Source organism: Carcharhinus amblyrhynchos, chromosome 28 (genome assembly GCF_965287045.1).
Source record: "Carcharhinus amblyrhynchos chromosome 28, sCarAmb.v2.hapA, whole genome shotgun sequence".
Taxonomy (NCBI): Eukaryota; Metazoa; Chordata; class Chondrichthyes; order Carcharhiniformes; family Carcharhinidae; genus Carcharhinus; species Carcharhinus amblyrhynchos.
The window spans coordinates 28,332,850-28,404,938 of record NC_137351.1 but is presented as its reverse complement, the minus strand read 5'-3'; the positions used below and the strand labels follow the sequence as shown (position 1 = coordinate 28,404,938).

Sequence of the window (72,089 nt, the reverse complement as noted above, 5' to 3'; positions counted from 1 at the left end):
TGGGCCAGACTTGAATGGCCACCTGGCTTTTCCTGCCCAACAATTCATAAAGTGTGAGCTCCCCCTTTTCCCTACCTCTAACCTCCTCCAGCCCCGCAACCCTCTGATATACCTGCCCTCCTCTAATCCTGAGCCCTTCTATACCCCTGATTTTAGTCACCCCCACCATCAATGGCTGTGCCTTCAATTGCTGAAGCCCTGAGCTATAGAATACCCTTCCTAAACCTTTTCCCCTCTCTACCTCACTTTCCATGTTTAAGATACACCTTAAAACAAACTTCACTGAGAAAGTTTTTGATTGCGTGACCAAGTATTCCCTGAGCAGGATTCTCTGATCTTGTGGGTGGCACGGTGGCACAGTGGTTAGCACTGCTGCCTCACAGTGCCAGGGACCCCTGTTCAATTCCCGGCTTGGGTCACTTTCTGTGCGGAGTTTGCACATTCTCCCCGTGTCTGCATGAGTTTCTTCCAGATATTCCGGTTTACTCCCACAGTCTGAAAGATGTGCTGGTTAGGTGGATTGGCCGTGCTAAATTGCCCCTTAGTATGAGGTGGACTAACAGGGGTTATGTGGGGATAGGGCCTTGGTGGGATTGTTGTTAGTACCAGTTAGATGGGCCAATGGCCTCCCTCTGCACTGTAGGGATTCTATGATTCCTGGCAGCGAGAACAGAGAACTTGACATTCCAGCCAAACTCCATTCACTGCAACGACACTGGAGAATCCCAGCCGCAAACAAGGTTGGAGATTTTGGTACATGCTGTGATCTGGTATTAAATTTTGTTATATAATTCTCCTGTGAAGCCCCTTGGGAATGTTGAATTATGTTAAAGATACTTTATAAATGCAAGTTGTTGTTGTTATGCTATTAATAATTTAATAATGAGTTGTGTAATGTGCCTAATTGACATTTTTATCTATTTAAGAACATAATATAAGAACATAAGAAATAGGAGCAGGAGTAGGCCATCCAGCCCCTCGAGCCTGCCCCGCCATTCAATAAGATCATGGCTGATCTGTCGTGGCTCAGTTCCACATTCCTGCCCTCTCCCCATAACCCTTAATCCCCTCGCTTATCAAAAACCCATCAACCCGCGTCTTAAAAATATTTAGCGAGGCAGCCTCCACCACCTCAACGGGCAGAGAATTCCAGAGATTCACCACCCTTTGAGTGAAGAAGTTCCTCCTCAACTCCGTTCTAAACCGTCCCCCCTTTATCTTGAGGCTGTGCCCCCTAGTCCTACTGTCCTTTCTGAGCAGGAAGAGTCTCTCCACCTCTATCCTATCCATCCCATTCATCATCTTATACATCTCAATGAGATCTCCCCTCATTCTTCTAAACTCCAACGAGTACAAGCCTAGTTTATTCAGCCTCTCCTCATAGCTCAACCCCCTCAACTCCGGTATCAGCCTAGTAAACCTCCTCTGCACTCCCTCCAAGGCCAAAATATCCTTGCGTAAGTACGGCGACCAAAACTGCACACAGTACTCCAGCTGCAGCCTCACCAATGCCCTATACAGCCGCAGCAAGACCTCCCTACTTTTATATTCGATCCCCCTCGCTATGAAGGCCAGCATCCCATTCGCCTTCCTGACCACCTGCTGCACCTGCAAGCTGGGTTTTTGCGACTCATGCACAAGGACCCCGAGGTCCGTCTGCACTGTTGCCTGCTGCAGTTTTTCGCCATGTAAGTAATAGTCCTTCCTACCATTATTCCTACCAAAGTGGACCACCTCACACTTGCCAATATTAAATTCCATTTGCCATTTCCTGGCCTATTCGCCCAGCCTATCTAGATCCTTCTGCAGACTCTCTATACCCTCCGCGCAATTTGCCGTTCCACCAATCTTGGTGTCATCAGCAAATTTCGACACCATACACTCGGTTCCCTCCTCCAGATCATCTATATAAATGGTAAATAGCTGAGGTCCCAGCACCGACCCCCACTCTCTGCCTCACTCACCACTCACTGAAGCTGGAGGGGAAAATGGTCACTGCTGTAAAATATTTACTAATCAATAAATAAAAAGTATGACAGTGGAAGTTCCCAGGTGACTCAGTTCCTGATCTCATTACGGCCTAGATCCAGACACGGACAAAAGAGCTGAACTCAAGAGGTAAGGTAGTCACTGCCCTTGATTCAAGGCAGTTGAATAAGAACAAAGAACAACACAGCACAGGAAACAGGCCCTTCAGCCCTACAAGCCCACGCTGCCCATTTTAACACTCAGTGAGTGCCTCATTCCAATCCTTCTACCTACGACTTTTGTCTACATCTCATGGACTCCATAATAAAGGGGTGCAAACTTAGGGAATTATATGTGCGCCAGATGAAGGGAGATCCAATTCATGGACAATTTATTAAGACCAATCAGCCTAAAAAGCACATTTTTGGGGTGTGGGAGGAAACCAGAGCACCTGGAGAAAACCCACGCAAGCACGAGGAGAATGTGCAAACTCCCACAGACAAAGATCTGACCCGGGTCCCTGTAATTGCACAGCAAACAGTGATAGTCACTGAGCTGCCGTGTTGCCCATCAATTGGTCTAGTTTAAGTGTACACTAATTACATGAAGCACTCGGCAACTCTCGAAGCAACATCCAAGAGCAGCCCTCGCACGACCCACCACGTGTATGCCCCTTGTTGGCCAACAAGGCGGACCGAATCGCCTGTGGATGTAAAAAAGAGACATACAACAGCAACAAGGCATCAAGAAGCCCTGGCAAAAGTAGAATCAATGAGAATAAAGGGGAAACACTCCGCTGGTTGAAGTCATACCAAGTGAAAAGGCATTTGTGGTTGTTGAAGGTTGAGTATCTCGGTTCCAGGTCATTGGTGCTCAGTGAACTGCTTCATCCAAGACCTCTCCTCCATCATAAGGTCAGAAATGGGAATGTTTGCTGATAATTACACAATGTTGAGCGCCATGACTCCTCAGATAGTAAAGCAATCCATGCACTTATGCAGCAAGACCTGGATATAGGGTTAATAAGCACCATTTGCATCTTCCTGGAGGCAAGGTTCAAATCCCACCAGAACAATATAAATCCAATTAACAAAATGGAATTGAAAGGCTGGTCTCAGTAATAAAGACCATGAATCAATTGTCGGAAAAACCCATCCGGTTCACTAATGTCCTTCAGGGAAGGAAATCTGCCGTCCTTACCTGGTCTGGCCTACTTGTGACTCCAGGTCCATAACAGTGTGGTCAACTCTTGACCCTTAAGGGCAATTAGGTCAGCAACAAATGTTGGCTTTGCCAGTGATGCCCACATCCTGTGAAAGAATGAAGAAAGAGGACTGAATGGATTTGTGGCTCTTTTCCTGTCTGCTTCTCTAGGTTTTGATGCGGAGATGCCGGCGTTGGACTGGGGTTGGCACATAAGAAGTCTCACAACACCAGGGTAAAATCCAACAGGTTTATTTGGAATGATGAACTTTCGGAGTGCTGCTCCTTTATCAGGTGAGACTTCTCACCGTCTCTATGTTTTAACACTCTCTGTTTATACAGAAAGTGGCAAAAACAGGTTATAATGGAACCCACAGAAACATAGAAAATAGAAGCAAGAGTAGGCCATTCAGCCCTTCAAGCCTGCTCCGCCATTCATTATGGTCATGACCTCTGAATGATTTTGAAATCAGTACCAAAGTACAATAGAATCATAGAATCCTACAGTGCAGAAGGCCATTCAGCCCATCGAGTCTGCACTGACCACAATCCCAGCCAGGTCCTATCCGCACAGCTTCATGCACTTTCCCTAGCTGCTGCTCCTGATGATATGGGGCAATTTAGCATGGCCAATCCACTTAACCCACACATCTTTGGACTGTGGGAGAAAATCGGAGCACCCAGAGGAAACCCATGCAGACACGGGGAGAATGTGCAAACTCCACACAGTCAGTGACCCAAGTTGGGAATCGAACCTGGGCCCTTGGCACTGTGAGGCAGCAGTGCTAACCACTGTGCCACCCACAAGTAGAATCCCCACAGTGCAGAAATAGGTTATTGGAACTATCGAGGCTGCATCAACAATAATGCCACCCAGGCCCTATCCCCATAACCCCATGCATTTTACCCCATGCTAGTCCCTCTGACAGTAAGGCGCAATTTAACATGGCCAATCAACCTATATAGCTTTGACTGTGGGAAGAAACCGAAGCATCCAGAGGAAACTCACACAGGAATGGGGAGAATGTGCGAACTCCACACAGACAGCGACCCAAGGTTGGAATCGTCCCTGGTGCTGTGAGGCAACAGTGCTAACCACTGTGCCACCATGCCACCCTTATCAGCTGTTTGCTGATCAGATAGCTATCTGTATAAACTGACAGCTCCATTTGCAGTGAGAAGTTGCTGTGGTTTTACACATCATCGGTTCCTTCCTGCTTCTTGCGTCAGTCGTACAAGTACTTTCATTCCCTTATTGCTGTATCTCCAATTGTCGAACTTTGGGTAGGTACATTATACCGGGTTTAAGAAATACATGATGCAAAGGATCATGAATATTGTACATTTTAACGATTGCCATGATGTTAAAATTCTGATTTAAAAGCCTCCATTTTCCAATCAGACAGCATCCCATAATTTGACAGAAGGAGCAGGGAATCTATTTTGTGCATTAGTGTTCTTATCATGAATAATTTTCTGCTGCACCTTAACCCGAATATCTTAACTCCCAGCTGTAGTTCCTTAGCACAGTTGATTCATTATTAACGTACAGTCCTTGGTAACGAGTATCAGTAGACTGACAGACTACAGGCTCCATTCTGGTTCTGCCCTCAGAATGATTGTGTACACACACATGCTATACAGGAGGATAGTGACCAGGAACAGCAAACGCTGCAAATTCTACTTTCTGTCTGGCAGTCTGTAAACATCAATGAACGCGTGATCACTGGCATTTTCACATATATAAACATTTACAAATGCCAGTGAGGCTGAGGGAGTTGGGCAAAGCCTCACCTTATGACGACACTGGTGTTAGATTTCATGGCCTGAGTGCAGAGAAAGCAGAATCAGCTAATACTTTAATAGTGGAGAAGGATTATTGTGTCTCAGTTTGTCTGCCTGGTTCAGTTTCAACACACCAGTAACTATAAAGAACTGGGTTCAACTTGACTCAACAGGACCAGAGCAGGTTTGATGTCAGTCTGGATTGTAAGAATCACCTTGATTGTTTGCATGGAATTCACTCATCACAATAGACAGCACAGTATTATTTCGAACTGTCGTTTAATTTTCAGTTCTCTATACAGGATTAGCTGACTGGCAGAAGACAGAGAGTGGGGACAAAGGGATCTTTTTCAGGATGGCAGCTGGTGACTAGTGGTGTGTCTCAGGGGTCGGTGCTGTGACCACAACTTTTCACACTATATATTAACGATTTGGAAGAAGGAACTGAAGGCACTGTTGCTAAGTTTGCAGATGATACAAGGATATGTAGAGGGACAGATAGTATTGAGGAAGCAGAGGGCTGCAGGAGGACTTAGACAGGCTAGGAGAGTGGGCAAGGAAAGAACATAATGTGGAAAAGTGCGAGGTTATGCACTTTGGAAGGAGGAATGGAGGCATAGACTATTTTCTAAATGGGGAAATGCTTAGAAAATCAAAAGCACAAAGGGACTTGGGAGTTCTTGTTCAATATTCTCTTAAGGTTAACGTGCAAGTTCAGTCGACAGTGAGGAAAGCAAATGTAATGTTAGCATTCATGTCGAGAGGGCTAGAATGCAAGAGTAAGGATGTACTTCTGAGCTGTATAAGGCTCTGGTCAGACCCCATTTGGAGTATTGTGGGCAGTTTTGGGGCCCCTTATCTAAGGAAGGATGTGCTGACCTTTGAAAGTGTGCCGGGGAAGTTCACAAGAATGATCCCTGGAATAAAGAGTTTGCCGCAAGAGGAAAAGGTGAGGACTCTGTGTCTGTACTCATTGGAGTTTAGAAGGATGAGGGGGATCTTATTGAAACTTACAAGAGGCCTGGGTTAAGTGGATATGGAGGGACTTTTGCACTGGTAGGTAAAACTAGAACCAGAGGGCACAACCTCAGGCTCAGGGGACGATCCTTTAAAACAGAGATGAGGAGGAATTTCTTCAGCCAGAGAGCAGTGAATCTGTGGAACTTTTTGCTGCAGAAGGCTATGGAGGCCAGGTCATTGAGTGTCTTCAAGACAGAGATAGGTAGGTTCTTGATTAATAAGGGGATCAAGGGTTCTGGGGAAAAGGCAGGAGAATGGGGATGAGGGAAATATCAGCCATGATTGAATGGCAGAGCAGACCCGATGGGCGAAGCGGCCTAATTCTGCTCCTATCTTTTATGGTCTTATTGCCAAATCACTGGGACATGTGTCATTCTGCTCTTTGTGTTAAGCAGTAAGCAGAAACTGACCACATTATGCGTATCAGTTTGTATTTTTATTCTTGCAAATCTGTTGTCACAAAGCTACAATTATCACATTCAGGTGTATTAAAGTGATCTCTGGTGAAGTCAGTGAAAGCTCCTACTCCTGACATCATGGTCACTACCATCTAGAAGGACAGGGGCAGCAGATACATGTAATATCCTAACTATGGTAGGGGCTGTGCCTCTGAAACAGGAAGTATAAGATGTGGGGTGCGGTTTTCCCCATCTGCTCCACTGCCCACATAGTGCGGCGTGCTGGGAAACGTCAGTGGGAGGCCAAAAACGGGAATCGCCACTGGCATCTAGCATCTTCCCGGGCCATTCTTCCTCTCGCCAGGAAACAGTGTGATGCTGATTACGATATTGAAAATAAAGATTTCCATCTACCCTGCAAGCCCAGGTTGGGGGAGGGGTGAGGGGGCTGGGGGAACCTGGCCAGCGATCGGAAGGTGGGGCTCAGGGCCAGCGATAATGAGGGATCTGGCCAGCGATTGGGTAGAGGATGTCAGGGCCGACAAGTCTGGGGTGGATCCAGGCCGGCGATTAGGGTAGGGGAGGCCTGCGATGTCAGGGGGCAGCGGAGGTTGGGGCCAGTGATGTCAGGGTGGGGGAGGAGGGGGGAGGTCGGAGCCGGTGATGTCTGGGGGATAGTAAGGACGGGTGATCAAGAGGCCAGCAATCGGGCGGGGGGGGGAGGCACTTGTCAACTGATCTCCCAGTATACTGGGAGATAGGCGCACGCACGCTGGCTCCCTCAGCAGTCCAATGCCGGCCTCCCAGAGAGGATTAGATTCCATTCGCCCCACCGCACCCCCTCCCCCTAACCAGTGTAAGGGCAGCAGGGCCTCTGTAATGCACAGAGTGCCGTAAATTTATTTTACAAAGCTCGCCCAAAAATCAGGTGGTTAAAAACTCCCGTTTTCCTGCCCTTTGGCCGCTTAGTTTTTTGGGATGAAAATTGCACTCGTGGTTTGCACATCTAGATTCAGAATAACAACAACAGGAAAGTAGAAAATGAAACTAAGCCTGTGAAAAATGACATCATCATCAAATCGGGGGACCGACTCTTAAAGTAATTATGCAACCACTTCAACACATAACAAAGGTTCCCCTCCATGCCACTCACCATCCTAACTTGAAATGCATTGCTATTCCTTCACCAGAGTATGGTCAAAATTCTGTAACTACCTCCCTGACCGTGTGGGTTGTACCGACATTACATGGACTGCAACAGTTTAAGAAGGCAGCTCATCACCACCTTCTGCGGGGCAATTGGGGACGGGTAATAAATGCTGGCCTCACCAGTGAAGCCCTGAATGAAAGGCACCAGTGGAGGTCTGTGCTCCAACCCAGCAAACTGACCACGGAAGTAATTTTCAGACCAGGAGGCCGTTTTCACATTCAGTTGTTTTCTGGATGACATTAGCTGGCAAGTTCGCGATCTGGCATCCACATGTAGATTGTTATCGGTGCGCCAGGACTGGAGCTGTCTTCACAGAATTGGCATTGGCATAAAACACTGTTCAACAGGAAGGCTACCGAAACTCTTAGCAATCATCCAATGCCAAACGTCTCTCAAGCTCATCAACACTCGAACAAGCAATTGCAAGTTCCCCATTTATCTTGGTGATAAGACCAGCTGAACATGGAATCTCAATAATGTTCTGCCATGGAGGATGGAGATCACATTGACCTTTCTCAAACTCTATATGGGCGACACATCTCGCATCATGTTCTGTGAAGGCAGCTCCAGTCCTGGCGCACTGATAACAACCTACATGCCTACATGTGGATGCCAGATTGAGAATTTGCCAGCTAATGTCATCTAGCCTCCTGGCCTGAAAGATGAGCATTCATCTCTCCCAATGACACAGTACTGCTAATGCTAAGGAAGCTATGCGGCCCATCGAGCCTGCACCAACAACAATCCAACCCTGGCCCTATCCCCATAACCCCCACGTGTTTACCCTCCTAATCCCCCAACACTAAAGAGCAATTTAGTATGGCCAATCAACCTAACCCACACATTTTTGGAGTGTGGGAGCACCCAGAGGAAACCCACCCAAACACAGAGAGAACGTGCAGATTCCACGCAGTCACCTGAGGCCGGAATTGAACCCGGGTATCTGGCACTGTGAGGCAGCAGTTCTAACCACTGTGCCACCATGCCGTTCATTCACTCACAGCATCGCAGGGTTGCATCATGCTGGGGAAGGTGGCGGAGGGGTTGGTCTCGTTGAGTAACTGTTTGGGGGGGAGTCAGTGGAGGGGTGAGGGTGTGGGGGAGAACTGTGGGGATTGGAGACAGCCCTGTGGGGGCTGGGGGGATGTCCATGGGGGCTGAGTCCTGTGGGGGTCGGGGGTTGGGGTTGGTGAGGTGGTGGCTGAAGGGGTGTTCTGCTGGAGGGGGGGAATGGTGGAGGGTGGGTAGGAGTGGGTCAGTCTATATTTACTCAGAATTCTTCTTGCTATTTCTGGGTAACTATTGGCTGTATGAAAGTTGGAACCAGGGAAGGTTGAATTTGAATCTCATCTTCAGGCGATTCCATTGCCAGGAAATTGCCGTGCATTCCTCACTTGTGAATTTCCGAGGTTTTTCCCAGCTGACCCCCGGATACATTGCCCTGGAGGCTACGGCCCTATGACTCTCCCTGTGGATGGAGAGTTATCCGTTACTCCCATCCAAAATAGCTGGGTGGCATCCTGGGTGAACCCTCACTGATTGACCTCAGCTTCTCAACACTGGTCATACATCAGAATCTAATTAGCAGGCTTGAAACCCCCCCCCTCAACATGTCATCCCAACCAGTTGGCAAGGCATCGCACCAGCGCCAATGACTGCTGGTGTTCAAAAATGAAAACCGGGCATGGTGACCACACTGGGGGCACACAGGTAAGTATAGCCCGGCTAGTGAGGGACATAGGGATGTGCGCTGATGCTGGGGGAAGGTAGGGGGGGCGTAGAGAGGGGGGGATAGAAGAGGGGAGGGGAGGAAGGAATGATGTGAGGGGGAGGAGCTGTCCAATACCTTTTGGGGGAGGTGCCAGAGTCACCCCAATCCTTGTGGGGGCCCGGTCCTGGACTTGGTGGTCAAGGAAGGTGCATTCATAATATGGCAGAAAAGGTTGGCTATCGACATAGACCACTGGCAGGTGGTAAGAGCGAAGGATTTCTGATCAACCCCATGATGAAACAAAAAACTGGGGCCTCTACTATCACTATTCATAGCTCCGGAATATAACATGCATGCTGCAACATGTCTGTTGCCACAGCAACTCAGACTCCTTCGTGGGTCGGTTGGCTCGATAGCCTGTGTGTGGATCAAACCAGTGCCAGCAGCGCAGAGTTTGATCCCTGTTTTGGTTGGGGTGGATCTGGGACCTGCCCCTTGCCCTCCCCAAGGTGGAAGTCACGTTTATTGTCAATTCCTTTATGGTTAGCATTGAATACCAATTATAGATAAGGTTATTATAATGTCACAGGAATACTGCGGCGCTGTTAAAGCACTGTTACTGGCCTCTGGCAGCTGTGGAAAATAAATTAAAAAGCCTTTGCGTTTCTCAGAGTCTAAATTGGATCCAAACCTTCGATCAACAGTAATTTGCATTTATATAGCACCTTTACTATCAGAGCTATCCCAAGGCACTTCAAGGGACGGGAAACATCTGAGAGAACAGGTTTTGGAAAGTGATAACACGTTCAAGGACGTTGAATAGTAAAAGGAAATTGCAGGCGAGGCAGCAACTTGCACAAGGACGAGAGAGAAACTCACCTTTTAACTTCAGGGTGGCGTTTCAGTGCTTTAATCAGTTCAAAGATGGCAGTTTTGGAAAGGAGAGGGAAAGAACTTCTCAGCTTTTTGGCTGAGATCAAGCATCAGATCAAGCCCAAGATGGGGAGCAATGCCTCGTCTTGTCAGCTTGGATCTTGTTTGTCTCTTTTATTGGGATCTTGAATTGAATCATAGAATTCCTACAGTGCAGAAGGAGGCCATTCAGCCCAACTGCACCGACTGCAATCCCACCCTGGCCCTATTTTATTTATGTATTAGTGTCACAAGTAGGCTTACATTGACACCGCAATGAAATTACTGTGAAAATCCCCTCGGCGCCTGTTCGGGTACATGGCCAATGCACTAACCAGCACGTCTTTCAGACTGTGGGAGGAAACCGGAGCACCCGAAGGAAACCCACGCAGACACGGGGAGAAAGTACAGACTCCGCACAGACAGTAACTGAAGCTGGGTATTGAACCCGGGTCCCTGGCGCTGTGAGGCAGCAGTGCAAACTAGTGTGCCATCATTCCCATAACCCCTCATATTTACCCTGCTATTGCCTCTGTCACTCGGGTTAATTTAGCACGGCCAATCAACCTAACCTGTACATCTTTGGACTTGGATTCAATTGAGTTTTGAACTTGGTTTTTGGGGCAAGTAAGTAATAGATTTGGGGTTGCCTGGTCTACTCTGAACATTGGCTTTGCAGCTTTTAGAATAGAGTTAAAAGAATTTTATAAGGGAGAGGGAAAGAACTTGAAGTGAGGGGACAATTTACAATATCTTTGAGGATGGAGGCCAGAGAAGCAAGGTGGCTGGTCAGTTTAGCAGAAATGATTTCCAGTGCCGAGCTTCACTGCTGCATTGTACCTGGCCAAGGATGGACATGTGGGCATGAGAGCAAGGTGCTGAGTTAAAACGGCAAGCGACAGGAAAGGTCCTGAAGGTTCAGCAACAGTGAAGCCCAGCACAAGCTGGAGGAGTAGCGTCTCAGCTCACGGTTGGGTGCTCCAGTTTCCTTCCACAGTCCAAAGGTACGTAGATTAAGTGAACTGGCCATGCTAAATTGTCCCTTAGTGTCAGGGGTATCATCAGGGTAAACAGGTGGGGCTGCGGCAATAGGGCCTGAGTGGAATTGTTGTCGGTGCAGACTCGATGGGCTGAATGGCCTCCTTCTGCACTGTAGGGATTCCGGGACTCAATGTTGAGTTCAGCAGGTTTAGTTTGCGACCTTTCTCCTCCATCTTAAACCCCCTTTATTTAAATACCCCATACATATATTGCCATAATGCAACCCCCTCCCCCGTGCCATCTGTCTTTTCTATTTAAAGTTGTTACATTGTGTTGCAATCTTTTACAGCCACACTTTAAATACCTAACACATTGTCCCTCTCTTCAGTTCTGACAGAGCCAAAAGGCTTGAAACGTTAACTGTATTTTTACGGATGTTGCCAGACCTGCTGAGTTTTCACAGCATTCTCTGTTCTTGTTTCAGGTGATGTGGAGATGCCGGCATTGGACTGGGGTAAACACAGTAAGAAGTCTCACAACACCGGGTTAAAGTCCAACGGGTTTATTTGGTACCACAAGCCACTAGCTTTCATCGAACCCTACAGTGCAGAAAGAGACCCTTCGGCCCATCGAGTCTGCACTGAACACAATCCCACCCTGGCCCTATCCCCATATCCCTATATATTATACCCACTAATCCCTCTAACCTGTGCATCCCTGGACACTAAAGGGCAATTTCTTTCCATGGCCAATCAACCTAACCCACACATCTTTGGACTGTGGAAGAAAACTGGAGGAAACCCACGCAGACACGAGGAGAATGTGCAAACTCCACACAGACAGCAACCCGAGCCAGGAATTGAACCCAGGACTCTGGAGCTGTGAAGCAGCAGTATTAACCACTGTGCTACCATGCCACCCACGGAACGCTCCAAAAGCTAGTAGCTTGTACTACCAAATGAGCCTGTTGGGCTTTAACCTGATGTTGTGAGACTTCTTACTTATTTCAGATTCCAGCATCTGGGGGATTTTGCTGACCCCGTCCTCCCATCTTCAACGCTCCACAGACTTCAGCTCATCCATAACTCAGCAGTCCGTATTCTGTCTTGATATGTTCCCAAGCGTTGAGAATATAACACAAGGTAAAGAAAAATAGCAGAAATGAAGCAGCAATGTGAACAAGTGTAACAATGTGAAATGCAATGTTATCCACTTTGGATCGATAAAGGGAATTTTCTCGATGTTATGAAGTTAAGCATAGTAGATGTCCAAAGAGAATTGAGGATCCAGGCGCACAGATCTTTAAAATGCCACAGACAAGTGCAGAAAATAATTAAGAAAGCGAATGGAGTGCTGGCCATTATATCTAGAGGACAGGGGTATCAGAATGCGGAAGTTATACTGCAGCTCCAGGACCCTGGAACGACCCCACTTGGAGCACTGTGAAAAGATTTGGACACCACATCTTAGGAAAGATACATTGACCTTGGAGGGAGTATAGCTCAATGATGAGTGGGCTTCAGGGGTTCCATTATGAGGAGAGATTATACAAATGGGGATTGTTTTCTCTAGAATTTAAAAGGTTCAGGGGTGATCTGACCCAAGCCTTCATCAGGAAAAGACAGGGTAGATATTTCCATTGGTCAGAGTTTCTAGAACTAGGGGACAGAGTCTAAAAATTAGAGCCAGACCACTCAGGAGAAATGTTAGGAAGCATTTCTACACACAAAGAGTGGTAGAAATTTGGAACTCTTTTCCACAACCGGCAGTTGATGTTTGATCAGTTGTGAATTTTAAACCTAAGGTTGATAAATTTTAGTTCAGCATAAGTACTAAGGCATATGGGCCAAAGGCAGGTATATGGAGTTAGACCACAGAACAGCCATGAATGTTGGCAGAACAGGCTCGATGGGCAGAATGGCCTACTCCTGTTCCTATGTTCCTAGAAATCATACAAGCAATAATTCATCTGCTGTGAAGTCTTATCTACACCTCCCTTAACTATTCTGCTGCTCATTGCACCAACAATAAATCTTTCAACTTTCGACCTGATGGAGAATTACTGTCAATCATTGTTTTGTATTTTTCAATAGCTGCACTTTCAGGGTAGTACATTGTACCAAAGCACAGATATCAGTTGCTACTTTTGTCACAATTTTATTGGAAGGCTGTTACTATACTGCTACAACGTCCTCATAAAAGGGAGAAACTTCACTGGTATTTGGTCCTTTTCTGTTTTGGTTGATGTAATGCGGTTTGTGCTCTGTCGCTACAGTGTTTCCACAGCATTGTAAAGGAGAGAAGGCCATTCATGGCCCATTGTACTAGTCCTGTCTCTTTGGGAGAGCTGTCCAATTAGACTCAATTTGGGAAGCAGTGCTAACCACTGTGCCAAAGTGCCTCACAGCGTCAGGGACCCAGGTTCAATTTCGGCCTTGGGCGATAGTCTGTGTGGAGTTTGCACGTTCTCCCCGTGTTTGCGTGGGTTTCCTCCGGGTGCTCCAGTTTCCTCCCACAGCCCAAAGATGTGCAGGTTAGGTTGATTGGCTCTGCCAAATTGCCCCTTATTGCCAAGGGCACTAGGGTAAATACGTGGGGTTACGGGGATAGGAAGCGATTATTGTTGGTGCAGGCTTAATGGGCTGAAAGGCCTCCTTCTGCACTGTGTGGTTCCTATGACTCACTCTCCTGTTTTTTTCCTGACTGACACCATGCAAATTTGTACTTTTCAAATATATATCCTCACACTTGATATTCAGTTCAATTTTTAAAGTTATGATTGTGTCTGCTTCCACCATCCTCTTAGGCAAAGCATTCCAAATTACGGCTCCCTGTGTAAAGCAATAGAATCATAAAATCCCTGCATTGCAGGACGAGGCCATTCAGGCTATCAGGTCGACACTGCCCACAATCTCACCCAGGCCCTACTCCTGTAACACCATGTATTTACCCTTCTAATCCCCCTGACACTAAGGGGCAATTTAGCATGGCCAATTCACATCGTTAGCCTGTGGGAGGAAACCAGAGCACCTGGAGAAAACCCACGCAGACATGGGGAAAATGTGCAAACTCCGCACAGACGGTGACCCGAGGCCAGAATTGAACTCAGGTCCCTGGCGCTGTAAGGCAGCAGTGCTGACCACTGCGCCACCCATTAATAACCTTCCTGGACGTTTTGCCAATCTGCTTTAAATCTGCATCCTGCCAGTGAAAGCAGATCCTTTGTCTCTATCAAAACTCCATGTACTTTTAAACACCGCTTTAAATCTTCTGTTAACCTTCTTTGCTCACAGGAGAACAGGCCAAGCTCCTCCTGTCTCTGCACTTAACTGAAGTCCCTCATCTCTATCTCCACTGCTATATGCACTCTCCAAGGCTTTGACAAACTTTCCAAAGCGGAATTGAGGCTCAGCTGAGGAGTTATTTATAAGCATTTACTATAACTTCCTTTCTTTTGTGCTTCTATTTATAAAACAAAAGACTCCTTATGCTTTTTCACGCAGCTTTATCCATGGATTCTGCCACCCTCACAGAGACTTGCTGTTATCTATATTTTGAACTTCAGATTAACTCCCCTGATGTCTTATCAAATTTAATTTTGAATGTTAACATTCATTATCTAAGATGAGTGGACTAACAAAGTGCCCACTTTAATCTCTGGATTATACTGTTGGGGCAGTCATCCAGAGGATGACACGGTGGCACAGTGGGTTAGTGCAGCTGCCTCACAGCGCCAGGGATCCAGGTTCAATTCCGGCCTCAGGTCACTGTCTGTGTGGAGTTTGCACATTCTCCCCGTGTCTGTCTGGGTTTCCTCCCACAGTCCAAAGATGTGCGGGTTAGGTTGATTGGCCGTGCTAAATTGCCCCTTAGTGTTAGGGGGAGTAGTGGGTGAATATGTGAGGCTACAGAGATAGAGGCTGGGTGGGATTGTTGTCAGTGCAAACTCGATGGGCCAAATGGCCTCCTCCAGCACAATAGGGATTCTATGATCTTATGAAGTAGCCTTAGCCCCTTCTGAATTAAGGAGGAGAAAATGGTTTCCTGCTTCTGATCACTATTAGATATAGAATCGGAGAATGATAACAGGATGGCCATTCAGCCTGCAAAGACAGTGCTAACTCTCTGTAACAGCAATTCACCTAGAACCACTCCCCGCCCCCCACCCCCAATCTGCAGCCCTGCCAATATTCCTTCCTCAGATAATGACTCAGTTTTATTCACCAAATGCAGGCGGGTTGGAGTTGGTTGGAATGTTCACATTTTAAAATTTCATGTGTTTTTACAGCGCTGCTTGTTGGCCTAGAGGAGCAGAGGTGTATCCATCCAGCCTCTCAAGCTGACCTGTCATCCGGCCCAAACCTCAGATTCCATTGCCCCACCCATAGACATCCCACCACGTCCCTACCTGTTGGTCAATTGGACTTCCAGGAGCAAGCGATGAAACCGCACACTGTACACCTCCCCAACAACCATCCCCCCTTCTCCCCACAGGTTGGTGACCTCTCCCCAGCCCCAAGGCCTCCCCAGAATCCCACTTGAATCAGTGACAAGTAGCATTCCCCTGATCCCTCTCTGGGTCACCATATACCCTTTCCCCCATCCAGGTATTGGTGACTACCATTCTCCCGAGATGCAGACCCCAGCCCCACATTTCCACCAACCCAACTGCAAGCTCCTTTAGGCCTGCATCTGCCTTCCAAGCAATCCATCTCCCTCCCTCCCCCACCACACACACACACACCCAAACACACCTACACGCCTGTCACTCAGGTTGGTTTCTGGATGTGGAACCAGCTGGAATGCAGACACATGTGCTGTGGAGTCAAAACCTGCTCACAAAATCTTTGGTCAAAACCAATGCCGATATGAATGGTCAACTGCCCCCACAGTTGAATAGTTTGCTGACATTGGGCAGCACAGTGGTACAGTGGGTAGCACTGCTGCCTCACAATGCCAGGGACCCGGGTTCAATTCCCGCTTTGGGTCACTGTCTGTGCAGAGTCTGCACGTTCCCCCTGTGTCTGCGTTCCCTCCAGGTGCTCTGGTTTCCTCCCACAGTCTGAAAGACGTGGTTAGATGCATTGGCCATGCTAAATTCGCCCTTAGCGTACCTAAACGAGCGTGGAGACTAGGGGATTTTCACAGTAACTTCATTGCGGTGTTAATGTAAGCCTACTTGTTACATAATGAATAAAATTAAATTTGCATTAAATTTTACAGCCTAGAAACAAGCCATTTGGACCAACAGCTCAACGCCAGTGCTTGTGCTTCACATGAGATTTCTCCCATTTTGTTTCGTCTCCTTCTGATCCTTTATCACTTGTATATTTACCCAGCAATGTGTCCACAATATTCACCTCAACCATTTCACTGATAGTGAGTTCCACATTCTAAACACGATCCGGTGAATTCTATGTGGAATTTTCCAGCCATTCATGGTGAGATTCTCTGGGCCCGCTGCAGTGAAGGCAGATTTCGCTGAGCGTCCCCACTTGTAGCAGCAACAGGGTGTGAATGGTCAGAAAATCCCAGCCTATGCTCCTGAATTCCTTACTGGATTTATTAGTGGCCATCTTTTATTTCTGGCCCCTAATATTGGACTCCTCACAAGTGCAAACATCCTCTTGGGCGCGGCACAGTGGTTCGCACTGCTGCCTCACAGTGCCAGGGACCCGGATTCGATTCTGGTCTTGGGTGACTGTGTGGAATTTGTGCATTCTCCCCATGTCTGCGGGGCTTTTCCTCACACAGTCCAAAGATGTGCCGGTTAGGTGGATTACCCATGATTAATGTGTGGGGTTATGGGAATAGGGTGGGGGAGAGGGTGTACGTAAGATGCTCTGTAGGAGAGTCAGTGCAGACAGCTTTGACAAAGCGTCATCTAGACTCGAAATGTCAGCTCTTTTCTCTCCTTACAGGTGCTGCCAGACCTGCTAAGATTTTCCAGCATTTTCCCTTTTGCAGACTGGATGGGCTGAATGGCCTCCTTCTGTACTGGAGGGATTTTATGATTTATGCACACCCTATCCAAACCATCTATAATTTTATAGACCTCCACCTGATAACCTCTTAGTCTTTGCTTCTCTGGAGAAAACAGTGCCCAGCTGTTCAGTCTGTTATATTTGAATAATGGGATATGTGTTGTCAATTATCCCCATAATGTCACACGAGAGACTCAATTTAAAATGCTTGGAATAGACTAGCTGTATTGGAGCAGTTTACATTGCAGATCAAGCATGGTTCAGCTAACTGGTGATGAGTAGCTGTTGTTTGATTTAACTATTCAATAAATCTGACCAAATGTTTGTAGATCCATTGATCTGGTGATGCGATATTTCCTGCCTTTAGAGTGGAGATAAAAAATGTGACAAGAATCTCACACAATTCTCAAGTGGCTGATTGCAGTGAAGGTTTATTTGTGGAATTCCGGGTCAATGAAACTGGCACAAGTTGAAGGTGCAAGCTTCATCTGATTCTTTACATAGCCTGAAATCAGCAGTGAATATGAAACCGACACTAACCTGCATTTATTTGGCATCCTTAGCATAGTAAAATGTCTAAAGGGACTCCACAGAAGTATTAGAACATAGAACATTAGAACATAGAACATTACAGCGCAGTACAGGCCCTTCGGCCCTCGATGTTGCGCCGACCAGTGGAACCAATCTAATGACCCCCTAACCTAAACTATTTCAATGTTATCCATATGCCTATCCACTGACCATTTGAACGCCCTTAAAGTTGACGAGTCCACAACTGCTGCAGGCAGGGCATTCCACGCCCTTACTACCCTTTGAGTAAAGAACCTACCTCTGACATCCGTCCTATAATTACCACCCTTTAATTTAAAGCTATGTCCCCTCGTGTTAGCCATCGCCATCCGAGGAAAAAGGCTCTCACTGACCACCCTATCTCACCCTCTGATCATCGTGTATGCCTCAATTAGGTCACCTCGTAACCTTCTTCTCTCTAATGAAAATAACCTCAAGTCCCTCAGCCTTTCCTCATAAAACCTTCCCACCATACCAGGCAACATCCTGGTAAACCTCCTCTGCGCCCTTCCCAATGCCTCCACATCTTTCTTATAATGCGGCGACCAGAACTGTACGCAATACTCCAAGTGCGGCCGCACCAGAGTTTTGTACAGTTGCAACATGACCTCATGGCTCCGAAATTCAATCCCTCTACCAATAAAAGCTAATATTATCAAACAAGGTTTAATGCAGGAGGAGATACTGGGGCAGATGTGAGGTGCGATCATTGTTTTTAGGAATGTTTTAAAGAGGGAGAGAGGCAGACAGAGAGGCAAAGAGATTTAGGGAAGAAATTTCAGAGTTGAGGGCATTTGGTAGCTAAAATGAAAGCATGGAATTTTCCCATTTTGTCTGCCATGGGAATCGTAGCTGGCAGGACAGAATTTCTCCTGCCCATGCCAAAGTCCGTTGACCTCAGCTGGGAATTTCTGGTCTTGGGGCAAGCCTGGCCACAAAATCCCGCCCATGGTCTCTAATGGAAGGAGCATTTAAAATCAGGGAAGATAAGAGAGGGCTGAGGGAAAGCCTGACCCATGACTAAGGCGGCTCTGCATGGCTGAAAAAAGACACGACAACGGAAGAATGGACACCACTCGACAATCACCAGGCAAGACTGTTCCCTTCCTGTTGGTGAACACTGCAGCGCTCACAGGCATTCAGCCTCTGATCTTCGGGTAAGCGTTCTCCAAGGTGGCCTTCACAACACATGACAGCGCAGAATTGCTGAGCAGAGACTGATAGTCAAATACCGCACACGTGAGAATCTGGGGTTCACATCACACTATCTGTAAGCCCCCCATGACTTGCCTGGGCTTGCAACATCTCACTTGCTGTCCTGTCTGAAGACAATACACATCTCTTTAAGGGGTGCTTAATGCTATCTCCACTCACACTGTCTGCACCTTCAAGACTTGATTCAGTGTAAAGACTCGCATTCTAATCAGTATTCTGTAAACTGTGTGTGCCTTTATATGCCCTGTTTGTGATCAGAACTCCCCACTCACCTGACGAAGGAGCAGTGCTCCGAAAGCTAGTGGCGTTTACTACCAAATAAGCCTGTTGGACTTTAACCTGGTGTTGTGAGACTTCTTACTGACTGAAAAAAGAGACACAGGCCAGAATTTGCCAGCCGTTCACGTCCCGTCGCCGCTACAAGCAGGGACAGGAAATTTGGTGCTCAGCTAAATCTCCATTCACTGCAGTGGGACCAGGAAATCCCTGGCTGGAGAATTTCTGTCCATGCTGTCAAAGCTTTTCGACTTGCATTCATCAGGCCAGGTGTAAGTGCACCAAATTTCAAAGGGAACAACAATACTGACTGCATGAGAAGCTGACGTTATGGGTTAGCATGTGGACTGTGATTGGTCGAGGCATTGCCATGGAGAATGCACAGTGAACAATTAACTGCCAGGCTTTTATTATATTGAAAATGGTCCAACGCCTGGGCATGTTCTTTCTATTTATGAATAATTGCAGCTTCTGGTAAGCGTAAGTGAGTCACATTTCAAGCCCGATCAACAATCTTGTTTTTAGTGCAATTCTTGGCACATAGTAGGGCGTTGGGGAGAGTTACAGAACAAAGAGACCTCGGGGTATAGGTTCATAGCTCCTTGAGAGTGGAGTCATAGGTGGACAGAGTGGTGAAGAAGGCATTCAACATGCTTGGTTTCATTGGTCAGAACATTGAATACAGGAATTGGGACGTCTTGTTGAAGTTGTACAAGACATTGGTAAGGCCACACTTGGAATACTGTATACAGTTCTGGTCACCCTATTATAGAAAGGATATTATTAAAGTAGAAAGAGTGCAGAAGAGATTTACTAGGATACTACCGGGACTTGATGGTTTGAGTTATAAGGAGATGCTGGATAGACTGGGACTTTTTTCTCTGGAGCGTAGGAGGCTGAGGGTTGATCTTATAGAGGTGTAAAAAATAATGGGGGGCACAGATCAGCTAGGTAGTCAATATCTTTTCCCAAAGATAGGGGGGCCTACAACTAGAGGGCATAGGTTTAAAATGAGGGGAAAGATACAAAAGTATCCAGAGGGACAATTTTTTCACACAGAGGGTGGTGAATGTCTGGAACAAGCTGCCAGAGGTAGTAGTAGAGGCAGGTACAATTTTGTCTTTTAAAAAGTGTTTAGACAGTTACATGGATAAGATGGGTATAAGGGATATGGGCCAAATGCAGGCAATTGGGATTAGCTTAGGGGTTTTAAAAAAAGGGCAGCATGGACAAGTTGGGCCGAAGGGCCTGTTTCCATGCCGTAAACCTCTATGACTCGGGATTGTTCATTAAGTGCTGCCTAATCGCAGAATCAGATGTAATGTTGGACACTAAAATTGGAGTTTCGCAAGCATGGGCTAGTTGTGTAAGGTTAATATCCTGCCATTTGTGAATAGGCGAGAGGAAGCGTTATTTGATAAAAACCTGGTGCATTTAGAGTTGCCATGATCTGCTGTTCACTGCGGGTCAGGGCAGTATTGTAAAGTAGGTCTGAATCTTATTGAGGAGTTGGGATCTCGCCTGCTGGCTGGAAGGTTAGCGATAGAGCTACGCTGCCTCATTTCCAGCAGTCCCACTGAACCACAAGGCAGTGAGGTCATGATAAGGTCAGCTTTGCCTTTCAAGCACCAGGTCATGGAAGTCTCACCGACTGAGAGTCTCGAGCCAATCAGTGGCTGGCAACTCTTGCACTTATCAGCTCCACAAAGGAGGCCATGGCTGCAGCTGGGGGAACACCTCCTGGAGTGCCACAATGGCAGAGTGACCCAGGACAAAGGTGAGTATTGTTGGGGAAAGGTTGTTTGTGCAGCGGGAGTCATGGGGAGAGTGATCACAGGAGGCTGGACGCAAGGGCAGAGGATTTAGAAGCTTTAGAAGGTTCACCAGGCTGATACCGGAGACGAGGGGGTTAGCTTATGAAGAGAGATTGAATAGACTGGGCCTGTACTCGTTGGAGTTTAGAAGGATGAGGGGGGATCTTATAGAGACTTACAAGATAATGAAGGGGCTAGACAGGGTAGAGGTAGAGAGATTCTTCCCGCTTAGAAAGGAAAACAGAACTGGAGGGCACAGCCTCAAAATAAGGGGGGGGGTACAGTTTAGAACAGAGTTGAGGAGGAGCTTCTTCACTCAAAGGGTGGTGAATCTCTGGAATTCTCTGCCATTGAAGTGGTGGAGGCTACCTCGCTGAAGATATTTAAGTCATGGGCAGATAGATTTCTGATAGACAAGGGAATTAAGGGTTATGGGGAGAAAGCAGGAAAGCGGAACTGATCCACTTCAGATCAGCCATGATCTTGTTGAATGGCGGGGCAGGCTCGCAGGGCTAGATGGCCTACTCCTGCTCCTATTTCTTATGTTCTTATCCCCCTTTACCTGATGTGTAGTCTCTCAATTAGGCATTGACTGCCTTTGATATAGGGGCCCTCCACTCCATAGAAGTGACCACCTGCTCACAGGGTAACAGCTGTCAGTCACGCAGTATGGCGACAGACCTACCAGCTTCTAGATTCATCCCAGCGACAATGGGATGAGGCCGTTAATTGGCCTTGAAGGGTCTCAACTTGAAGCAGCGCAGAAGGGTCAACAATGGGCCTTACTGCCCAGAATTTAGTTTGATCAAAGCCAGGAAGATGGCACGGTTTGTGAACGCTACCATCCTGCCTAAATATTGTTTTCATTCATGGGATCGTTGACTGGGTCAGCAATTACTGCCCATCCCTGAGGGCAATTAAGAGTCAACCACATTGCTGTGGATCTGGAGTCACATGTAGGCCAGACCAGGTAAAGCCGACTAATTTTTTTCCCTAAAGGACATTGGTAAACCAGATGGGTTTTTATGGCAATGGTTTCATGGTCATCATTCGGCTTTTAACTTTCACCACGGTGAGATTTGAACCTGGGTCCCCAAAGCATTGCCCTGGGTCTCTGGATTATTAGTCAAGTAACAATATCACCACATCACGCCCTTTGTGACTCCAAGCTCGTCACCTGTGAGAGCACAGGTCCTTCTGCCCTTCTATCAACACTGACAGTGTGTATCCACTCTTGTTTTGTGTTAAGTAATGCTGTCGGATTCTCTGGACTCATCACTACGCTATTGAAACCCACAGAGAGACATGCAAATTGTTGGCACAGATATGGTGCGGAAGGCATTAGCCCATCCTCATTGCGGAGAAGATTGGTCTGTGGCTGACAGCAGCCCAATGGACATTCCCCAAGCTTGGGCAGAAGTTACTTTTTAAAACAGTCTGAGGAAAGTCCTCGGGCTAACTCTGGTTTTGTGTTTAAGGTAAAAATGGAAAATGCTGCAAATCTTCAGCACCTCAGTCAGAAACAATGGGCACAGTAAGAAATCTCACAACACCAGGTTAAAGTCCGACAAGTTTATTTGGTAGCACGAGCTTGTGCAGCACTGCTCTTTCTGAGTTCAGTCACAAACAGGACATATATAGATACAAACTCATTACAAGATAATGGTTAGAATGCAAGTCTTTACAGATGCAGACAATGCGAATGGAGAGAGGGTGAAACACAGGGTTAAAGAGGTATGAATTGTCTCAACCAGGACAGTTAGTGAGATTTTGCAAGCCCAGGGATTATCTGCATCTGTAAAGACTCACATTCCAATGATTATTTTGTAACTGAGTTTGTATCTATATATACCCTGTTTGTGAAAACAACTCTGCACTTATCTGATGAAGGGGCAATATTCCAAAAAACTCATGCTACCAAATAAACCTGTTGAACTTTAAACTGGCGTTGTGAGACTATTTACTGTGCCCACCCCGTTCCAATGCTGGCAGCTTCACATGAGGAACAATGGAGAAAGAAGCAGAGTTAGCATTTCCAATCGATGAAATATAATGGGTTTTAAGCAAGTGAAAGGCAGGAGTGTGGGGAAAAAGAACGAAAGGTAAGGTTTAAGAGAACATAAGAGAAATAGAAAGCAGTGAATGTGAACAAACTAAACCAGACAAACTGAGAACCCTTTGCAGTGGGGTGATAGGCAGCGCAGTGGTTAGCACTGCTGCCTCACAGCACCGGGTTCAATTCCAGGGACCCAGCCTTGGGTGACTGTGTGGAGTTTCTGTGCAGGTTAGGTGGAATGGCCATGCTGAATTGCCCTTCAGTGTCCCAGGATGTGTAGGTTAGCAGGATTAGATTTGGGAGTTTTGAGCCTGGATAAAATGCTCTTTTGGAATTTGCTCTTTTGCAAACTCAATGAACCCAATGGCCTCCTTCTGCACTGAAAGGATTCTATGGCTTTTCATAAGAACATAAGAAATAGGAGCAGGAGTAGGCCATCTAGCCCTTCGAGCCTGCCCCGCCATTCAATAAGATCATGGCTGATCTGTCATGGCTCAGTTCCACATTCCCGCCCTCTCCCCATAACCTTTAATCCCCTCGCTTATCAAAAACCCATCAACCCGCATCTTAAAAATATTTAGCGAGGCAGCCTCCACCACTTCAACAGGCAGAGAATTCCAGAGATTCACCACCCTTTGAGTGAAGAAGTTCCTCCTCAACTCCGTTCTAAACCGCCCCCCCTTTATCTTGAGGCTGTGCCCCCTAGTCCTACTGTCCTTTCTGAGCGGGAAGAGTCTCTCCACCTCTATCCTATCCATCCCATTCATCATCTTATATGTCTCAATGGGATCTCCCCTCATTCTTCTAAACTCTAACGAGTACAGGCCTAGTTTATTCAGCCTCTCCTCATAGCTCAACCCCCTCAACTCCGGTATCAGCCTAGTAAACCTCCTCTGCACTCCCTCCAAGGCCAAAATATCCTTGCGTGAGTGCGGCGCCCAAAACTGCACACAGTACTCCAGCTGCGGCCTCACCAATGCCCTATACAGCTGCAGCAAGACCTCCTTACTTTTATATTCAATCCCCCTCGCTATGAAGGCCAGCATCCCATTCGCCTTCCTGACCACCTGCTGCACCTGCAGGCTGGGTTTTTGCAACTCATGCACAAGGACCCCAAGGTCCCTCTGCACCATCGCCTGCTGCAGTTTTTTGCCACGTAAGTAATAGTCCTTCCTACCATTATTCCTACCAAAGTGGACCACCTCGCACTTGCCAACATTAAATTCCAATTGCCATTTCCTGGCCCATTTGCCCAGCCTATCTAGATCCTTTTGCAGACTCTCCACACCCTCCGCACAATTTGCCGTTCCACCAATCTTGGTGTCATCAGCAAATTTCAACACCATACACTCGGTTCCTCCTCCAGATCATCTATATAAATGGTAAATAGCTGAGGCCCCAGCACCGACCCCTGGGGCACTCCATTAGTCACCAACCGCCAATCCGAATAGCACCCATTAACCCCCACTCTCTGCCTCCTATTTGACAACCAATCCTCTATCCACACTAACACCCTACCCCCAACTCCATGCCCCCTTACCTTCTGCAATAACCTCTTGTGAGGTACCTTATCAAACGCCTTCTGAAAATCAAGAAACACCACATCTACCGGCTCTCCTCTATCCACCACCCTAGACACATCCTCATAGAACTCCAATAAATTTGTCAGACACGACTTCCCCTTAACGAAACCGTGCTGCATCTGCTCTATCAAGCAATTCCCCTCAAGATGCCTCGCTATTTCCTCCTTGATGACGGATTCTAACATTTTACCTACAACAGACATTAAACTAACCGGCCTATAATTCCCTGCCTTTTGCCTGCCACCCTTCTTAAACAACAGCGTAACATTAGCCGTTTTCCAATCTTCCGGCACTTCCCCGGAATCCAGTGACGTTTGGAAAATAACCACCAAGGCATCCACTATCACCTCTGCCATTTCTTTCAGAACCCTTGGATGCAATTCAAAGTGGGGGATTTCTGGAAGAGAAATTGCAGTGAATTAAACACAAATCAAACAGCAAAATCCTGCAAGGTGCTGGAAATATGGATTAAAAACAAGTAATACTGGGGTAAGTCTGGTAGCAGCAGTGGGACAATCAGTGGGGATGATCTTGAGCCCATGCTGGTCATCCATGTGAGGACACAATTTTTCATCTTTCTTGTCCCTGGACGCAACGCTATCGGCATGAAACTGTTTGACATGAACTTGAAAGTATTTAAATGTTATTGATGCTCCTTGGACATCGGCCCTGCCCCCTCTCCTCACCATATATTGACACCACGCCAATGTGACATCACATCGGCACAATTTATAACAGGTTCACCAAGATATGGTCTTATTGTGGGGTCTCACTGGGGATGTAACACTGAGTATAGGCCCCAGGGGTGGGGGTGGGGTGGGGGGTGGAGAAGAACATGGCCAGGCAATGTCCCCTGGCACAAGTTGGCACCATGCCCTTGCCAACCTGGTGGTGCCAATCTGTGCCAAGGTACAGGCCCCAGTGGAGCCTCATGGGGGTGGGGGAATGGAATTCATTGAGATGTGGGTGCTGACTGGGAGCAGAAGGAGGAGCTGCGGATGGCCGTTGAGGGGAGTGGGGGTTGGAGATGGGTGCCAGCTGAGACTGAGGTGGAGGGTTTGGGGACCATGCTGCTGATTGGAGCAGGGGGTTGGGAGAGGCAGAGCGTGGTGCAGAGATCTGATCAGGGGTGGGGAAGGGTGCTCCCGTGACCTTCATGGTGGGCTGAGGGAGAGGTTTCTTCAGGTTATGACCCTGCACCCTTTAAAGATGGCACCTAGATCTCAGTGCAGCCAGGTTTTGCTGGTGTGTCGAGGTCCAACCCTCCCTTATGATGACGTGAACACAACTCTGCACTTATCTGATGAAGGGTCAATATTCCAAAAAACTCATGCTACCAAATAAACCTGTTGAACTTTAATCTGGTGTTGTGAGACTATTTACTGTGCGCCACCCCTGTCCAAAGCTGACATCTCCACATGAGGAACAATGGAGAAAGAAGCAGAGTTAGCATTTCCAATAGATGAAATATAATGGCATGAAACATGCTTCTTGACTCCTTTTGGCAGAGTGTGGAAAGAAACACATCAGTTTTCTTGTCGGAAACAACACTCTATCATGTTGTGGTAAGATTCCCCCCCAACCCCCCAATGTTTCAGGCAGTTGACCACTCATCAGAAGCAGGAAAAGTTCTTTGATCGCAGGGGGTGTCTTTAGAATCCCTACAGTGCGGAAGGAGGCCATTTGGCCCACTGAGTCTGCACCGACCACAATCCCTATCCCCATAACCCCATGCACTTACCCTAGCTAGTCCCCCTGACACTAAGGGGCAATTTAACATACCAATCAACGTAACCCTCACGTCTTTGGACTGTGGGAGGAAAGCGGGGCACCTGGAGGAAACCCACGGGGAGAATCCACGTAGACAGTGACCTGAGGCTAGCAATCGAACCCAGGTGCTGTGAGGCAGCGTTGCTAACCACTGTGCCACCCACGGTGCCATGCTGCCCTTTCTTGGCACCAATGCAATTCAGTGAAACAAACCTGGGGAATGGTGCAGAGTTAGCCTGTGAGCCTTTGCTATTATGTGTGGGCAAATGGACAACTGCCCATTATATACATCACTAATTGAGCTGTTGCTCAGAAGGCCCTGAACAATCTTGGTCCATAAAACTACTGGAAGCTTAGGCATTTAGTCTTACTGATGGCATTGCCTGGAGCTATCAGTAATTGAAGACCAACCAGAATGCTTGATTAGTCAATATTAAGATTTACAATTCCCTAACAACATTTCTCCAGGGTGGACTGTTAAAAGATCTTGGACAGAGTATTTTATAATCCATAATGTTTATTTCCAACCATTTAATTTTGGAGTACTGGAGACACACAGCAGTGTGATAGGCTCTTAAATTGTCCTCTAAAATGATCCAGCAAGCCACTCAATTATACTCAAGAAAGTCTCTGACTACCACCTCTCGAAGGCCCCCTCTACCGCTGCTACGTTCCCAATCAGGTGTCCCTGGAGAGGGAGCACGCGGTGTCCGCGGGCACAGTCGACGCCTTCCGCGCCCGTTGGGCACCGCAGGGGCTGAGTTGTGTTATAGACCCCGACAATCACATTTTGATTTGACTCGTCTTAAGTTTCCTTTGTACTTCTTGTTTTTGTTCGGGCCATTCCCCTTCCTTTTAGGGAGCTGCCCCTTTTACTTTGTCCTAACGTAATTTGAGTCTGTTTACTTGATTTGACCTGAAAGATCCCCCCACCTCTCGAGGGCAATGAAGGATGAGCGATAAATGTTGGCCTTAACGGCAATGCCCACGTCTTGTGAATGAATAAGAAATTGCTAACCGCTCCTCCGTATTTTTCTTCCCAATCAGAAAGACCATCCTTCATTCAGAGTTAAAATAATTGCTCCCCCCTCCCCTCCCCTCCCCCCGGTGATTCAATCTGTACATTACACTTACTTCAAGCTCTGGTGCTGAAGATGATGTGATGCTCATTGTTTGCTCCAATCCGTCTGTGATCGGCAATCAGTTTCATAAGAATGAAGCTGCCGTTTCATTTAATGCATGCGTGCATTTTCAGTTGCTAGGCTACTTGCCCTATTTTAGTACCGCCCTCCTATTTGGTTGCAGTAATGCACAATGTCACTCCAGTGACCCGGGCATAATACAGGCTGGGCTTCAGATGAATCCGGTGGTGGGGGTGGCTAGGGGGGGCTGGGGATGTGGGTATGGGGAGAAGAAAAGAGCGGAGAAAAACCACACTCTTTCATTTTCCTTCATCTGATTGGTTGGGTCTGATTTAATTCTTTAAAACACCGTCTCAAATTACTGAATGAGAAACCCACTGCAAAATACTGAATGAGTGAATGGAAAAATTTCCACGCCATCTGCAGATTATTCCACTTTATAAGGCATGTGACCCAGTTTTTATTTGAGCCATTAGGTTGCCCCTGACTATGAACAATGAACTTTTCCCCGGTTCCCCTGCATATTCCAGTCTGAGAACGACCGTGCCAAGGTTAAACAAGCGATGCAGAAACTGGCGATGGAGGTCGTTCAAGGGTAGGGGATCTTTTTATGGGCATTTTCCCAGTTAAGAAAATTTTTATGGGCATTTTCCCAGTTTGGTGGCACAGCGGTTAGCACTGCTGCCTCATAGCGCCAGGCACCTGGGTTCAGTTCCGACCTTGGGTCGCCATCTGTGTGGAGGTTGCATGTTCTCCCCACGTCTGAGTGGGTTTCCTCCCACAGTCCAAAAGGTGTGCGGGTTAGGTTGATTGGTCCGGCTAAATTGACCCCAGTGTCGGGGAATTAGCAGGGTAAATATATGGGGTTAGGGGAGTAGGAACTGCGTGGGATTGTGGTCACTGCAGCCTCAATAGGCTGAATGACTTCCTTCTGCAATGTAGGGATTCTATTCTATGATCAGGAATGGATAAGGAGAAAGAAAGGAAAACAGACAGTCACCTGTAGTTTTCCTTCTTAACATTCTGTCAAATTCCTCTCCTCATTCCCTTCTTTCCCCTTCCCCCATCTAGGAACAGTGCGAGTCCAAGGAGATTTAGGGGTCACTGTGTACATACTACTAAAACACAGCAGTCAGGTGAGAGAAATAATCAAGAAGGCTAATGGCGTTTTACTGTTATAACCAGAGGGCAGGACTACAGTTCCCTGCACAGCCTTTGTTAGCTCACATATGGCATACTGTGCACCATTCTGGGCACCAACATCTTAGAAAGAATATACTGATCTCAAAAGGAGTGCAGCATAGGTTTACCAGAACGGTTAATTTTATTCATTCGTAGGGCATTGGTGATATTGACTGGCCAGCACTTATTGTCCATCCCTGGTCACCCTTGAACTGAGTGGCTTACTAGACCATTTCCCAGGGCAGTTGAGAATCAACCACATTGCTGTGGCGCTGGAGTCACATGTAGGCCAGATTTCCTTTCCTGCAGGACAACCCATTTGGGTTTTTCTGACAATGGTTTCATTTCATCAGTGGATTCTTAATTCCAGATATTTTTTATTGAATTCAAATTCCACCATTGCAGGATTCCATTCCGGTTTCCTAGTATATTAGCTGAGTTTCTGGATTAATGGTCTAGCGATAATATCACTAGTCCATCGCCTCCCTGAGTCCAAGAGTTAGATTATGATGGTGGGTTATGCAAAAAATGATTGTTTTCCGCAAAATATTGAAGATTCAACGGTGTTTTGACTGAGAGTTGCCGGGTTCTGGAAGGGACTGCCAGGGTAGTAAGAGAGAAACGCTTTTCGTTGGAGTGGGAATTTCGGACAAGGAGACATAAACTTAAAATCTGAGCCAGGCCATGCTGGAGAGAGCTGAGTTTTTATAATGATATACGTCCTTGGGTTCATTTGTTATATAAAACACAAGTTTTACTGATCACTCATAAGGGATTGGATAAGCGCATTGTAGATTGGTTTATTAAGACTTGGCACTTGAGAACCACCTTACATTGTTGTGAAGCTTGGAGATGTCTTCTGCTCTGCCGTTGAAAAGCAAAAGGTGAAACTAAATCTGGCATTCATAGTACACATAGCATATCCTTTCCAGTGATACATACAGTTAAATGCATACTACAGCAGGCCATAGAACATAAGAAATAGGAGCAGGAGTAGGCCATCCAGCCCTTCAGTTAGGAAGTACCTGTTCACATAAAGCATAATAGAATTGCTAAAATCACATCATAGAATCCCTACAGTGCAGAAAAAGGCCCATTTGGCTCATCAAGCCTGCATCGATAACAAACTCACCCAGGCCCTATAACCGTAACCCCACGTATTTACCCTGCTAATGCCACTGACACAAATGGCAAGTTTTCATGGCCAATCAGCCTAACCTGCACATTTGATTTGATTTATTATTGTCACATATATTGCGATACTGTGAAAAGTATTGTTTCTTGTGCGCAAAGCATACCATTCATAGGGTAGAAGGAAATAATAGGGTGCTTCTTCCACAAGCAATAAATTAATAGTTCAATTCATAATTAACAGCAAGAGTAAAACGTAGCTGACATGCAGCCAAGATCCAGATCACACTGGGAGAGCACAGTTTAATGGCTGAATGGGCCAACTCTGTTCTTACAAAATAATAATGGGGTCACTAGTGTTACCAGAGGCATTAAACACCAGAAAAATCTTCAAACAATACCCATCCAATTTTCCCACACTACTCTGTCCAAGTAAAGCCAACTTCAAATAAACAATCACGTTCTGCATAACGCAGCTAAAATGAAAAAACAGGATATCCAACTCAAGAATCATATTGGATCCTCTCTGTTTCAATCGGGTTAAATAAGTTGTCGTCTTGGGGAACCACAACAAGCACCAGCTGAATGAATACTGGGAGAGGTAGATTTTTGCTGGCTGAGGTGGATAGAAGGCCAAGGGTGGCACAGTGGTTAGCATGCTGCCTCACAGCACCAGAGACTCGGGTTCAATGCCTGGCTTGGGTCACTGTCTATGCAGAGTCTGCATGTTCTTCCTGTGTCTGCGCGGGTTTCCTCCGGGTGCTCCAATTTCCTCCCACAGTCTGAAAGACATGCTAAATTCTTCATCAGTGTACCCGAACAGGCGCCGGAGTGTGGCGGCTAATGAGTTTTCACAGAAACTTCATGGTGATATTAATGTAAGCCTACTTACGACACTAACAAATAAACTTAATAAAAAAATTCAATTCATTATTTTAAAAACAGAACAAATAATAATTGGTAATTCTGAAAGGGGTGACCAAGAGGGATAGATGGAGTCAGGCTGGCGTTTTGAGTGAAGTAGAAGGGCTGAATGGCCTATCTTGTTTCAGGGAATGTATACAGCGCACGCGCGGAAAGGGGTACCGTGAGTGTTCGCACGCAGCGCGTTTACGCTGATGACGTCAGACGCTGAGTCCTGGCCGGTCATTGACGTCAGACGCAAAGTGCCGGCCGGAGTCTATATAAGGCAGCGCGGGCCGGGCGGCGAGCTCTAATTGGAGCGGCGGCGTGAACAGTACCGAGTGATGGCGGCAGCAGCGGGTTTCCTCAGAGTCTGCAGCCGGAGCTGGCTGCGAGCCGCCGCTAACCCCGCGGCCCTGGCACCGGCCCTCGGACACCCAGCAACCCAGCGGCGCCACTGTAAGTGCCTCCCCCCACCCCGGGGGCTTCTCCCCCGGGGGAAGGGTCCCGGGGTCTCACTCACCCACCCACCCCAGGCCCCGCTTCCCCCCCCCGGTCCCGCGCCAGCCGCGGTGCAGCGGTTCCGGGAAGGAGTGCGGGCCCGGCTCCCGGCGCTGCTTTGGGTGGGAGGCTGGGGAAGGGGCTCCGGCCTCCGCTGCCCGGAGGTCAGCTGAAGGTCGCCTGGCTCTGCCCGCGGCTGGAGGCCCCCGGACCCCCACCCCCACCCCCACCCCCACCCCCACCCCCACCCCCACCCCCACCCCCTCACTCTCACTCTGCCCCCCCCTCTTTGCCCCTCCAGTCTGGCACCCCCCTCCTTTGCCCCTCCAGTCTGGCACCCCTCCTCCTTTGCCCCCTCCAGTCTGGCACCCCCCCTCCTTTGCCCCCTCCAGTCTGGCACCCCCCTCCTTTGCCCCCTCCAGTCTGGCACCCCCCCTCCTTTGCCCCCTCCAGTCTGGCACCCCCCTCCTTTGCCCCCTCCAGTCTGGCACCCCCCTCCTTTGCCCCTCCAGTCTGGCACCCCTCCTCCTTTGCCCCCTCCAGTCTGGCACCCCCCCCTCCTTTGCCCCCTCCAGTCTGGCACCCCCCCTCCTTTGCCCCCTCCAGTCTGGCACCCCCCTCCTTTGCCCCCTCCAGTCTGGCACCCCTCCTCCTTTGCCCTTCCAGTCTGGCACCCCTCCTCCTTTGCCCCCTCCAGTCTGGCACCCCCCCTCCTTTGCCCCTCCAGTCTGGCACCCCCCCTCCAGTCTGGCACCCCCCCTCCTTTGCCCTTCCAGTCTGGCACCCCTCCTCCTTTGCCCCCTCCAGTCTGGCACCCCCCCCTCCTTTGCCCCCTCCAGTCTGGCACCCCCCCTCCTTTGCCCCCTCCAGTCTGACACCCCCCTCCTTTGCCCCTCCAGTCTGGCACCCCCCTCCTTTGCCCCCTCCAGTCTGGCACCCCCCCCTCCTTTGCCCCCTCCAGTCTGGCACCCCCCCCTCCTTTGCCCCCTCCAGTCTGGCACCCCCCCTCCTTTGCCCCCTCCAGTCTGGCACCCCCCCTCCTTTGCCCCCTCCAGTCTGGCACCCCCCCTCCTTTGCCCCCTCCAGTCTGGCACCCCCCCTCCTTTGCCCCCTCCAGTCTGGCACCCCCCCTCCTTTGCCCCCTCCAGTCTGGCACCCCCCCTCCTTTGCCCCCTCCAGTCTGGCACCCCCCCTCCTTTGCCCCCTCCAGTCTGGCACCCCCCCTCCTTTGCCCCCTCCAGTCTGGCACCCCCCCTCCAGTCTGGCACCCCCCCTCCTTTGCCCTTCCAGTCTGGCACCCCTCCTCCTTTGCCCCCTCCAGTCTGGCACCCCCCCTCCTTTGCCCCCTCCAGTCTGGCACCCCCCCTCCTTTGCCCCCTCCAGTCTGACACCCCCCTCCTTTGCCCCTCCAGTCTGGCACCCCCCTCCTTTGCCCCCTCCAGTCTGGCACCCCCCCCTCCTTTGCCCCCTCCAGTCTGGCACCCCCCCTCCTTTGCCCCCTCCAGTCTGGCACCCCCCTCCTTTGCCCCGTCCAGTCTGGCACCCCCCCTCCTTTGCCCCCTCCAGTCTGGCACCCCCCCTCCTTTGCCCCCTCCAGTCTGGCACCCCCCCTCCTTTGCCCCTCCAGTCTGGCACCCCCCCCACTCCCACTTTGCCCAGTCCTCCTTTCTCTCTCGCCTTTATTTCCCCCATCCTTTTCTTCCTTCAAATTGAAGCTGTTTTCTCTCCTCTCCTCTCTCTCCCCACCCCCTCCGTCCTCCTCCCTCTCTTTCATTCTCTCTCTGCTCATTGACGTGGCTCCCCACATCTGTTTTGTGAAACATCCAGTCTCACCTACACTTCACACCCTGCTGTGCTGGGGAGGGAAAACTGGTTTTCATGATCATCTTGTTGCATTTTTAATGTGCTGGTGGTGTTGGGGACATGATGTTTTGTGTTCACTTCTGAACCTGAGCTGCATCACTTGTTTAATAAGTAGTTAAAAATGGCTGCTCACTAGGAGCTGTTACTTGTCAAGCATCTCGAGTGTTAAACACAGTGTGACCTTAGAAAAACACGTGAGTGTCTCTGCGGTTCATTCTCAATGTCAAACTGCTTGGATTTGGAGTTTACGTGGAGAGAGGAGGTTCCGTTTAAAATTTCACCGCCGTTGGAACATTGTGTGCTGTGAATGGACGCTGCGGATTGTATTTCAGAAAAAAATCCCTGTGAGAGCATGTAACCCGACGCCTTGTGTGGAACCAGACGCTTATACATGGTCTTTCTCTGTCACCTAATTTAAATCGGCTTTGTCTAAAATCACTTGCTGGACTGTGAACGATGCTTTGCTCTGTTATGTCGCTGGTGTTTATTTTATTGAAATGGCTGATCCCAATTAATCCTGATCAACTTCTGATTGATGCGGTGGTTTTAAATCTTCTGACGGCAGCCCTGACTTCAATTTTAAAGTTTGACAGTCTGATAATTTAATTCCCAAGTGTTGATTACATAGTGTTCAACGGTGGCCTTCGGGTGTAGCTTCACAGCCTTTGAACAAAGCATTTGTATTTACCCTATTATCATTTCAGCGTCTGAGATTAATTTTTGGTGTTTAACTTTCGTAAACCGAGCGTTTTACACTTGCTTTCGCAGTGTTCATTCAGCTGATGCTATCTGGAAAAATGAACCCATATGATTCTTGAGTTGGGTATCCTGGGTTCTGATTTTAGTTGTTTTATGCGGAACGTGATTGTTTATTTGAAGTCGGTTTGGCCTGGAGAGTGGTGGAGACAGATGTATGGGAAAATTGGATGGGTATTGTTTGAAGATCTTTCTGGTGTTTGATGCCTCTGGTAGCATCAGTGACCCTCCTGAGAACAGAGTTGGCCCATTCAGCTGTTAATCTTGCTCTGCTATTCAGTTGGCTCTTGGTTGATCTTGCATGTCAGCTACATTTTACCCTCCTTTGTTCCTAACCTAACCAAAGTCTATTGTTCTCCATATTAAAATTCAAATGAGACAGCATCCACAGCCTTTTGGGATAGAGTTCCTGATGTTTGCTGTGTTGCAGGAGGTTCTGGGGTGGCGGGAGTGCTGTGATGAGGAAAGAATGCTTCCTCGTCTGTCCATTGACCTTTCTGAATCCCCCCATCGAGGAATTAGGAGAGATACAAAAAGAACTAACTCAGAATTTTCATTTTAAATGCCCTCCAAATTAAATTGTCCTTCAACTGCTCAGACCAAGGTTAGAAGGTCAAAATAACACTTCTCAAATTCAAGGATTAATGGGGCAAAAATCTTTTACATGCCCACTATTGCGCTAGATTGCAATTCTAATGATAGCCATGAACTCTAGGAAGATTTTGAATAAAACCTCAGTTTCAAAGTAACATGTTGATCTTTGCCAAAGTGGACTGACAAACTTGTTGATCCAATTGATTGGAGCATTAAATGAGCCTTTGCTTTAATCTCAAATCATAAAGAACTACAGCATGGAAACAGGCCCTTCGGCCTAACACGTCCACGCCAACTAGATTTTCTAAATTGAACTAGTCCCATTTGCCTGCATTTGGCCCATATCCCTCTAAACTTTTCTATCCATGTACCTGTCCAAATGTCTTTTAACTGTTATAATTGTACCTGCCTCTACCACTAGAGGTTATGGATCTCTTAACTAGCAGATTTAATCAATGGAAACTCTTGCATCTGCAGCTTGATCTGGTTCTGTGTATTTTGACTGCACTCTGACTTGAAACACAGGAAACCATCTGTTGTATCTTGTTGTAGTCAACTTTCAGTGCAATGTAAAACTTCTCAAAAACCATTTCAAATGCAAATTGTAGTTAATGTGCCTTTTATCACTATCCTTTCACAACAAGTTCAGATTTTACAACTAGATTATAAGTGGAGATAAGTGCATTTGCAATATACAATATAAGGTTGACAATGATTAATGATTGGTAGATACCTTCAATGAGCCTGCTTGGGATGCATGTAATTGCATATTCCCGATGTTGCCTCTGCTAAAAATGACTTGATTTGCTTTGTTATTGTCACGTGTATTAGTACACAGTGAAAAGTATTGTTTCTTGCACGCTGTACAGACAAAAAATACTGTTCATAGAGAAGGAAACGAGAGAGTGCGGAAAGTACAGTCATAACTAGGATATAGAGAAAGATCAACTTAATGTGAGGTAGGTCCATTCAAAAGTCCGATGGCAGCAGGGAAAAAGCTGTTCTTGAGTCAGCTGGTACATGACCTCAGACTTTTATGTCTCTTTCTCAATGGAAGAAGGTGGAAGAGAGAATGGTGGGGTGACCTTAATTATACTGGCTGCTTTGTTGAGGCAGCAGGAAGTGTAGACCAAGTCAATGAATAGCAGGCTGGTTTGCATGATGGATTGGGCTATATTCTTGACCTTCTGTAGTTTCTTGCAGTCTTGGGCAGATCAGGAGCTGTACCAAGCAATGATACAACCAGAAAGAATGCTTTCTATGGTGCATTGATAAAAATATTTTGTGTCATGGCTGATGTGCCAAATTTTCTTAGCCTTCTGCAAAAGTAGAGGTGTCAGTGGGCTTCCTTAATTATAGTGTCAACATGGGGGGACCAAGACAGATTGTTGGTGATCTGGATACCTAAAAACTTGAAACTTTGGACCAATGTCTACAATTCTGTAGGAACTTTTATAGACTATTCAGCCCTTAGTCTGTTCTCATTCAGTTAGACAATGACTAATTTGTAACTTCCTGTCTATTGAGGTAATTTTAAGAAATTGCATTCCATTTCAAGCTTGAACACTATAATTTATATTGAGCATAGTTTGTGATAGCACAGTGGCTCACATTGCTGCCTCTCAGTGCCAGGGACCTGGGCCCAATTCCAGCCTTGGTGACTGTGTGGAATTTGCATGTTCTCCCTGTGTCTGCGTGGGTTTCCTCCTACAGTCCAAAGATGTACAGGTTAGGTGGAGTTGCCATGGCAGATTGCCTCTTGGTGTTCCAAGGTGTTTAGGTTAGGTAGATTAGTCATGGTAAATGTGCAGCGATAGGGCAAGGGGAGGGCCTGGCTGAGATGCTCTGTTGGAGAACATTTGCGGAATTGATGGGCTGAATGGCCTCAGTCACCATAGATGGAATTCTATGGTGACTAAGCTTCCAGCTTTTGACCAGTGCCATTGTATTAGCTGTCCTAATAGAATAAACTATTAACACTTTCCCATCACTATGTAGTGAGATACCTCAAAACAATTGTACTGTGAAAAAATTCAACAAGGACCACCTCTACAAGAAGGCACAACATCTAGATTTGAATCAAGCCATTCAGTGTTATTCTCAAAAAGCAATTTTTTCCAGATTTCCATAACGTGCACTTAAAGTTTGGCAGGATATGCCAAAATCATCTAGTTGATTTTGTAATCTTTCATAGTTCTATTGAATAAAACTCCACATTGAAAATTTAAATTAACATAACATACCAACTTTTGAGAAGTGCTTCTTGATAATGTTCCCGAATGGCTAAATTTGAATCTAGATGCTGTGGTCTTTCGTACAGAGGTGGTCATTAATGAATAATTTCACAGATATCTTGAGAAGGTATCTTGCTTCATACTGATGGTAAAGTCTCACTACTTTGAGGAAATCTAATTCTACTTGGATCTGCAGTTCAATCAAGTGAATCTCTATAAAAACTCTGTGCTGTGAAGTGAACTTGTTTGGCATTAGCCTGGTTTTGCAAAAAGTGCAAACAAAATAGCCTTTAATTAAATTTTGCCTTTTGAATTTCTGTCCTGAGAGAACTTGTGCAGAATCTTGGGAACTCAGAATTGGCTTGGTTCCAAATAGTCATGTGTTTACTGAGCTGATTGCTCAAAGTTCATGATAACCTTGAAACCACCAAGATTTTTAAATCTTGTCTAAATATTGAAGAAGTCTTTAGGTTTTGATGGCATTTGAAATATTGGACAACTATCTCGTTCTATTTTTGAGAGTCAGAATGTCCATGGATGCAAGGTTGCTGATATTCTTATTTCTAATGGGGAAAGGGAGGAGAGAAATGACCTGAATTAAATAATGAAGCGACTTGCAGTATTCCTGACCCTACAGGTTGCACCAGTATTGTGCAGTGACCTTAACTGAGAGAAGTGTGCTGCTGTGAAAATCATCAATGTCAAATGCATTTTCTCCAATGGCTGTTGACAAGATATGTCCATCTCTTCTCCTCAGCATATGCATACGCACATTCAATGTGCCAGTGGAAGAATTCTTGTCTATTAATGTGATTTTAAGAAATTGTACTTCAATTTGGATCAGTTAAATTTATATTGGGCATCATTTGTGATTGAGCTTACAGCTTTTTTGGACCAATGAAATTGTATTAGTTATCCTAAGTGTCTAAGTCTCAAAGCAATTGAATACTAGAACTACTATAGGATACTTGGGGAAATGTATGAGGTTATTCTAGATTTCTAGTTTTTAATAATATTTTGGCACTGAGAATTTTAGAAAATATCCTGACGATTGCATGGTATATTTCCCCCACTTGCATTGCTGAATTAAAAGACTTTGATGCTTCTGTCACCCAAAATGATGCCACGGGGTCATGATCAAGCTGGGCTCCCCCCTCAGCTTATTTAGCATGTTAGTACTGACGCAAGCTGAGTCCTCTGTATTTTTGTGGGATAAGTTTTTTTAATTTAAATTGCTGTGTTGTCAGTGATGAATTATTATAACCTCAAGCATGTAACGCCTTGGTGTTTCCTTCCGATCAAAGCCGAATTTAGCTTTACTGTTCAAATCCCATTAATACGAACATTTCACTTGCTGCCCTTTAACAATGCTGGACCCGATTGATTGGAGTTAAAAATGAACTTCCAGACTTGAGTACAAACTGTGAAATACTGAGGGGCCCTTTGAACCATAACATCATCAAGACCATTCAGAAATGAGTTTTCTTTAACGGATGGCCTTGGATTTATTGGATGTGTTATTAGATTGTCACCAAGTTGCTTTCATTTGAATAGATGCAGACAAGCGTATTAAAGTGGCTAATCCTGTGGTCGAAATGGATGGTGATGAGATGACCCGCATCATCTGGGAGTTTATCAAGGAGAAGGTAGGACCTTTGCTCTAGCTTCATCTTTGGCCCTGGCGGTTATAATTTATGAGTAACTTATTAGTGGTGAAGAGCTTCAGCATGTGCTGATGACATACAAACGTCCCCATGATGTGCTGGAGGGTACACCATTATTCTAACAATTGGTATTAGCAAACAAGTAGGGAAGTGCTACAGCGTGCATACAATTGATAACCTTTTGCCCACATCTTGAGTTTGCCATGGCCAGGCATTTGTTAGTAGGCAGAACATGCTTCTAGATTCTTGTGGCATTTCATGTTGGAGCAGAAAGAGGTTGAGTTGAGAAGGGATAAAGCAATGAAGGGAATTAAGCATGTGGGTGAGAATTTTTGAGGATTTGAGCACGGGAATTGGGTGAGCAGTATTTGGTGACGATGAGACGGTAGACAGTTGGATGAACAGAGGTTTATGGGAGAGGCAAGGTTAGCCGTGGGATCTGTTAGAATGTTGATTCTGAAAGTGAAAACAACGGAGGTTTTAGCAATAAATCTGCTAAGGCAGAGAGCAAAATAAGCCTGGAGGGTAGGGAGCCTTTCTGATGGAGAAAGTATTGGGGGTGAGAGCTCAACCCAGAGTCAAATAATAGCTTGAGGCCTTATTGATGGGCGTAACAGCTCAAACAACTGAATGGACTAGCATTGCTCAAGTCCTATATGCCAAAGGGAACTAGATAAATACACGAAGTGGGAAAAAGTTGGGCAGTGGGGAAAGGGCAAGGGGGGCGGGGCAGTAACTAATTGGTTAGCTCTTTCAAAAGCTGGCACTGGCACAATGAGATGTATGGCCTCTTGTTTCCACAATTTTAAGCAGATGAGGTAGTGGAAGATGTTGAGGTATCACCTCATTTATGGTTTTCAGCAGGTTTTGGTGTATAACCAATATTGGTCAATTATACACTATCCCCAGATAAAACATTTCAAATTACTCCTGCCATTGGTAATTAGGATATGCAGTGTTTTCAGTTTTCTTGTTTCTTGTCTTTGGTATTTTAAGTAATTCCCTCCATTTCAATAGTGTCTTCACTTCAACAAAAGTACTTTTAATAGCTGTGAAATGTTTTATGATGCCTTGAGGTTGTGAAAGGTGCTATATAAATATAAGTATTTTGAGGCCATTACTTAGTGCAGTAAATCAAATGGCCTGCTCTAACTGCTATTGGAAGTTGTTGAAATACATTTAACATCTGGCATTAACCATACAATGTTGCATATTTGATCTCAACATCTTTTTGGCCACATCCAAAGCTCTTCCAACAATCATTCACCACTAAAGTGCTCAACTTTATTAACAACTTTTGTCCAAAATATCTAATTTCAGTTATTGATACCCTTGGATACTATTACTTTGGCTTCAGACTGTGGACGTCATTAGGTCATACACTGAGCTTACTTTTCTCCTAGCTTTGTACTGTCAGTTGATACGTTACACTGTTCCCTCATCTGAACTATTGCTGTAGTTTGTAAATAGCTCAAACCCAAGCACTGAACCTTGTGGCACACCATTAATGACACCCTGCCATCATCATCTGATCGGCTCCTACTGGTTTCTTTCAGTTCAGCTAGTTCTATATCCATTCCCCTGATGTACCGTAAACGCTATAAACAGCATCTCATGGGGGCGCATTATCAAATGCCTGCTGGAAATCCAAATATACCATACCTAGAGATTCTCATTTGACTACGTTATTAATCACACCCCCTTGAAACAGTGTTGATTCTGCCTAATCAGTGATTTATCCGAGTGCCCTGTTACCGTGTATTCAATAGATTCTAACGTTCTACCTGCTACTAATGTCAGGCTAACTGGCCCACAGCTTCCTGCTATTTATCCCACTTTTGAATGGTGGAACTAAATTGCTACCTTTGTTCCAGAAATATAGGGAACTCTGATCACAACCATTGCACCCACTATCTCTGAAACCAACTCTTTAAACAGCCTAGCGTGAAGGCCATCAGGTCCAGGGACTACTATTTTTTTTCAGTATCTTTCTTTGCTACTGCTTTTCTCCCTCATTAGATCATTTAGTTCTGCATAACTTCAAGTGTTTTTTTATGAAGGAGACATTTTCTTTTTAGTATCTGCTGTTTCCTTAATCCCATTATAAATTTTCCACTATCTGCTTGTAAGATACCCAAACATTTATGTTTGGTAATCTTACTCTTTGCGTACTTGTAACAGCTCTTGGCATGAGTTTTTATATGTTCGCTGATTTGTCATTTTATTTTTCTCTCTAAATTTCATTCTTGTTTAAAAAGGTCCCAAACCTCAGGCTAACTACTCTTTAGCAACATTGTAAGCCAGTGTTTATTGTGTGTATCTTTAATTCCTCTAGTGGACAATGGCTGCACTACGGTGCCAGTAGGGTGTTTGTTCAACGGAATCATTTATTGTAAATTATGAATTGTTTCAAATATACTTATGTTAATCTGCCATCATATCTTTCGATCTGACTTCCCAATTTACCTATTTACGTCCTTCCAGTGACGCACCTCACCCCAGCCTTACATATATAATCACCTTTCTTTAAATTTTAAAACAATCAGAATCCCTACAGTGCGGAAGATCATCATTTGGCCCCTTGAGCCTGCGCTGACAATCCCACCCACTAACCCCACATGTTTACCCTGATAATTCCATGATGCTAAGGAGCAATTTAACATAATCAATCAACCTAACTGCGTATCTTTGGACTGTGGGAGGAAACTGGAGCACCTGGAGGAAACCCATGCTGACACCGAGGAGAACGTGCAAATTTCACACAGATACCCAAGGCCAGAATTGAACACACATCCTGGGTATTGTGAAGCAGCAATGTTAACACTGTGCTGCCCACATTAGTTTTGGAATTAACCACATCACTGTGCAACTGTTATCACTCTTTGTTCTCTCCTCCCCCTCTCCCACCCTTCCCAAAAATTCTTTAGTAAAATTACAAGATGGCTAATTAATGTGTTAGTACACAATGTTAAATCTAGGATTAGTTCCTCCATGTATTACAGAAAGCAGTTTCCAATCTGCTTTATGAACTCTTGCAAACTAATTCTCCATTTGGTTTGTCCAGCCTATACGAAGATTAAAGTTACTAGGATTATTGCATGCTCTCCGGTGATCTCTGACCAACAATGATCACTGTTTGGTGCCTTTAAACTACACCCATTGTAGCATTTTTGTCCTTTGTTGCAACTTGGCTCTGTCTATACTAATTCTACATCCTGATTTGATTGGCCAAGCTCCTTTCCCTTTCACACATTTAAATCATCCTTTATTAGGGCTACAACACCTTTTCCATTTTCCCATTTAACTGGAATATTTCCAACTTTGGTCATCCTGTAACCATGAGCGAGATTCTCCGACCTCCCACTGTGTTTCCTGTTGGCGCATTGTTTTCCAGAATTCTTCGGTCTCGCTGCTGTGAATGGGAATTCCCATTGATGTCACCTGACACTGGCAGGAAACCCATGGGCGGGGGTGCACTGTTAGAAAGTAGCTCCTCACCACCTTCTCAAGGGCAGCTAGGGATGGGCAATAAATGCTGGCCAGCCAGCATCACCCATGTCCCTTGAATGAATTAAAAAAAAGGAATTCCCCAGCCTATGTTTCAATAATTTACAGTTCAAACCTGTTTATCCCTGTCATTCATTCAGTTATCTCTTACAGTAATGTTCATGTGTAGCACAGTTAATTTTAAATGGACTAGTGTCTCAAAATGGAAAATAATAGTATAATGTATTGTGGACACCTTTAGGCAAGTAGGCATTGGGTGTTGGCAGAACCTTCCATGGCTGTGAGATAATTATTGGATTGCCAGGAGATTGATACTGACCTGATTTTTAAATAGTGAACTTATCTGGTGTAGTTTGAAGGATTCATTACAACTAAGTATAAATTCTTATTTAAGTGATGGTTTAAAAAAAAAGTTGGTTTCCACCTATCTTTTTGTAGGAAATGCTAAATTTTGTGAAGTTTCTGAAGTTTGCCCTATCTGTACAAGATTTTCAGGACTTTTCAATTTGCTGTTCATACATGCAAGTTTGTCTCCCCATTATAAAAGTTGTAACCCCCCCTTCAACAGAGGCAACTAAAGACTTATTACAGCTGGATATGAGGTTTTTCAAGGTGGAAGGACAATTGCAGAGGTTTAGGGCAAAGTTCTCAGCAGGACCAAGGTAGCTAAAACTTCTTGTCCTAGTATTTAGATGCAGAGTGAATAGAGTGTGAAGGGTATTGGCTGAGACAGTTTAAGATATGGTGTGGCTTGGCCAGGTTCAGACTAAGATGAGAATTTTGAATTGAATGGCAATGGGCTGATGGAAGAGGAGGACTTGAGACAAATATGTAAAACAACGTTTTGGAAAGTGGTAAATATTTTAACTAAAGTAGCCATCTTTTAGAATAAGAGTGTAGATAAATGTTTCAATGATGGGAGGAATGGTTTGGCGTGTTTAGTTGTAAAAATAAATACCTAGATAGGATGTGGCTGGTTTAAAATTCAGTCCAGAACATAATGCCAAGACTGCACATGATACAGTTTTAACCAGCATGTAGTTAGAAAGGAGACTAGTTAGGGGACAGCATGTGCTAAGGCCTTCATGTTTCAAATAATTATTTTGTTTTTTGTTCAACTTTTAATCCACTGTCATTAGTCTTTGCATATTATTGCAATTTTTCAAAACTGCCCTCCTACAAATGGATAGGACTGTTGTTAAACAGTTTGAGTATTTCACTTTTTAATACTCTGTTACATACTGTAAGAAAGGATATTTAACACTCAGCAATGCTACTAGTAGCTGGGGCTAGGCTCTAATGTTTGCGGGTACTGATCATAAATCTCTATTAACCAAGAAAATACATCCATTGGAATGGCTGATGGTGGCCCTGTCATATTTGGCCACATTGCTAGTATGAATCAATCTGCTGACATGGTTTGAAGGAAAGCATGTTATACTCTTGCTTTGAAATTGTTGCAAGGTTTCTTGCTGATGTAATTTTTCGTAAGCCTGAGTGTATTAATTATCAGAAACTTGTTTCTGCAGCTCATCCTTTCCAATGTTGATGTGGATTTGAAGTATTATGATCTGGGCTTGCCACATCGAGATGCCACTGATGATCAAGTTACTATCGACTCTGCGCTTGCAACCCAGAAGTATCATGTTGCGGTCAAGTGTGCCACAATCACACCTGATGAGGACCGAGTAGTGGGTAAATGTTTAAAGCTTGTTTATTAGTGTCACAAGTAAGGCTTACATTAACACTGCAATGAAGTCACAGTAAAAATCCCCTAGTTGCCACACTCCGGCACCTGTTTGGGTACATTGAGGGAGAATTTAGCATGGCCAACGCACCTAACCAGCATGTGGGAGGAAACCGGAGCACCCGGAGGAAACCCATGCAGACACGGGGAGAATATGTAAACTCCACACAGACAGTGACCCAAGCTGGGACTTGAACCCAGTTCTCTGGCACTGAGGCAGCAGTGCTAACCACTGTGCAACCGTGCCGCCCATAAATGTTCTCTCATCCTTCAGTTTAAGTTGTTTATATTAAATCCAGTTAAATATTAATCAATTCATGTTGAAATCTGATATCGTAATGCCAAGAAAATAACAGTTTGTGTTTGTTCTTGGATGCTCACAGTGTTCACAATTATAGTCCATCCCAACTGTTTTTGAACAGCTCAAATTGCAGTGTACCTCTGCCAGTGTTGCAATTATTAAGGCCTCTTGATTCAAATCCAACTCCAGAAACTTGATTGCGTAGCCCAGGTTGACTGCAATGTGGATGGAGCGCTACACTGTCCAAGGTATTCTCTTGATGAGATGTTATACTGTCTTTTTGACTCTTTGAAATGAATATGAATGTAAAAGACCCCATGTTACTATTTGGACAAGAGTTCTCCTGAATTCCTGATCCATACTTATTACACTACCATTTTTAAAAAATTACCCAATTTTTTATCTCTGTTTCAACGGTTGCAGTTTATTTGATTGAAATGTTTTGGGATATCCTAGTCAGCTGTGAATCCCAACAGAATTGATTTAGGTTCCAATCTGAAATATCATTGATTAGTTACATAGAACCTAGGTGTGCATGTGACTGGAGGTATATTGAAACCACCATGTGCATGAGTATCTGTAAGTAGCGGGATGCCACCAGAAGTCGAGGGTATTTAACTTGCGCAAGATGAACTGAGAACTTGGACTTTCCTTCCCCCAATCCTGATTAGTGATTGCCCACTCATCAATGGACCAAAATGTTGATGGTACCAGCAGCTGCAACAGAATAAGCATGTGCACTTCTACTGATACACTCAATCTCGAAAAAATACATGCTTGATTATTAACAAGTCTTGACCAGAAAGGTAACTAATGATCACAAGTAAAATAAGGTAGAAAAATTACTTCAAATTTTAATGTTTGATTGGAAGTATGATGCATAATGAAAATTCAGATTGGTGGAAAGGAGTAATCTGATGGAAGTGATGCATAACGACAGATCATAAATGAGGGTAACTAATGTAAATTTTATTTAAAAAAGTGTTGGTGGTAATGCACAATTTACAAATGGATCTAATAGAGAACTACTTAACCATGCTGTATAATCATTGCTGGGGTATAAGGTTCCACTTAAACAACGTAGAAAGTTCATTATCTAAAGATGCATCTGCACGTGCAGCATCTTCCTAGAGTGATTAGCCTTTGGGACTTGCTACCTGAAGAAGTCGTCATGTCTTGAAAGAGAAAGGTAACTATAAGGCAGCTGGATATGCTGATGAAGGTGGATATATACCCCGGCCTAACTGGGCCTGTTAAGTAAATTCTGTAACTCAATGTAACTTGTCTTGGCAATGTGGAAGAGTTTATTTGTATCAATTCAGCAATTTTAGTGTGACTGCAACTTGAATCCAGTGTCTGATCGTGATCTGAAACTGGGCAAAAGTTTCCTTTTGACTTCAGTCAGTTTGGAGCTTCACAGTGCGTTCTCACTGCCAAATTTGCATCGTCGCAAGCTTTCTCCAGTTAAAATGAGTGACTGCATTTATAACACTTCAGATGTCTTTCCTTTCGATCTCTCTTCAACTTGTAAAATGAATTGCTTTCTTAGAATTTAAACTGAAGAAAATGTGGAAGAGTCCAAATGGTACAATCAGAAACATCTTGGGTGGCACAGTCTTCCGTGAGCCAATTATCTGCAATAACATCCCTCGACTTGTTCCTGGTTGGTCTAAACCCATCACCATTGGCAGACATGCTCATGGTGACCAGGTACGTATTATTCCTTGATTACAAAGTGACTTTAATTAGGACACCATTGTTTTGTAAACTTTAAATGGGACTAGTTTATTGGTGACTATCAATTTTTTCTAGGCAGGATTTGAGGGCATTTTCAATGCATTTTATGATAGTGATACCACTAGGTGATGACTTTTCGTAACAACTTTGGCTTGAAATTCCTTCCTGTTATGACCGTTGCCACGGTGAAGTGCACATTGTGAAATAACTTCCATTGCTTGTTTCTAATTAGAGACTGGAGTTCAAAAATTGCTTTTGGGAATGGCAGGTTAGCTTGTCCCTAATTCCCGGTAGATGCCTACATTTCTTACAACTGTGGTTTTGGGATGAGTTGGTAGACTTCTTGAAGAAAACGTGCTCTATCTGCAATGCCCAGTAATTAAACTATAGGCTGAATAAGTGAAAACAGCCCCAAAAGTCAGTGACAACAAAAACAGAAAATGCTGGAAAAGCTCATCAGGTCTGACAGCATCTGTGGAGAGAAAATAGAATCAATATTTTTGAGTCGGGATTCTCTCCCCATAGATGCTGTCAGACCTGCTGAGATTTTCCAGCATTTTCTGTTTTTGTTTCAGATTCCAGCATCCGCAGTATTTTGTGGAACGTCAGTGAGCTTGGGTGAAGATGTTGCAGTATGTTACTGTCCAGATTAGTTAGCTGGGTTTTACCAAGAACCTTTCAGTGCCTTGCAATCACTGAGTAGGCCTTCTGAAGTGCTCATCATTTTAGGGTCACATGCTATCTGATGTTTGTGATCCCATGTGCAGGATGGCTGTTCCAAATTTTGGTTAACCTGTGTCTGGTATTGAGAGCGGCATGGTGACACGGTGGTTAGCACTGCTGCCTTACAGCATCAGGGGCCCAGATTCGATTCCTGGCTTGGGCCAGTATCTGTGTGAAATCTGCACAGTCACCCCATGTCTGCATGGGTTTCCTCCGGGTGCTCCAGATTCCTCCTGCAGTCCGAAAGATGTGCTGATTAGGAGTGTTAAGTTCTCCCTCAGTGTACCCGAACAGGTGTCGGAGTGTAGTGACTAGGGGATTTTCACATTAAGAACATAAGAAATAGCAGGAGTAGGCCATCCAGCCCTTCGAGCCTGCCCCGCCATTCAGTAAGATCATGGCTGATCTGAAGTGAATCATTTCCACTTTCCCGCTTTCTCCCCATAACCCTTAATTCCCTTGTCTATCAGAAATCTATCTACCCGTGACTTAAATATATTCAGCGAGGTAGCCTCCACACTTCAATGGGCAGAGAATTCCAGAGATTCGCCACCCTTTGAGTGAAGTTCCTCCTCAACTCTGATCTAAACTGCACCCCCCACTCCCCCCCCCCACCTTATTTTGAGGCTGTGCCCTGTAGTTCTATTCGTTCTAAGCGGGAAGAATCTCTCTACCTCAATCCTATCTAGCCCCTTCATTATCTTATATGTCTCTATAAGATGCCATCACCCCCCCCCCCCCCCCCCCCCCCCCACCCAAACCCTCCCCAGCCTTCTAAACTCTAACAAGTACAGAACCCAGTCTATTCAATCTCTGTTCATAGGCTAACCCCCTCATCTCCGGTATCAGCCTGGTGAACCTTCTCTGCAGTCCCTCCAAGGCCAATATATCCTTTCGCAAATGCGGCGACCAAAACTGCACACAGTACTCCAGTTGCGGCCTCACCAGTGCCCTGTACAGTTCCAGTAAGATCTCCCTGCTTTTATATTCTATCCCCTTCGCTATAAAGGCCAACATTCCATTAGCCTTCTTGATCACCTGCTGCTCCTGCAGACTGGGTTTTTGCGATTCGTGCACAAGGACTCCCAGGTCCCTCTGCACTGTAGCATGCTGCAGCTTTTCGCCCTTTAAATAATAATCTCTCCTACTATTACCTCACATTTGCTAATGTTATACTCCATCTACCAGGTCCTCGCCCACTCACTCAGCCTACCCAGATCTCTGCAGACTTTCCGCGCCTTCCACACAATTCGCTTTTCCATTAAGTTCATTGCAGTGGTAATTAAAGCCTAATTGTGATGCTAATAAATAAACTTTTTAAAAAAGCTGTGAAGAAATGCATTGATCTGGCTTCTACAGGATATGGCATTGTATATTGCACCTACTTAGCTGTTTGGGTCCAACTGAAAATATTTCATCTGAACAGCAAGGATTGTTATATACCTGCTGACTCATTGGCTAAGCTAATACAACATGCTGTGTTGGTATATCAAATCTAGCATTAATTGTTTTGTATTGTGTTCTGGTCAGACTTAAAGAAATAATTTACAGTTGTGGTCTAAGTAAACTAAAGCTCAAGATTACAGATCAAAGTGGGTGGCAAACTGCTTTTGGCTTTGTGATGCTGGAAATTTGTATAGTGGAAGTGCGCACACGTTCCTTTTATTGTCCTAGTTTAAATCTAATCTGCCTTGATTGCCCTACTGTTAGTCCATGCCTTTTAAGCATTGATTAGTGATTCCTTTTTGCTGTCTCTTGTGGGTTAGACATCTGTTTCAGGCTGGGGAGGAACATGCTGTGGGAGGGGGTGATTGTGGTCCACGTAGGTACAATAACATAGGCAAGATGAGGAAAATGTTTCTGCATAGTCAGAATGAGGATTTAGGCACCAAATTGAAGAGCAGAGCCTCATAGATAGTAATTTCGAGATTATTACCTGAGTCATATGCAACTTGGCATAGGGGACACAAGCTTGAAAATTAATGCGTAATTCAAAGGCTGGTGTGGGAGAAGTGGGTTCCAGTTAGACACTGGCACCTGTACTTGGGAAAGTGCAATCTGTACTATTGGGACAGTTGATCTTTCTCTACACCCTAGCTATGACTACATTCTGCATCCTTTCCTTCTCCCCTATGTACACATGAACAGTATGCTATGTCTACACAGCACACAAGAAACAGTATCCCAATACATGTGACAAGTCAAATCAAGCCATGCTTCGGCTGATCTACCAAGCTGCATAATTAAGGAAGTAGAGGGAGTTTTAAAATAAATTAGTGGGGGAAGGGATCAAATTTGAGGAGAGTAAAAAGATGGATACCAGAGTAAAGAGATGGGTGCTAATATGGGAAATGATGAACAGACCATGACTAGCAGGGACAGCATACAAATCCAGAACTGATAAAAACAGAAATAAGTACAATGTGATAGCCACAACAGGCATGGCTACAGGATAACGTAGCTTGAGACCTGTTGAATGTTATGTGACATTTAGAAAAGACAGGAAATTGAAATTGGGTGGAGGGGTTGCTCTGATAATTATTCATGGTCTTAGTACATCAGAAAAAGATGACTTAAGTTCATGAGACCAGGACGTTGAAGCAGTTTGGATTGAGATGAGAAATGATAAAGGCAAGAAAGCACTTGAAAGTTGTGTACAGGCCCCCTAATTTTAACTCTATGGTAGAACAAAGTATAAAAGAGATAATGGAAGCTTGTCAGAAAGGTACTGTGATCATGGGAGATTTTAATCTAGATGTGGATTGGAAAGATCAGATAGACAGAAGTAATGTACATGAGTTCATAGAATGTTTTCAGGATAATTTCTTAGAACAGTACATTCTGGAGCCAACCAGAGAGCAGGCTGTACTAGACCTGGTATTGTGCAGTGAAATGGGATTAATTGATAACCTCATAGTGACTGCACCCCTAGGCAACAGTGATCATAATATAATTCAATTTTGCATTCAGTTTGAGGGAGAGAAGAATGTGCCCAAGAAGGGCAACTACAAGGCATGAAAGCAGAACTAGCTAAAGAGAACTGGAAAATGTGCTCGAATGATAGATCAACAGATGTTGGAATATACAGATATTTCAATGAGAAAAAAATCGCAACAGAAGGGCCCATCATCTACGGTGAACTAAAAAAGTTAAAGACGATATTAAACTTCAAAGAAAAGGCATATACTTGAGCAAAGGTGAGTGGCAGGTTAGAAGATTGGAAAGAACATCAAAAATCTCAATGGCAAACAGTGAGGAGGAAAAACTAGAATAAGGTTAGCCAGTAATATAAAGATGGACAGTAAGAATTCCTATAGTTCAAGTGTCTGGGGGAATTGATGGAAAGAAGGGTGATGGTGGATGAATTAAATGGGTATTTTGCAATAGTCTTCATTGGAGAGGACACAAGTAACATTCCAGAAATAGTGATAAATCAGGAAATGGGAGGGAGGACCTGTGGGAAAATTGCAATTACCATGGAAGTGATATTAAGCAAATTGGATGTGCAGGACTGACAAATCCCCTGGTCCAGATGGATTTCTCTGGAAGAGTTTTGAAAGAAGTGATTCATGAGCATTGAGGCATTGGTTTTAATTTTCCAACAATCCCTGGATTTTGGGAAGGTTCCGTTAGATCGGAATATAGCAAATGTAACTCCTTTATTCAAAAAAGGAGACACCAAGCAGGAAACTATAGGTCAGTTAGCCTAACATCTGTCATCGGGAAATGGCACTTAAAGACAATCAGGCGGAGTCAGTATGGTTCCATGGAAGGGAAATAGTGTTTAACCAATTCATTATGAATTCTTTGAAGAAATCATGTGCTGTGGATAAAGGAGAACTGGTGGGTGTACTGAAAGATTTCTAGAAGGCATTTGAAAAGCTTGTGGCATAAAATAAAAGCTCATGGTGTAGAGGGTAATATCTTGACATGGATTGAGGATTGGTTAGCTAATAGGAAAGTTGGGATAAATGGATCTTTTTCTCATTGGCAGGATGTGACAAGTGGTGTGCCATCGATCAGTATTGGGACCTCAAGCTTTTATTTGTATATGACTCTGAAAGGACTGGTTGCTAAATTTGCTGACGACAGATAGGTAGGAAAGTAAAATGTGAACAGGACATAAGGAGAGTACGAAATGGATGTGTTAAATTTGGCAAATGGATTAAGGGTTATGGGGAGAAAGCGGGAAAGTGGAACTGAGCCACTTTAGATCAGCCATGATCTTATTGAATGGCAGGGCAGACTCAAGTGGCTAGATGGCCTACTCTTGCTCCTGCTAATTATGTTCTTATGTAATGTGGGCAAATGTAGAATGGTCCATTTTGGCAAGAAGAATGAGAAGTTTGTAATTGAAATGGATGCAGAGCTCAATCAGAGGAATTGGTGTCTTCATTTATAAATCACGAGGCTGGTATACAGATACAGCAAGTAATTGGAAAAGCTAATAGAATGTTTATTGTGGGGGATTTTATTACAGAAATATGCTTCTGTTGTGCCGGACATTGATTGAGATGACACTTGGAGTATTGTGTACAGTACTGATCTCATTTAAGAAAAGATTTAAATATATTAGAAGCAGTTCAGAGAAGGTTTTTATACTAATGCCAGCAATTGTAGGGTGGGGTGATGTCTTGTAAGGAAAGGCTGGGGAGGTTAGGTTTGTATCCACTGGAGTTTAGGAGAATAAAAGGCGACTTGATCGAAACCTTCAAGATCCTGAGGTATTGACAGGGTAGATGTAGTGAGGATATTTCATCTTGTTGGTGAATCCAGAACTGAGGGTCACTGTTTTAAATAAAGAGTTGCGCGTTAAAACAAATGAAGATAAATATTTTGAGGGTGCTGAGTCTGGAATTCTCTTCCTCAAAAGGCAGTAGAAGCAGAGCCTTTCAACATTTTTAAGGCAGAGCGATATAGATTACTGAACAAAGGGGTGAGAGGTTGAAGTTGCAAGCAGATCAGCCATGATGTTATTGAATGGTGGAGCAGGCTTGAGGGGCTGAATGGCCTACTCCTGCTCCTACTTTGTATGTTTTGTTAATGCCTTGAAGCAGGCAAGGTTATGGTTACCCCCTTCCTTTTAATAAATATAATATTCTTCACCCTCTTTGCTTAAGGAATTAGTTAGTACATTAGTTTTATATTTGGGTGCGGTGGTTTTTCAATTCGAGTCCCATTATTCATTTTTATACAGTCCCATCACGGCCTTTCTCCTCTCATTCTATACCTTCTTTCTTTATAAGCAGAGTAAAGTGCTCCATTACTGTAGGGCTATTATGGTATTTGTGCATTCTTGTGATTAACTTTTGTCTTTTTTCCCTCCAGTACAAAGCTACGGACTTTGTGGTGGACAAACCTGGTAAATTCAAGTTGGTCTTCACGCCAAAAGATGCTAGTCCTGCCAAGGAGTGGGAGGTGTACAACTTTCCTGGAGGTGGTGTCGGAATGGGCATGTACAACACTGATGAGGTGAATCCAGAGATCCCCATGTGTAATTTCTCAACTTTTAAGTATTGGGAAAGCTTATTGCTTAAATGGAGAAGGCAGGAGGATAAGAGGAAATGAATCAACCGTGTTATTCTTGAGGAACTACAGAATCCTTACAGTGCAGGAGGAGGCCAATTGGCCACCCATCAAGTCTGCACTGACTCTGAGCATCTTGCCCAGCCCACCCTCTCCCTAAATTCCTGTAACCCCATGCATTTACCACAACCAATCCACGTAACCTGCACATCTTTTGATTGTGGGAGAAAACCAGAGCATGCAGTGGGATCCACACACTCAGATAATGTGCAAACTCCACACACAGTCACCCAATCGAGCACGGGTCCCGGTGCTGAGGCAGTAGTGCTAACCACTGTGCCACTGAGGTAACGTTTGCGAAAGATTTTACAGCACAGAAATAGGTCATTCATTGCCATTTGTGGAGCATAAACATCACTGATGTCCTTTCACTCGATCAGCATTTCATTTTCTTGTAGTCATAGAGTCATAAATGTTTACAGCATGGAAATAGGCCCTTTGGCCCAACTTGTCCATGCTGCCTTTTTTAAAATCCTAGTTGCCGAGTTACTGCTTTGTTTCAATTATAAGTTCCACATTCTGACCAATCTGTAAGGGAGTTCCTCCTGAATTCCTTATTTAAATTATTGATTTATAAGGATATTGACACAGGAGAGGACCCTTTGACTTTGTTCCTATGCAATATCTGCCTTAATTCAACCTTCTTCACTTCCCCATTGATGTTGGAGACAGTCCAGAGAAGGTATACTCAGTTTACCTTGAGTATGGAGAGATTTTCTTTGGAGGAGAGGTTGAGTAGGTTGGGCCTGTACTTAGTGGAGTTTAGAAGAATGAAAGGCGACCTTATTGAGATATATAGGGTTATCGGGAGCTTGACAGGGTTAGATGGTGAAAGGTTATTTCCTTGTGGGCGTTTAGGATCAGAATACATAATTTGATATGCCATTTACCTTCCTAATACCTGCAAGCTGGCTTGTGTTCCTTGTATGATTGCACCCAAGTTGTTGAAAATGAGCATTTGGAAGTTTCATACTTAAAAATGTGACTGGATGACAAGAATAAAACATTTGTGGAACCTTGTGTAAGAATAAGAATTTTGAGTCTGCAGATTCAGGAGATGTGAAATTAAAACTGGCAGCAGTATAGATGGCACATGCTCCCTTCTGAACATGCTTCCATTTTGCTTTGACAAAGGGTGGGAAATGACCCTAAAATGTGACGTTTGGACTGGGAATGCCTGTGTCTAACCTTCCATTCCAAGTAACTTTTCTCTTGCTTTTACCCCCTGCAGTCCATCAATGGTTTTGCTCACAGCTGTTTTCAGTATGCCCTGCAGAAAAAGTGGCCACTCTACATGAGCACAAAGAATACTATTCTAAAGGCTTATGATGGGCGTTTCAAAGACATTTTTGAGGAAGTTTTTCAGCAGTAAGTATTTATCTCTTTCTGTCTTGCATTAACCCAATAATTTGAGATGAAATGTATTAGAAATTAAAAATTTGAACATGCCTGGAGATGGAACACCTCAGTATTCCATGACCACATATTTTATGAATGCAAATACTGTAATCCTAAACTGCCCAGTTGTCTTCTGGAAAAATCAGGGAAACAAAATGAAAGCATGTCCATATAATGTTTAAATGGGCCATAGTGTCATGTTTGACTAGAGGTAGGTGATGCATGGATTGGGCAGAAGATTTGCTGTAAAATGGATCTTTTGACTGCATGTATTTAGTTGCACTGTAATTAAAGTCATGACCACTGTTGGTTCTTGTGGCACTGATGTGCCTTTTTGACCCTCCCTACAGGAAGTACAAAGGAGACTTTGAGAAGGCTGGTATATGGTATGAGCATCGTCTCATCGATGACATGGTGGCTCAAGTACTGAAGTCTTCTGGCGGTTTTGTTTGGGCTTGCAAGAACTATGATGGTGATGTACAGTCTGATATTCTAGCTCAAGGTGATTGTCTGCTTCTTAATCATAAAAGAATCAGCCCTTTATTCTAAATTTTAGTTTTTCTATCCCTCTTAGAGGCATTAGAGTTCCTATGACCCTGGCTTTACTAGCTGAGCATATGTTTCTGCCTCTGTGAAAGTTAAATTGGAGTGTTATATCATTTGGAAATGAATATTTTGGCAGCGTTTGTTGTTTTGTAACTGTTACAGTTATTGCCAAATAAGCAGTTTTTCCAAAAAATAAATTCTTTTTTGCTTTTGATTTAAACCTGGATATAGAAATGAGGGTGAGTAATCTTGGATAATTTTTGTTTTTTAGGAAATTGTAGTTGATTATCGTCGCACTAGCTAAAGGGCTTTTCAGCTTAGCATTTTGCAAGAATAGTGTGGCGTTTTTTGTGCATCTCACATGCTTATAATTCCACTCGCACTCGATGGTATTAACAGAGCCAGTCCGAATTGCATTGTGCTGTTCTCGACAGCTGGCATGTGATATTCTGCATCTCAGTGGCAAATGTATAACTTTCTCATGCGTGGGACTTCAGAAGTTGTTAAATAATTGATATACAAACTGATAAATGTGTTCTTCCTTGCAATCATGCTGCTCTTCCTCTTCCTTTGCCCTGTTCAACTTAGCAAACTCTTGAAAATGACAATTTTGGATAATTCCCAATTTATTCGATGTTGTGGACCGAAGAGTCATATGACCTCATTGTCATAGAGGTTTACAGCACGGAAACAGGTCCTTCGGCTCAACTTGTCCATGCTGCCCTTTTTTAAAAACAGCTAATCCCATGTGCCTATCTAGCTGATCTGTGCCCCTCATTTTATAGACCTCTCCAAGGTCACCCTTCAGCCTCCTATGCTCCAGAGGAAAAAGTCCCAGCCTCTTCTTATAAGTCAATCCATCAACACCTGATAGCATCCTAGTAAATCTTTTCTGAACTCTTTCTAGTTTAATATCTTTTCTATAATAGGGTGACCAGAATTGCACACAGTATTATGAGTGTGGCCTTACCAATGTCTTGTACAACTTCAACAAGATGTTCCAATTCCTGTATTCAATGTTCTGACCGATGAAACCAAGCATGCTGAATGCCTTCTTCACCATTCTGTCCACCTGTGACTCCACTTTCAAGGAGCTATGAACATGTACCCCTGGATCTTTGTTTTGTAACTCTCCCATTAACTAAGTCCTGTCCTGGTTCAATCTACCAAAATGCATCATCTTGCATTTGTCTAAATTAACCTCCATCTGCCATTCATCAGCCCACTGGCCCAAATGATCAAGATCCCATTGCAATTGGAGATAACTTAATTCACTGTCCACTATGCCACCAATCTTAGTGTCATCTGGTAAGAACCTCATAATGGTTGTTTCTCCACAGGTTCTGCCTGACCTGTTGAATTTTTCCACTATTTTCTGTTTTCATTATAAGACATTGACTCTGATACTGTTGTAGTAATGCTAACCCAGCTGCATTTCTGAATCTGGTTCCTTATTTTAATTACTTCAGTATTCTTAGTTGTCTCCTGTGAACATATAATACTGTAACCAAAACTTTCAATTAACTTTTGGTTTATGGCACGTGCAAAAACAAAAGTAGGTCATCCAAAGCAAAATCTAGAGGGATGAACATGGGCACAAAACACTAAGGAAAGTAGCTCAACTGTTTAATGCAACTTTCTGGTGTGATAGAATATTGTAGCCAAGTGTTCCATGTCTAAATTCTGCCAAAATTAATAAATCAGTCTCTTCAGCCTGCAGCCACCTCGAGGATCAGCTGCATTTTCTTGGCTTGGGAGCTAGACTTACTCAGTGGCAGTAGTTTAACATAGTACAAGACAGGATTCATGCTGTAGACCCGGAGGACTTTTAACACCGACTTTCAACAGACAAACCCACATGCTGCTGGTGTGTTGTGGTTCAGTGTTAACTGGCAAACGGGTTTAAGAGTTAACCCAAAAATGTCCTTTTCAATAGAATCCTAATTGAAATAGCTAGGCTTGTTGCTTGCCTTGGTCCAAATTTGAGAAGCAAATTGAGTCAATAACATAGTGTATGTACTTCCATCACCCTGCGTGCACATGGTTTTGAAAGCAGAACTGAGTCCAGTTATAGCCCACTGCCATGGTGCATACTGTTCTCCCATGAGCTTGTACCGCCACATGTTGGCTGAGAGAAACACAGTCCAGACTTGGAACCTGACAGCGTCTGACTCGTGATGCTGCTGTGCCGAATGTAACTAGGACAAGTTATGACTTTCCAACTGTAATACGGGGTGGGTCTCTAGCTCACCCCATGCTGTGCAGGTTCTGCGAGTATTTGACGGGGTCAGTGAACATTGAGCTTTCCTCTGTATCTAACCCCGTGCTGTACCTGTCCTGGGAGTGTTTGATGGGGATAGTGTAGAGGGTTCTTTACTCTGTATCTGAAAGGAAGTCAATATCTTTGCCCGAAAGTCGAGGAGTCTAAAACTAGAGGGCATAGGTTGATGTTGAGAGGGAGAGATACAAAAGTTTTGAGAGAAGCAATTTTTCACACAGAGGATGGTGAGTGTCTGGAACAAGCTGTGAGAGGTAGTGATAGTAGAGGTGGGTACAATTTTGTCTTTTAAAAAGCGTTTAGACAGTTACATGGGTAAGATGGATATCGAGAGGTATTCGCCAAACATGAGCAATTGGGACTAGCTTAGGGGTTTTCAAAAAAGGGATGGCATGGACAAGTTGGGCCTGTTTCCATGATATAAATCTCTGTAGATTATTCAAGCTACTCCAATTGCTGCTGCTGTGATCCAAGCCACTCAGTCAACCACTTGTTACGTTCTCGGGTATTTGACCAGAGGCGACAGGGGGAATAATAACGAGTGAAAAATCCTTGAAGGGAGGTGGTGAGGGAGGTGATCCTAATACAATTGAAACCCATATTAAATTTTGAGACATACTTGGGTGTAAAATGAGAATCTAAGTCATTTATGTGGGTATAAGTTTATCTGAGGGGGATGGGTAAATAAACAGTTTATCTGCAAGTTAGTTAGCAAAAGTAACACTGCTATTCAAAAATAGAGAAAATGGATTTAATAGGCCAGTGAGTTGGTTAATGGAAAGGAAACTGAGAATGGCGGATTTTGAGTTGGCATAACTCAGGAATGAAGCAATGATTGTTGCTGGGGCTCAGCTATTTACAATCTATATTAATGGCTTGGATGAAGAGATGACGGTAATGTATCTGTTTTGAAAAGAGGGCATAAAGCTTGTGAAGATATAAAAATGGATTAAGCAGGTGACGACTATAAAGTAGGGAAGCGTGAGCTTATTCACCTAGCCACCGGAATAGAGATGCAAATTCTTTGAAGTGTGAAACTTGTATATGTTGATTTTCATGAGTCCTAGATATTGTACATCAAAGTTGACATGCAGGTATAGCAAGTGAATAGGAAATTACATGACATGTTGGCCTTTATTGCGAGGATAGTGAAATCTTGCTACAATTTGGAGTGTTGTGCAGTATTTGTATATCATTCTTCAGATATTTGTCTTGGAGGTAGTACTGCCTAAGTTGACTAGGTTGCTGGCATGAGTGTAATGCATGATAAGATTGAGTGAAATGGGCCAATGTTTTAGAAGAAAACACTTGATAGTGTCTAGCCTATTAAGCAACTTCTGGATCTCAAGGTTGGGGATTCTAGAACATTAGGGGATGGCTTTGTGATGAGAAATTTCTTCAGGTTTGTGAACCTTTTGACAGTTCTCTATCCTAGAGGATTGTGAATTTTATCAATTCAAGATAGAGACAGATTTTTGGTCACTTGGATATTGAGATATGAGAATGGGTTGGAAAGTGAAGGTGAGGTAGATTAGCCATAGTTGTGTCGAATGATGGAATAGGCTTGAAGGGCTATATGGTAAATTTATTATAAATATTTTTACATAATGTTGGACCCTGAACAAACAATGCTGGTCCCTTTTCATATGTGCGGTTTCTGTTTTTTTGCCCTGCAGGATTTGGCTCTCTTGGCTTGATGACTTCTGTTTTGGTTTGCCCTGATGGAAAGACAATTGAAGCAGAGGCAGCCCATGGCACAGTTACACGCCACTACAGAGAACATCAGAAAGTAAGATTGAGACTGGTTACAGCTGTAAAAAATTTATGATAGGTCTTATCCTTTCGAAGATTATTGTGGATTTTTTAGGTGGCAATCTGTCTAAATTGTGTGTGTACTTATCCAAATTATGTAATTGGGAGCCCATGTCCAACTCTCTGAGAATCTAAGGTGCCACAGCAGTTATTTTATAGGGGTGGAAGAAAGGCTGTGCATTTACTGAATCTTAAGCAAATGTTTCCTGCTCTCTAATTCCACTCTCTCGTCACTCTGCCAAGTAGAACTTGTGATTTGTTGATGTTTCAGATGTGACCTTCCTTTACCTCCAACACTGCAATATAATATTTATCTTTCAGTTGAGAGAAATCTGACTCCAATCATATGGAGTTGATTGCTGAAGTAATCTGCAGCCTGTTTTAATAGCGGGGGACCATTAGACGAGTTGGCAAATATTTTCAGCTAGTCACAGCAATGAAGTAATTAGAACCTTGAAGGAAACAAGTTGAAGCCAAGTCCAAAAATTGAAAAGGAAAATGAGTGGCGATGTGGCACAGTAGAAGCAGGAGTCAGTCACCGGGCCCTTCACGCCTGCCCTGCCATTCAGTACGATCACGGCTGATGTATGCTGACTTCAGCTCCGATGCTGTGCCGTTTTCCCATAGCCCTCTTCTCTGTTCCTCTGCTCTAGAGACCCTCGATGGGCCGAATGGTGCCCTCCCTGCACTGTAAGGATTCAGTGGTTCTACGGAAAGTACAATTTGATTTAAAAAAGGACGAATGAGGGAGTTTGGACTTTATTGTCGTGGAAGTAAATATAGACTTGATGTGCTTTGGCCTGATCCTGTAATTCTATCCATTAACATAAGACTTTTTAAAATGCAGTATTCACTTAGTGAAAAATAGAATTTCATTTGGTCACAAAAGAGTCAGTCTCCAAGGAGCATACATAGTCAGGCTAGTTGATTTCTACAATCCTAGTGTTGACACAGTCGCTCTGTGATTCTTGTGAATGTACACGTTTTTAATAGTACATTCTCTTGAGAATGTTTCTGAATGAGGTTGAATTTTAAAACCTTGGGCCCAGTTTAACTATATGCTTGCAGCTATTAGCTTTTCAAATTGAATTCACTGATCGGACTCGGATTCTGGTTAAATCCACTCTCCCATTTTGTTTACATTAAAACTTGGGTAAATGAGTTTTGAATATAGATCGCTGCACTCTTTCACACATTGCAAAGCTGTGAAATATACGTTTATTACTGTGGGAATTTGGTTTATAATAGAAAGCAGTTGTATCTGTGCTAGCTCTAGAAACTACCCAATTAGTCAATTACATATCTTTCTATTTTGAAAGTTTACTGCTCACCATCCTTTCAGTTGTTATGTTCCACATCTTAATTCATGGCACGAATTAAAAATAAATCTCCATTGCCCTCTGGTTCTTTTGCCAATTATGCTGGTCATTGACCGACCAATCAACCGTTTCCCCCTATTTACTCTTTCAATTGCCCTCAGTTGCAATTTTGTTGTTTTATGGGATGTGGACATCACTGGCATTTGTTTACCATCTCTAATTGCCCTTGAACTGAGTGGCTTACTATGCCATTTCAGGTGGCAGTTTTTTTGTATTGCTGTGAATTTAGAGTTGGCACGTATTCCAGACTAGGTAACATGTAATCAGTGGAGGCAGATACGGTAGTGACTTTTGAGGGGCATCTTGACAAATACATGAGTAGGATGGGAATAGAGGGATGTGGTCCCCAGAAGGATAGGGGGTTTTAGTTGAGTAGCATGCTCTGTGCAGGCTTGGAGGACCGAAGGACCTGTTCCTGCGTTGTAATTTTCTTTATTCTTAGTGCTCACTGAAGGACATTAATGAACAAAGTAGGATTTTATAATTGATTCACCATCGACACTAGTGTTAATCAATTCAGTTCAGTTGCTGAGATGGGAATTGAACCCATGTTCCTAGAGTATTAGCTTACATCCCTGGATTACTGATCTTGTAACATTACCACAATGCAGCCATCTCATCTAGGTAATAGTTGTTGAGATGGTAATTTTCTTTGAGTTGCATCTCTGGTTTCACTCGTCAAATTTAAAATTTTGAGTCAAACTTCAATGAAGGAGTGCTGCATTAATCACTTGGCAGAAATGGGTTAATCCTCTGTGTATTGCAGGGCAATCCTACCAGCACTAATCCCATCGCCAGTATTTTTGCTTGGACTCGAGGTCTTGAACATCGTGGAAAGCTGGATAGCAACCAAGACCTTATCAGGTAAAACAGGCAAACATGAGTTGATGTTTTATGATAGACATGGTGTAGAGATGCTGGCATTGGACTGGGGTTGGCAAAGACTTCATTACGTGTAAGCAATCTCATTCCAACCATTCTTCACATTCCAATTTGTAATTATCTTGCAATTGTGTCTTTGCCCATATATGCCACGTTTGTGAACTAACCTCTCCACTCACCTGATGAAGGAGCAGTGCTCCAAAAGCTCGTAATTCCAAATGAACCTATTGGACTTTAATCTGGTGTTATGAGACTTCTTACCTTTATGGTGGAGACTAGGAAGAAGTTGAGAATGGGATAAAATTTCATTTCATGTACAAAATTGTTAAATTTAAGTTGTTCCAGGTCTTCCCTAGCTGGGTTTGGCCTAGAGATCAGTAATCTGTTATAGCTGTTCCTCCAGGAATTACGTAAAAGTTATTCTAATTGACAAGTTGAGGCTCCTTGTGTAATGATTTGTGGATGAGGTCATGGACCTTTTTAAGCTGGGTATACTGACTTTAATTTGGAACAGTGATGCAGTGATTCACTGTAGCACCTTTTCATTCTGTCCTGGCAAGGTAACATCTTGTTAGGCATTTAAAATGCTGTCTCAAATGTCTCTTAACATTAACTTTTTACTTCTATTTTTGATAAAGGTTTGCTCAGACATTGGAACAGGTGTGTGTCGAAACAGTTGAAAGTAATGTCATGACTAAGGATCTGGCTGGTTGTATTCACGGCCTCAGTCAGTAAGTTGTACTCAAGTACTAAGTTTAAAAGAGACTTAACTCTAAAATAAAGTTATTCTGAGATATACAAGGTGGCTTAGAATGAACTGATTGACCTGTTGGGGTCATGAGCCAAAAATAATGGTCTCTATGTCCAGGCTCAGGCTGTCACTTTGGTTGGACAGGATCCCATAGTTACAAGGGTCATCTCAAAGGTGAGGAACAAGGCCAAAATGCAATTACTCAGTTTCAATCCAAATTGAACTGTCATGTCTGAGCATTTGTGTAGATTGAAGGCCTGGGTTTGGGCTGATTAGGGGTATAGAGTAACAAGTTTCTCAGAATACAGGGTGAGGAAGCTAGTATCAAATATGTGTTGATCCTGGGCTGGGAAAGGCCGGGTGTTATGGGAAGGTGCCTCATTCACTGGTATTGTGGGGAATAGTTGTATTAGAACTGCATTAAAGTTACCTGGCCCGGCTGCAAGCAGGGCCTCAGCTAACTGAAAACCTGTTACCAATGCAGTTGCTGTATAGACCAAGAAACTATTCTCCTTATACTGACATAATTAAGTATGGTTAATATCAGATGGGTTCCTAGATTTAATTAAAACTTGACAGAACAAAATTTATTTTCCAACTCATTCATGTGCCTTCCTTAATGTTCTACTTTTCCCTTCAGTGTTCGATTGAATGAGCACTATGTGAACACTACTGACTTCCTGGATGCCATAAAGAACAACTTGGATAAAGCCCTGGGCAAGAAGTAGACGGTTTTCATTTTACCTCATTTTTAACTTAAGACTAAGGTCACATCAAACGGAAGGAAAAAGCCAGTCAGTTTACTTATTTTTTTAAGTTTAAATTTATTAAGGATAAGATTTCCCAGCATGTCCTGGGAGGAAATTGTACAGAAAGGTTGGACTGATGCGGATTTTGTATTGTGAAACATTTCATTAAAATCTGTAATATATTTGTCACTAGAAATGAAGTTGGCATTAATTGACTAGCAATAAAAAAGAACCTTTTAATGTGCTCTTCTGCTGTGGTTATTACTTTCAATCAATCCAAAGTTTCAAAAGCTTCAATGCCAAGGACATGTGCAGTACGATGTTTTGAGGTTAGCCAATATTTGACATGAAGCACTCCTGGCTGAAGTAAGCAGCTCCTCTGAAACCTTTCTAATTCCTGTCTGCTTCAAGGTTGCCAAATGCTCATTGTGTGGGGCCATTGCCCACTTGTGTGAAAGGTGATGTGAACATCCTCGACTGCAGATTAGAATTGGCAACATAAAACTATTGTACAAGACTTGGGGAGCTGATGTAATAAATGGGCCAAGTAAATTAGGATATTAAGGCTCAAATGTTGAACACCTTGATCTGAATATTAATACTAAGTGATTGCTCATTTAGATGTAAAAATGAGGCCACAGGCTGATTTGTTGCCATCCATTTCACCTGATGCTACTTGTACATGTCAAGGGACAAGGGAGAGTTTGTGTTAGCAGGAAGGATTAATTATGCTGTCATAAAGCAGTGAAGTTGAACATGTTTTCTTGGTTGAAAAATGGATCATAGTTAATTCAACCAATCACACTGTTTTTGATTCCCTTTCTAGGTACAAGTTTCTGGCACTGCAAAACTATCTTTTACATCTACCCAACTGAACCCTATTTGCAAGACCAAAACTTGAGCCATAAACAATAACTAATAAAAAAAACAGTGGGAACTTTTTACTAAGTAGTGAGAATATGGAACTTGCTAGTTACCTCAACCATTCTGTATGGCAGCATATGCTTCTAATGGAAAGTTCAATGCAAGAGGGAAAGAAATTCTGTTCAGGTGGGAGGGACCATGTGAAGCATGAACACAAGTTACTTGTTCTCAAGTCTATGTAATCCAGTTTAATTTTACAGTCCCATAGGAGTTATTGTAAACTTACTATATCAAACCATTAGTTTACCTTTGTTCAATTTTGAGGCTATATCTATATATAATGTTAAGCAATGAATTAGAATGGCTGAGAAGTAAGTTGCACTTTAGGGAGTATTTGAAATAGATTTACAGCATCTTCTCTAATGTTATTCTGGCTGGAAGCTTTCAGTATTTGTCAGGAAGTGAATTCAGCAGACAAAGCAATGGAGTGGGGATGGAATTCAGAATTACTAAGATTAAGCCATCACAACAGGGAGAGCAAGACATCTTGGGCAAATGTGGCAGAGCTTGGAAAGCAAAAAAAGGGATGGGAGGGAAGATGCAGTGAAGTACCACAGGAGGTGGGGCATTTATAAGTAGAGATTTTGAGTGATGTGTATCATTGTTTTGGGCCGGGGCAAGTGCTAAAAGAGCAAGGGATTGCCCTGTGGAAGCAACATCATAGAAGGTGGGATTTACAGCTATTACTGGAGTGTTTCTTTTATCCTCCATAGTAAAGATAAGTAAAATATGTTAATTCCACTATTTCCTTATCTGCTATTAACTCCCCATTTGAATACCCCTGTGGAAACTGCTATCTGGTTTTACACTCTTACTGGTTTCCTCTATAGTCTAATCTTTCTCCTGATTAACTGTCATCAGTCCCTGCTCTTCACTATATTCTGTGAAGATACTGTGCCTTTAAGAAATATATTTATATAATGGTTCTTGAGGGTAATGTTTCAAACTTAGCACTATTTTACACGGTATTGATGTGGCTGCAAACTAGATATTCCATGCCGAGAATATGGAGGAAGAATTAGTTTTAGTTAATAAGGTGTTTGGTTTACTTGTGAGTTGATGTATTGTTTATTTGTATTTGCCCTGAGGTTTGAATATAGTTTCAATAAGGCTGATTGACAGTTGTGTTTAAGGGGAGGAGCTGAGTTTACAGGAAGAGTGGACAGTTAGTGCTGGGTTCTGAAAGAAACAAGGTGTCTCTCTCACTGGAGGCTGCTGTTTGGGACTTGCTAGGAAAAGTGGGTCCCCTACTCTAGGCAACTGGTAGCCCAAACCCAAAAAGTGTGTAGGGCCAACTGATTTTGAAGGAGTTTAAATCTCTAAGAAAATTGGAATTAATAGAAATGAACTAGAGTTACTTATTTATATAAAAAAGTTAATTTATTAGTTACAATTAAATCATATTGTTTAAATAAATAGAATCACACCTGGAGTAAAACACCTTATCCTCACAATGCCAAAATAGAAAAACTGCGGGGGTCCAGTCAAGCATAACATACTTTGGGGTTTCTGATCTGTACTTTAAACACTGACCATCTAACCTCTCTCCCACCCTCTAACCTGCTACTCATGGTGCAGTTGCATTTGATTTTCTTTTAGCTAACCACCAATAGTGTGAAATGGGTATTTTAGCTGTAGTCCTGTCATCTTTAAGATGACAGCATAGCAGTTTTCCCCTATTGGTGCTTCAGCTAAAATTAGACACAGTCTTGGCTGCTGAGATGTTGCATCTGGTCAGAGGGACACATGCCAAACAGCATGCTGATTGGGAAATATCAGTTGCTCAAATAGGTGGCAGTGGTTAGCATTAATATATAACATGGGAGGAGGGGGGAGGAGGGTGAGGGGGGAGGGGGGGGGAGAGGAGGGTGAGGGGGGAGGGGGGGGGGAGAGGAGGGTGAGGGGGGAGGGGGGGGGAGAGGAGGGTGAGGGGGGAGGGGGGGGGAGAGGAGGGTGAGGGGGGAGGGGAGGGGAGAGGAGGGTGAGGGGGGAGGGGAGGGGAGGGGGGGAGGGGAGAGGAGGGGGGAGGGGAGGGGAGAGGAGGGGGGAGGGGGGGGAGGGAGGGGAGGGGAGAGGAGGGGGAGGGGAATGGGGGGGGAGGGGGTGTGGGAGGGAGGGGGAGAGGGAGGAGGGGGTGGGGGATGGTGGGGGGAGGGAGGAGTGGGTGGGGGGAGGGAGGAGTGGGTGGGGGGAGGGAGGAGGGGGGTGGGGGGGGAGGGGGATGGGAGGGGGAGGTGAGGGGGATGGGGGAGGTGAGGGGGATGGGGGAGGAGGGGGGGGATGGGGGGGGGGATGGGGGAGGAGGGGGGGGATGGGGGGAGGAGGGGGGGGGAGGGGGTGGGGGGAAGGAGTGGGGGGGAGGGGGATGGGGGGAAGGAGGAGGGGGATGGGGGGATGGGGGAGGGAGGAGGAGGGGGGTGGGGGATGGGGGGAGGGAGGAGGGGGGTGTGGGGGGAGGGGGGGTGATGTGGGGAGGGGGAAGCAGGGGTGGGGTAGGGGTGGGGGTGGTGGGAGGGGGGAGAGGTGGTGGTGCAGTGAGGGGGAGGGGTGAAGCGGGGAATGGTGGGAGGGGTGAATGGTGGTGGGAGGGGGGGTGGGGTGGGAGGGAGGGGGTGGGGTGGGGGTGCGGTGAGGGTAGTGGGAGGGAGGGGGTGCGGTGAGGGGGAGGGGGGAAGCGGGGTGGGGAGGGGGGAAGCGGGGTGGGGGGGTGGGAGGGAGGGGGTGCGGTGAGGGGGAGGGGGGAAGCGGGGTGGGGGGGGTGGGTGAATGGTGGTGGGGGTGGGGGTTGAGGGGGGAGAGGGGAAGGGGGGGTGCAGGGACGAGGGTGGTGGGAGGGAGATGGGACCAGGATATTGAATTTGATGATCAGTCCTGATCAAAATGAATGGCAGAACAAACTTGCTCCCTGACTGAGGTCTTCCACAGGTATGGAATTGCACAGCATCATAATGAATCAGTCTGGGGTGGGGTGGGCAAACTATAATAATGAAATTGACAAAATTGTAGTTAATTTTTAAAATTATAACTATCAACTGGAAGATCTAAATTAATCTCTCCAGCTTACAACACAGAAGGCAGTCTGTAATTCTGTTCAGAGCACCATGAGTAGGGCATTTAGTCTCTCAAGACACTTCTGTACCTCCCATCAATTTAATGGACTTTATTCCATATGCCTCAATACCAAGTCTCTCCACTTTGGCCTAAATTTTCAACTGATCTACAGTGCAGGAAATCTTAGATTTCCACTAGCCTGTGTGAAATGACTTCTCATAACATTCCCACAGCCTCATTACTGCCATCTCTTGGAACTGAAAGTACTTGCAGGCTTCTCCAACATCGCCTTCACTGGGAGTGTCGCCTGATATATTAGTTGTGTGGAGAAAATTGCATGACCGAAAATCTGTTCAGATTCATGATACTTTTAAACCCAGCATTTTGGAAGAGCTCCACTGAAATGAATTATACTAATAAACGATTTTATTACAGATGGCCCCAATTCTATATATATTTCAAAACACCAATGATTCGTGCCTGGGGTCTGAAACCTGTGACTCCAGAGCTGCAGGAGGTTCCAACGTTTCATTTGTGACACCCAATCTTGAATTGCATTAACATGACAACATCTAAAAATAATTAAGCCAAGAAAAGTAAGTGTTGTGTCTTACTATAGAGATTAAAACACATTATTCTGCACTTGGAGTTTCAAATTATTATTTTAATGAAAAACATGGCACTCCAACTAATCCTGTTCAAGTGGTATAGCTACACTGTGGTTACAGATAATGCCTTTGATTCAAGGAACATGCTTTATGATTAGGACCATTATTTCTAATTTAGCTGAGACAATTCCTCTGATTATGTTATTATTCAATGCTTTTTTCCCCCCCTTGTGAATCAAATTAACTTAAGATGCATAGAATCATGACAATGTTTTAAGGATGACATTACTCAAAATTAGATCCAAGCCAAAAGTGATTTTTCAGTTAGTCTCATTTCTTTTCTCTATTGAAAAATAAATTCAAATTCATGTACTTTATATAAATGTAAATTACAGATTCTACCAGAGACACTAGACAATTTGTCAATTATTTAGTTTAGAAATGCTAAATTTTCATCATGGCTCCTAATAATTTTCATCTTTAAGTCAAGGTTACCAACCCCTGCACTTGGTTTTGAAATCATCTTCCTCAAAATTCTTCAATCTATCTTTATCTAAGGAAAAAACTCATACCCATTGTGTTGAAAGGTCTCCTCCGATCCTGGGCTCTGGCAGGCACAGGACATCCCTTTTATGCTCTGAACATGAGATTAAAAAGGAGACAACGAGATACACACATACGGAGCTCTAAACAGAAAGCAGCAAGAACAAATATTATCTCAAGTTTGAAAGATTAGCATGTACAAGGATAATTAGGGGCTGTTTAAACGTCAGCTTATCACGTTTATCATACTGTCACAAGCACAAATTATACTGATTACATCAAGTGACTGTTCAGAACTATATGTTCGCTTCCTGAGCTTGATGAATATCTGGTCTGATATTACTAAGTGTTTTTCACTACATGCAAAATGAGTAGGCAGACATGAAAATTCATATCTGTTCTAGTTCACAAAAGGATCCAGCATTTTAACTCTTGGTCAGACTAACATATGGTTAGATATAGGCAAAAGAGGCTCATCCTGAAATGCCAGATGTTCAGGTCACCTATCAAGTGTATCCAGGAGAATAATCACACAAGATCCAAATTTGTAACACATTCAAAAGCATACTGAGGCAATGGGGTTGGCTGCAAAGGGTACTACAAAAATAAAACAATAGCTAGGCAAATCAAAGTATGAATTGAGGTTGAAGGTTTACCAAAGTGACGATCACAGACGGAACTCTTCACTTGGACAGACTGCAACAGAAATTGAGGAGCACAAAGTAATGTGACAGCTCAATCTGAAATCCAAATTGGAATTCAGCATTCAAAGTCCTATTAGTGTCACCCACAGGGAAATGCATAATGTAGACATCTTAATGCAGTGTTCTCCTTGATGCTTACACAATCCTTTTCAGTGGAATACAACACACGCGTACAGATTTTAATGCATTACCAGTGGAAGCCATTTGGTCCATAGAGTCCATACTGCCTCTTTGTAGAGTGATCCTGTCAGTCACATTCCCCACTATCTATTCAGCCCTAGACGTTTATTTCCACCAAGTGCTCATCCAATTTTCTTCTGAAATTACTGATCATGTCCACTTCTACCACTCTTGTGGACAGCAAGATCCTTTATCACTCACTTCATAAATAGGTCTTCCTCACATCCCGCCAACACCCCTCCCACCACCTTGTACAGCACTGTGGGTGCACCTACACCTTAGAGACTGCAGTGGTTCAAGAAGGCAGCTCACCACCACCTGTTGAAGGGCAACTAGGGATGGGCAAAAAATGTTGGCCAGGCCAGGGATTCTCACAACCCATAAAAATGAATTTAAAAAATCATGTCCCGTAATCCTTGTTCCAAGCAGAAAAAACACAGCTTTCCCAGTCTAACCTTGTCGTTAACGTCCCTATTCCCTCCTCCTCATCCTCACAAGGGCCCCTGCATCCTTCCTAAAGCTTGCTGACCAAAACTGAATGCAATTGTCTGGCTACAGCTTAATTAAAGTTTTTTTAAAAGTTCAGCATAGCTTCCTTGTTTTTGTATTTGATACCTCTATTTATGAAATCCACAAGATCCCATATATTTTGCCAATTACTCTCAATGTGTTCTGCCAACATCGAAAGTTCTCCCTCCAGTGTCCCCCCACCTCCCCGACATCCTACACACTCTTTAGAACTGTGCCATTGTAGATTTATGGAGAAGAGAATCAGACACACCAACGAGGGGTGCCTTGGATTAGCCAAGTCTAGATGTAACAAAAGCAAGAATGAGGGTTTTCAAAGCAGAGGAGCTGACACAGGTAAATTGGGCAGTGCTATAAAAGGTGGAAAACAGGCGGTCTTAGTAACGTGGCATCAGGAGCTCTTTTCAGGACCAATGTGACATCAAGCTTGTGAATTTACTGGCTTAAACTTAAATTTCCCCCTTGTTCTAGCCTCCCCCAGTACAGCAATGAGTTCATCGACTTTTATCAAATCCTTTAATCATCTTAAACACCACAATTAGAGAATCTCTCAATAATCTAAAATCAAGAAATTGCAAGTCTGACCTCTATTTAACCTTTTTAGGTCCAGTATCATTCTAGTGAGTCTGCACTCCATCCCCTCAAAAGTCAATGTATTCCCTAAAATGTGGTGCCCAGAGTGGAACGCAGTACACTAAATGGAATCTAACCAGGGCTCTGTATGTCTGTAACTTCCACCACTGTGTTCCATTTCCTAACCAATTCCCTAACCAGGCAAAAGGTTGCCTCTAATTGCATACTCTGTTCTTCAACTCCCCTCTGCAGAACTTTATTGAATGGTTTGTAAATCCATGTAAATAACAGGTTCCTTGAAAAATTAAACTCGATTCAAGAGGCTTGACTTAACCTTTACAAATCTATACTAACTCTCTCAGATTACTTCATGTCCAAATGCTCATATACTCTTGCCCTAATAACAGATTCCAAACTTCCTCACAACAGACATCAGGGCGAAAAAGCCTATAATTTCCTGCCACTTTTTCATCTCTTACTCCTTCTAAAGAGTAGAATGACATCTGCATTTTCCAACTGAAGGGACAATTCTGGAGGACCATGATGACCGCATCTACAATTTCATCACCTGCTTCTTGAGTGATGTTCCAGCTGCACCCATTCAGGCAAATGGGGACTATTCCATCATATTCCTGACTTGTGCCTACCTACAGGGTGCAAGTCAGGAGTATGATGGGATACTCACCATTTGCCAGGTATCTAGATAGATTGAAAACTGGCTAGGCAACAGGAGACAGAGTAGTAGTGGAAGGGTCCTTTTCTAGCTGGAGGTCTGTCACCAGTGGTGTGCCGCAGGGCTCAGTACTGGGACCTCTTCTACACGTAATATATATAAATGACTTGAAAGAGGGCGTACGTGGTGTGATCAGCAAGTTTGCAGATGACACAAAGATGGCAGGATTGGTGGGTAGCAAGGAGGAGTGTCCGGTGACACAGTAGGATATAGATAGGCTGGTATATTGGGCAGATAAATGGCAGATGGAATTTAATCCTGATAAATGCGAGGTGATGCATTTTGGAAGGAATAATGTAGGGAGGAGTTACATGATAAAGGGTAGACCTATTAAGAGTATAGAGTAGATGTTACCAAGTAAATTAATGTAATAGTTTAATTCCACAACAAAGTTTGGTGTGATGCTGCCTTTTTTGTAAATGAAAGCAAAACCCTGTAAAAGCACAAGATAATTCTAGTATCCAAAGTAACAGTTTTTTCCATTTAATGACATTCTCACTAGGGGTGGCACAGTAGTTAGCACTGCTGCCTCAGTGCCAGGATGTGGAGATGCCAGTGTTGGACTGGGGTAAAAACAGTAAGAAGTTTCACAACACCCCGTTGGAGTCCAGCCAGTTTGTCTGATGGTGGACCCACAAGCTTTTGGGGTTTGCCACTCACCTGACGAAGGGGCAGGCCCCGAAAGCTTGTGGGTTTGCTGTCAGGTAAACTGGTTGGACTTTAACCCGGTGTTATGGGACTTCTTACAGTGCCAGGGATCCAGGTTCAATTCCATCCTCGGGATGACTGTCTGTGTGGAGTTTGCATGTTTCCCCCGTCTGCTTGGGCTTCCTCTGGGTACTCTGGTTTCCTTCCACAGTGCAAAGATGTACAGGTTAGGTTAATTGGCCATGCTAATTTTCTCCTTGGTGTCAGGGAACTAGCTGGGTAAAAACATGGGGTTGCAAGGATAGGGCTTGAGTGGGATTGTTGTCTGTGCAGGCTCGATGGGCTGAACAGCCTCCTTCTGCACTGTAGGGATTCTATGAATTATTATAAATGCAGAGGGACCTGGGAGTGCAAGTGCACAAGTCTCTGAAGGTGGCAACTCAGACGGAGAAGGTTGCGAAGAAAGCTTACGGTATGTTAGCCTTTATAGGAAGGGGTATAGAGTATAAGAGCTGACGTCTAATGCTACAGTTGTACAGAACGTTGGTTAGACCGCATTCGGAGTACTGCGTCCAGTTCTGGTCACCTTACTACCGGAAGGACGTGGAGACCCTGGAGAGAGTGCAGAGGTGGTTTACCAGGATGCTGCCTGATATGGAAGGACTGGGTTATGAGGAGATATTGGGGCTCTTTTCCTTTGAAAGACAGAGATTAAGGGGGGATCTGATAGAGGTGTATAAAATAATGAAGGGTATAGATAAACAGTGGCAGGCTTTTTCCTAGATTGGAGACAAATATCATGAGGGGCCACGAGCTTAGGGTGAGGGGGGAGAAGTATAATTTGGATGCCAGGGGGAGGTTTTTCACACAGAGGGTCGTGGGGGTATGGAATGCACTACCAAGTAAGGTGGTGGAGGCAGGCACGCTGGACTTGTTTAAGGTTTACTTAAATAGACACGAGCGAAACGGATGGAGGGTTATAGGAGACGGTTTTAAATAAGGGTCGGAAGCCTCGGGATGTTCCTGGAAATCAAATGCTGCATGTGTTGATGTTTTGTCTCTTTTACTCCGCAGGTGCGTCGGTCCACCTTGTTGTCTAACGAGGGGCATGCACACAGTGGGTCATGCGTGGGCTGCTCTTGGATGTTTCGAGAGTGGCCTAGTACTTTGCGTCATTTGTGTATGCTTAAAACTGGGCTAGCAGATGGGCACCACAACAGCTCAGTGACTATCACTGCTAGCTGTGCAGATACATGGATTTGGGCCAGTGTCCATGGGAGTTTGCGCATTCTCCCTGTGGTTGCGTGGGTTTCCTCCCACACCCCAAAGATGTGCTCTTAGGCTGATTGGTGTAACAAATTGTCCCTAAATTATTCTCCCCTGAATCTGGTTTCCAATTGGGGTACCATTAGCATAGACACGGGTCAAGGGAGGTGTAGGAAAAATACATTGTTAAGATGGCGGCGCGGGCTCGTTGAGCCGAAGGGCCTGTTTCCCGTGCTGTGTTGTTCTTTGTTCTGTGCTTTCCCATTTATTTTTGTGTCAGCTGCAAACTTGGCAATAGTACATTCCTTAGCCCAAGTCATTAATATATATTGTAAATAATTGTAGCCCCAGCACTAATCTCTGTGGTACTCCACTAGTTTCAAGTTGCCATCCAGAAAATGCCCCTCTTATCCCAACTGTGTCTTCTTAAAGTCATAGAGGTCTACAGCATGGAAACAAAGAACAAAGAACAAAAATCAGCCCGGGAAACAGGCCCTTCGGCCCAACGA

The 72,089-nt window shown here is 44.5% G+C and overlaps 1 protein-coding gene across 1 annotated transcript; it reads left to right on the top strand.

The window, feature by feature from the left end:
• The first annotated feature begins 31,123 nt into the window (after window positions 1-31,123).
• Window positions 31,124-62,066, top strand: idh2 (isocitrate dehydrogenase (NADP(+)) 2). Its single transcript, XM_080214419.1, has 11 exons — window positions 31,124-31,273; window positions 38,317-38,408; window positions 43,463-43,628; window positions 45,531-45,691; window positions 51,770-51,913; window positions 53,259-53,395; window positions 53,776-53,927; window positions 57,926-58,038; window positions 60,207-60,304; window positions 60,961-61,053; window positions 61,714-62,066. The coding sequence occupies exons 1-11, from the start codon at window positions 31,159-31,161 to the stop codon at window positions 61,799-61,801; spliced, it is 1,359 nt and encodes a 452-aa protein (XP_080070545.1). The 5' UTR covers window positions 31,124-31,158; the 3' UTR covers window positions 61,802-62,066.
• Window positions 62,067-72,089: the final 10,023 nt, after the last annotated feature.

What these genes read in the sequence shown, in the direction of transcription:
- idh2 (XM_080214419.1), top strand. Translation starts at nt 31,159, where the DNA reads ATGGCGGCAGCAGCGGGTTTCCTCAGAGTCTGCAGCCGGAGCTGGCTG. An exon ending in GGGAGTTTATCAAGGAGAAG is followed by an intron (nt 38,409 to 43,462) that starts GTAGGACCTTTG and finishes TTGTTTCTGCAG; the next exon opens with CTCATCCTTTCCAATGTTGA. An exon ending in GTCTGATATTCTAGCTCAAG is followed by an intron (nt 53,928 to 57,925) that starts GTGATTGTCTGC and finishes TTTGCCCTGCAG; the next exon opens with GATTTGGCTCTCTTGGCTTG.